The sequence below is a fragment of the Oryctolagus cuniculus genome, chromosome 4 (assembly GCF_964237555.1).
Source record: "Oryctolagus cuniculus chromosome 4, mOryCun1.1, whole genome shotgun sequence".
NCBI lineage: Eukaryota > Metazoa > Chordata > Mammalia > Lagomorpha > Leporidae > Oryctolagus > Oryctolagus cuniculus.
The window spans coordinates 31,528,543-31,600,631 of record NC_091435.1 but is presented as its reverse complement, the minus strand read 5'-3'; the positions used below and the strand labels follow the sequence as shown (position 1 = coordinate 31,600,631).

Here is a 72,089-nt window from a genome sequence, read left to right as displayed (position 1 = left end):
TGGTGTAAAACGACAAATACAGTGCTATACACAAACAGAACCAGGTTATCTAATCCCAACTTGGAGGCGCTACTAGAAATGAGAAAACGTTTTACAATCAAAACTTCTCCTAGGCATACTTAGAGAAATGGAGCAATTTCACAAATCTAGCCCCATGGAGCTATATGTAGTAGTAAATAAGAACAGAAATACAAGCCATGGAGATTCCACTGTAGTGCTGTGAAGTCTGAACTCTACACAATTGCAAACAGAGACACAATTCTTCCAATTTGCGCATCTGCTTTGATGTGAGGAAGTAACTGCACTAGACCAATCAACATAAAAGAGAGTGCGCTGGGAAGTGAAGCCATAATAAACATCCAACTAAGGGACAGAATAAGAGATTCAGGGCTAAAGCTGGGGTATAATGTTTTCCCCTTAATTGTTCAAAGCTGGAAAAGCCAGGTAGGAACCCCAGTGTCTCATTTTAAGTACAGCTGAGCACTGTTTAGAGACAGTTATCATAGGAATGTCAAGATACACTTTATATGCAAAATATAATAGACCAAGTGTAACTCATTCTACATCGTGGGCTCACTCATCCTCATGTTCTTTGTGGATGCAGGGACGTCTCAATTCAGAGCAAAGCTGGTTACTGTTAATTATGTATTTGGACACAAAGCCAAAGATGTATGCAGGTGAGCTCCTGAGAGCCAAGCCTGCAGTCCACCTGTTGGATGATTGTGCTTGAAAAAGAGCTGCTCTTGATGCAAGAAGCAGCACATGTCACTCACAAGTAAATATACACCTCAAATAGCTCGGCTGCTGGTTGACTTCCACTGCCAGGACACTGGGGTCCCCTGGGAGTCTCTTTCTTTCTTTCTTTTTTTTTTGACAAGGAGGCTCAGCAGCACTAGGGAAGAATTTCTGTGCCAAATCACAGAGCCCATTTTTCCCTAACTGTGATCCACCTGAGTTTAGCTGGAGGGAGGTAAATGACTGTGGGGTCCAAGGGGAAAAGCCAAACAGCTGTCACCACCCTGAAAAAAACGGAAGGCAGACAAAGCATTCAGCAATGTCACACTGCTGTGGGTGGGGCAGGAGCTGTCCCCAGAAACCTCACCTTCCTCTTCATCCTCAGCAAAGAAAATTATTATCTCTGGTGAGCACAGAACCTCCCTCATTGCACGGTTAGCATCTCATTTCCAACATTTCTTAGTGTCCTTTCTAAAAGTACTAAAAAATATCTAATTGTATCCAGAAATAGTGGGGTTTTTTCCTTACACACAAAAATTTTCCAGCTCTTTGGAAAACATTTCACTCGGGTTGCTTTTTTTTTTTTTTTTGGTCCCTTTGCTGAATTAATATTTGCAGGGCAATTTGACCTTTTAGGGTACAAATCAGATTATCAAGTTTAGTCTTGGTAAATTATATATTTGTAAGAAATACATGTCTTCGATTAAAAGCATGGTAATGACTAATAACAAATATAATGTGGTATTTAAAATGTGGTATGTTTAAAGGTGAGTACATAAAGAACAGAACTTGGTTTCAGAATAACTGTATCTAATCCATCTATCTAGGCACCTCAAACAAATGGCTTAACTGTTCTGTACAGTAGGAGTCGCACCTGCAGCACCGAAGTCGTAGCCAGAATCCTACATGTCTTCACAGGGTTTATAATAATGTGGGTACAAGTTTGGGACATTTTAAGACACTAGACACATTACATACCATCATCATTGGAAGCTAGGGAAAAAAGGAAGATGATTTTTCTACACCTTTAGACTTTCTATAGCTTCATTACCGTTCCTGGTTTTGAGTATTCAGCGTGTGTCTACAGCGAGCTTTGTTGCCAGTGTGTTGGCCCTCCAGCACATTGACTAAAGTGTTGCTCTTGTGCTATTTGAGGTTAAAGTAAAATTCTAAGTCTGCATCTATTTATGTGTTAGACTGTTGGCTGAGTAATCGTGACTTGTGCAAAGCGGCACAGCGCTCTGTGACCAGTCGTCTGTGTGTTTTCCTGCACGACGTGTTTGCCCACTGTTCTCGGCTTTTGGCGTTTCCAGACATGCCCCAGGCTTCTCGCTACCCGTCACCACGCATCCCAGCCTGGGCTCTGGTCTTTGCGTAGGTGTACCCGCGCCCTCTGCTGGACAGACGACCGCAAGGCGACTCACAGCACTTTCTCCCGGGTGTTTCTTGCATGAAGTTTTTCTGTGTCACTAAGCCTGAGTGGCCAGGTACAGATCTCATCGGACGTTTGGTGCAGTGGAAATTTCAGGAGGTTGGGTATATCGCAAAAGGTGCTTACAGTAACCTGATGGACAAGTATGCAGCTTCTTAACTTGAGTCTTTCAGCAATATCTATTGCAAAGGGACTCATGCTCACAGGTGGCAAGGTTGATGGCTTTGTACAGATAGAGCAGCCTTTGCTGGGTATCCCCAAGTTACATAAATTAGAAGAAAGGGGCCGGCGCCGCGGCTCACTAGGCTAATCCTCCGCCTGCGGCGCCGGCACACCGGGTTCTAGTCCCGGTCGGGGCGCCGGATTCTGTCCCGGTTGCCCCTCTTCCAGGCCAGCCCTCTGCTGTGGCCAGGGAGTGCAGTGGAGGATGGCCCAGGTGCTTGGGCCCTGCACCCCATGGGAGACCAGGAAAAGCACCTGGCTCCTGGCTCCTGCCATCGGATCAGCGCGGTGCGCCGGTGCATCGCGCTGGCCGCGGCGGCCATTGGAGGGTGAACCAACGGCAAAGGAAGACCTTTCTCTCTGTCTCTCTCTCTCTCACTGTCCACTCTGCCTGTCAAAAAAAATAAAAAAATAAAAATAAAAATAAAAAAAAAAGAAGAAAGGGTCCCTAAAAATGTAGGATGATCTTCCAGTGAAATGCAACTGACTCCTTCTAACTTAATTGGACACTGGCTGGTAGGCTATGTTCTCATTCCTTGAAAAAATCTGCCATGCACCCAGAAATCTTTTGACTGCTAGAGATGCAGCAACAAATAAAACACTAGAATAAAGTTTTGTGCAAGTCACCTTGTATCTATTTCTAACCTGCTAAAATAGAAGTTCAAATAGCATACAACTAGGGACATGGGGCATCCTGGTGTGCCCAGAAGCGCTCCACAATATATAGTACCCTCAGTCCAAAACAGGTACCCGGCAAACTGAAGTGAGCCGGCTCCTATGAATGCCACATTTTCTTCCCAAGAAAGATTCTAACTTGCAGTAGTTTTTATTGAAAAATAACCTTTCAACAGCTTTGAGTTCATCCCTAATACAATTATTCCCAACAGTTTCTTATCATTAAAAATGTGGTGCAACTTATGTACATAATACTTATAAATCAATCTATTGGATTGCCATTTGCACAGCATTTTCTTATATACAAAAGAGCTGAGCAAATCTAAAATCATAAATACAAATTTGCACTGTGAAAGCCAAGGAAAATAAATTCTAGAATAGCCAAGTTCAGCTTTGCAAGATGCAGAAAAGAGCTTAGTTACCTATGCAGAAAAGCTTTAGGATAAAAAGGGGAATTAAAACCAGAGAAAGAGGTTTAATAAAATCTATGAGAAAGACAAATAGGTCAAGTGATAGAGAATCATAAAAGCTTGAAACCGAAATTATCTGAAACTTACCTAGTCCTTTCCACCCAAACAATACAGTTTCTCCTGGATTTTGATGTTATTTACTAAAATTTAAATAGCTCTTCTGACACGTTATTCAAAAAAACAGTCTATATTTTCACTGACAGAAGTTCCTCATATATTATTTAAATATGGTCCTTTTACTTCTCATTATTTTGCTTTAAAAATCAAATCTTACATATCCATGTGGCATGAGGATGGAAGTGAACGTTCAACATTATTTGCTGCCTGACATCCAGTAAACTAGAGGGTTTTACCAGTTGGGGTGAGGAAGAAGCAAATAAAATCATCCACACCTGTGATCTCTTAGCCATTGCTACACAATTCTTCTCCAGATTCACTTTGCCAGGTTTCTACCCTTTTCCCAATATCACATTGAAAGAGGTGTGTTTTGAGTGGGTCGACAACAGAGGCTGTCATAATCATAGAAGAATGAACGAACGCAAAGTGTTTAAGAAGCTAGTTGTTCCATAAGAACTGCAGGCAATGACTGGGTGGAGAGGACTTAGAAATTAGTGCACCCAGGAAAGAATACAGTTCAACAGTTAAGAAGCCGTTGGGCTACTTGCATCCCATATCAGAGTGCCTGGTTTGAGTCCCATCTCTTCTGCTTCTGATCCAACTTTCTGCTAATGCATTCTGGGAAACAGTAGATGATATCTCAAGTAGTTAGGCCCATGCCATCCCTAAGGGAGACTCAGGTTGAGTTCCAGGATCTTAGCTTCAGCCTGGCATATCCCTAGCCATTGCAGGCATGTGGGGAGTGAGCCAGAGGATGTAAGACCTCTCTCTCTGTTTATGTGCCTTCCAAATAAAATATAAATTTTAAAAATTAATTTAAAATATTTGTTTTTATTTATTTGATAGGCAAGATTAGAGAGAGAGAGAGAGAAGGAAAGAAAAAGAGATCTTACATACACTGGTTCACTCTCAAAATGGCCAAAATTTCAGATGAAAGCCAGGAGTCAGTAGCTTCTTCTGGGTCTCCCATGTGGGTGCAGGGGCCCAAGCACTTGGGTCATCTTCCATTGCTTTCCTAGGCCATTAGCAGGGAGCTGGATCTGAAGTGCAGCAGCCAGATCTTGAACTGGCACCCACTTAGGGATGCTGTCACCGCAGGTGGTGTCTTAACCCTCTATGCCACATCACCAGCCCCTTAAATAAAATTTTTAAAAATTGAAAAAAGAAAATTAGTGTGGACCACAAAAAAATTGAAAGAAAATCATACATTCGTTTAGCAAAGATTCTGTGAGAAAGAACATTTGTTTTTAAAGTTCCCATGATAAATTAGAAGATGCCAAGTAACTTCATACATGCATACATAATTTCTTCTCTATTTTCATTCATGGCTTAATTCTTTAAAACCAAACATTATATGCCAAAAGTTGTAATAAAAATAACAACAAAAATGACCAACTGAAATTTTGCACCCTTATTTTTTCCAGTTCCCTCTGAAATACAGGCTATAGATGGATATTTAGAATGACTCATGGGCAGGTGCCAGCTCCACTGCTTAAGATGCCACCTGGGTCACTGCATCCCATATCAAAGAGCCTGGCCTCAAGTCTTGGTTTTGCTTTCAATGCCAGCTTTCTTTCTGCTTGTGTACATCCTGGGAGGCAGCTGGTGATAGTTCAAGTTCCTAAGTCCCTTCCATCCATCTGAGAGACCTGGATTGTGTTCTAGGTTCTTGACTTTGGCCTGGTTCAGCCCTGGCTTTTATGGGCTGTGTCTTTCTCTATGTGTCTCTCTTCTTTTCAAATAAATGTTTAAAACACAATCATTCCTAGAATTTCAGTAGTGGGAAATGTTAAAGAACTCACTAATCCAAGCATGTGGCTCTCATTGAATTAATGGATGTGAAAATGAGTTTCAGTAAATTGTGTGTGGTGAATGTCAGGTATCAGTGTCAGGCTTTCTAACTCTGCCCACTTCTCCTTCAGCCACCCCTATACCCACCACCTTCTATAAAATTAATTGAAAATTGACTCAATAGCTTGGCTAGATTCCTAATGGGGTAGCTTAGCATATTCATTGAATGACAGTGTAATCATTAAGAAAGCAGTTTCCTTGTTACCCTGGATCACATAACATTTCTCTGAGATTCTGAAGAACCAATACAAGTTACAACCTTTAACAAGACTACAGAATTCATGACATTCATTTATTACCTGATCGATAATGCTATTTTGTATTTTTCAAATTTAACAAAATTTTGAAATGACCTATGGTTAAATATCAAGGAGGCATAATTACACAAAATATCAAACTTTCATAGGATCAGCCCAGACCAGGATTTGACCCGTGTGTTTTCTTCATGCATTTAACAGTGCAAACTACAAGGGAGAATGAAGTCATAAATCAAAACTGAAGTGAAACTGGAGCCCTAGGCAAGCTCAGAAGTAAGAAACAATTCTATAAGTGATCTTCAGTTGAGAAGGGAATTCTTTACAAGGCTGCCCTAGTCTAGACCAACCACTCAAAGAATGCCATGCCAAATAAAACTTCAAACACACACACACACACACACACACAATCCTCTTGATGCACAATTCATCTCTAAATCACAGGGAGAAGAGGGCCAGCGCTGTGGCTCACTAGGCTAATCCTCCACCTGCGGCGCCAGTGCCCTGGGTTCTAGTACCAGTCGGGGTGCCGGTTCTGTCCCAGTTGCTCCTCTTCCAGTCCAGCTTTCTGCTGTGGCCCGGGAAGGCAGTGGAGGATGGCCCAAGTCCTTGGGCCCTGCACCCACATGGGAGACCAGGAGGGAGCACCTGGCTCCTGGCTTCGGATTGGCCCAGCGCTGGCCATAGCAGCCATTTGGGGAGTGAACCAACGGAAAGAAGACCTTTCGCTCTGTCTCTCTCTCTCTCTCACTGTCTATAACTCTACCTGTAAAAACAAAATTAAAAAATCATAGGGAGAGGAGAGATAGACTTTGTGTATCCTATTGCCAACACCAGAAAATGTGGGCAAGTGAAGTAAATGAAGTTAAGAAGTGCAGTTACAAGGGCCGGTGCTGTAGCAGAGATGGTTGAGCCACTGTCTACAGGGCCAACATCCCATATGGGCGCTGGTTCAAGTCCTGGCCACTCCACTTCCTATCCAGCTCCATGCTAATACACTTGGGACAGCAGCAGAGGATGGCCCAAATGTTTGGGTCCCTGCACACATATAAGAGACCCAGATGAAGATTCTGACTTCAGCCTGGTCCAGTCCCAGCTGTTGTAGCTATTTGGGGAGTGAACTAGCAGATGGGGGATCTGTCTCTCTCTGCCTCTACCTCTTTTTGTAACTCTGCCTTTCAAATAAATAAAACTTTAAGAAAAAAAAGTGCAGTTATTAGTGTTTTCTATTATATGGATAGTTTCCTTTCCAAAATCCATGATAGGCCCTGAAATTCTATTCTTTGAAATTTTTTTCAGAAAACATTATCATAGATTCATGAAAATTGCTCAACTATGAGAAATAAATTAGCTTATAGTTCTGGGGATAAGTACAAATCCATATAATGTAGTGGAAGGGCTAAGAATATTTTGTTGGGATTCTAGTTAAGAGAATAAGGGTAATTTTGGCTACCTTCAACCAAGATGAAATCTCACCTTGAAAAAATGAACAGCAAAGAAAATGATCAAACAGATAGGCTTCTACAAATGGGAGACTTTCCCAGCCAAATTTCAGTGACAGCCAAAGAGACTAGGCCATTTCCAAAAAACTAACTGAAGAATTAATGATGATTTATTACTCAGAGACCTGACATTAATTAAAGCAAATTTAGCAATATCCTTATCACTTCAAGTTGATGTTATTTCAGTTGGCTCAAAAGAGAATACAAATTATTCAGGCAAGGGCTGCCAGTTGAGCAAGTCCTCTTAAAATGCCTTTCCTACCCTACAGAGAGGTTTCTGGAATTCTAGAACCCCTAAATTAAATTATGTTGGCGGGACCCTAGCCTGACTGTTCTCTCAATCTTGGCCATCATTACTTCTCTCAAATGTATGACTTAGCTCTTTTTTAAAACTCCACCAAAAAATGCATGATGAAATGAGAAATGACCAGAAAAAGAATTTAAAGGTAGAAAATTACTTGGATTATGTAGCATGATTTGCAAGAACACTGCAGACTTGATTTGCTGATAGTAATTATAGATACACACTTGTAATAAATAATATTTAATTAATGTGCTAGAGAATGATGATAATCTGATAAATGCAATGTGATATTTTATTTACTTTTGCAGCAAACCTCAGTCCTCATTCACAACCCTTGGATACCTAAATAATCCACAGTGCAAAGCTGACAACAGGAGAGAATATCAAGTCTCTTTCTGTACATTTTCTAATTACCACCAATATTGACCTCCAACTTCAGCATACCATCAAAATGAGATGCCTACACCATCAGATTTCAGTGTATATACCAAGTTTTACAATTAGATTTTAAATATTTTTGCTGAAGTATTTAAATAGTTGGTTTTGTAATTGTACTTAAAATAGTTGGTACTGAATAGGAAACAGCATCAATTGCAGTATACTCTTTTTTAAAAAAAATTCAAATTAATTATGGTATCAGATACAACCAGCAGACCCATTAAATGTCATCATTGAAAAAGTGACTCAACAGTGGGCTTTTGGCATAATGGTTAAGATGTCACTTAGGGCACCTGTACTCCATTTTAAAGAGCCTGGTTATGAGGCTGGCATTGTAGCATATTGAAGTAAGCCACTACCTGTGATGGCAGTATCCCATCTGGACTTTGGCTTGTGTCCTAGCTGCCCCACTTCCAACCCAGCTCTCTGCTAATGCACCTGGGAAAGTAGCAGAAGAGGCCTAAGCCCTTGGGTCCCTGCCACCCACATGGGAGACATGGATGAAGCTCCTGGCTCCTTGGGTTTGTACAGGCCCAGCCCTAGTCCTTGTGGCCATTTGGGAAGTAAACCAGTGGATGGAAGATCTCTCTTTCTCTTTCTCTCTCTCCCCTCCTCTCTTTCTCTCTCTTTTTCTCTCTCTGTAACTCTACCTTTCAAGTAAATAAATAAATCTTTAAAAAATAATAATAAAGTGCCTGAGTTTGAGTCCAGTTTCAGTCCTGATTCTAGCTTCCTGCTAATGCACATATTGAGAACAGCAGATAAAAATTCAAGGACTTGGGTCCCTGCTACCCACATAGAAGATGTGGATGTGTTCTGGGCTCCTGGCTTCAGCATGTCCCTGCTAGCTGTTGCAGGAATTTGGTGAATGAGCCAGCAGATGAGAGATAACACACACTCTCTCTCTGCCTTTCAATAGATAAAATAAATTTTTAAAAATGGAAAGATGACTTAGGGGTGGGTTGTTTGGTCTAGTTGTTAAGACATTGACTTAGATGCCCTGACCCACATGGCAGTAACTGAGTTCCAGCTGGCTCCAGCTCCTGACTCCAGCTTCCTGTTAATGTAGATCCTAGGAAGCAGTGGTGCTGGCTTTAGAGGTTGCATTCCTGCTACTGATGTGGGAGACTTGGAATGGGTTGCTGGCTCCCAGCGCTGGCCCAGCCCAATTCCAGCTGTTGTGGCATTTTGGGGAGTGAACAAGCAGATTAAAAGCTCTCTTTGTCTACCTATCTCTGTCTCTCTGCCTCTCAAATACATTAAAAAAAAAGTGACTCAGTCTAAGTAGGAAGAACCCACCGCCAGCCACCCTGCGAGGAGCAGTCACTGTTCCACATTGTTACTGAACCAGTGTTGGTGGAAATTAACATTCATTAGGCGCCTTCTATGTTTTCCCGCAATGGATTAGTAGATTGTATTCATCCTCCCAATAGCCTTACAAGGTAGCACTACTCTTATCCTAAAGTTTACAAATAACTAAATGAAGGCACATAAAGCTTAAACAGCTTACAAAGAGGCACACTACTGCAAACAAATGAAGCTGCGATTTGGCAGGGGTATTAATTATCTATTGCTACATAACAAATTACCCCAAACACGGTGAGCTGAGACAATAACATTTGTTATCTCACAGTTGCTCCTAGCTTACCTGTGTTCTGTCTCTGGGTTGATTCCTAGGACACAATTGCAGTCACCTGTTCCAATGAGGATTTTTTTAATTACTTCTAAGCTCATATGGCTGTTGGCGGATTCCATTCCTCACCAGGTATTGAGCTGAAGGACCCAGCTCTTTATAGGTGTTGCCTAGGGGCTGCCCTGTGGCCCCACCAGGAGGCAGATTACAACATGGCAGCTGCCTTCTAGAATGGGCTAGCAAGAGAGGCCCAGATTTGAGTAAAATAGAAGTCACAGACTTTTTCAACCTAATCTTGGAAGTGACATCGCTCAGAGGCAAGTCATTATATGCAGCTGAAAGAAATTAAACAAAGGTATGACTACCAGGAAGTAGAGATCATTAGGAGCTATGTTTGCAACTAACACACTAGGCGTGGCTTTCTTTCTTACTTGATATTTTAGAAGTTTAAAATTTTTGTGTTAAGCCTTGTGATGGCATTAATTTGTGCTGGTGGTATATCCCCTCTACCTTAATTGTTATTTTTTAAACAGATTTACTTCTTTATATTTGAAAGTCAAAGTTAGAGAGAGATAGAAAGAGAGAGGGAGAAATTGTTCAGTCGCTAATTCACTCCCCAAATGGCAGCAGCAGCCAGGGCTGGTTCAGGCCAAAGCCAGAAGCCAGGAAATTCATCTGTGTCTCCCACATGGATGGCAGGGAACCAGCACTTCAGTTATCTTCTGCTGTTTTTCCCAGACCATTAGCAGGGAGCTGGATCAGAAGAGGAGCAGCTGGGACACAAACCTGTACCCGTATGAGATGCCAGCATCTCCGGTGGTGGCTTTACCCACTATGCCACAACTCTAGCCCATACCTTAGTCATTCTAATGAGTTTGTAAAAGATCGCCATTTCTAAGCCTGCACACACAGCATTCCTACAACAATTCAAAAATGTATTTTTGAATAGTTATTTAAGGATGAGCCTGGATTACAACTCAGTGTAATTTAGTAAACATTTCTAAATCAAATTTTAACTTGCTATGTCTTGTCACTCTGATTGCAAAAAGCATCTGAACTGGAGGGGTTAACATTGTAACACAGTGGGTTAAGCCAACACTTAGCATGCCAGCATCTGTATTAGAGTACCACTTTGAGTCCTAGCTGCTCCACTTCTGATCAAGCTCTGTGCTAATGCACCTGGGAAAGAGGTGGAACATGTTCCAAGTACTTTGGTCTCTGCCACCCATGTGAGAGACTAGATGGAGTTCCATGCTCCTGACATTGAACTAATCCATCTGAGCAGCCTACTGGGGAGTGAACCAGCAGATGGAAGATCTTTTTTATCTCTGTCCCTACTTCTTTCTATCACTTTGTCTCTGAAAATTTAAAAAAATAGGTAAATAAAAAGCATCTGAACTTACAGATCATACATAAAATGTGAGAAGCCTTAAATATACTTTACCTAATACTTTATATAGACCATATTAAAAGACAATATTTTGAGGCAAGATATTAATATAAGAAACAGCAAAGAAAATAACATGAGCATTGCTATTTTGGCTTCAGCCCCTGATTTCAGACAGATTAACACAAATTTAAATGCAAGGGAGTCTCGCTCTGCTTTATGGGACAGTAAAAGGACTTCTACTGTATTTAAATATATTCATTTAACAAGTTACATAAAACTAAATATGAAACTGATCTTTTCTAGGTTGTGCGGTGACAATCAATACCCTTGTGAAAAGTTGGTCATAACTAATCCATTTGAGCCTACATTCCAAACATATCTTTAGAGGAGGAAACGATGGTAATATTTGCTGAGCCAGAATCACTATGAAAAGTCAAAAACCATGATCATATGCATTTAACTACCAGCAATTTTATGTAAGTCAAAATTGTGAAGAATATGCTATAAGCCATTCACGATCTGAATTCTGGTTTATGGGATCACTTGCAATATGGCACTTGCTGTTTTAAGTCATGGGATTTTTATCTTGTAATAAATAAGGCATAACTGCTTGTGACTCATTGTTTTTCACATTACTGATCAAGTCTGCCCTCTCTCCTTTCTTGCAGACGCTAGCTAAAACGCTCAGGGGTCTCCATAACCATCTGTACTTCTGACACCTACCGCAAGTAGGTGATCCAAGATCACCCCAAAGATTAATAATTTGCTGAAAGGGTTCACAAAACTCAGGGGAACCATTATACTCACAGTTATAATTACTTCAAAAGAATAGAGATTAAAATCTATGGAAAGAAGCATCACGTAAGACCAGGAGACATCAAGGTGTGAAGATTCTAATTGTCTTCTCCCAGTGGAATGTACCAGACGGTGCCAATTTCCTCAAGCAATGATGAGTGACGATATACATAGAGTATTACCAACTAGCTAAGCACACTGGGAGCTCAGTGTTATTGGAGCTCAGTCATGTGGATATTAAGTTAGTCTTCAGCCCCTCCAGAGGTCACAGTGATCACATGTTGTCCAGGGCTCTCCACCATAAGTCACGCGTTAGCCTGGAAGATCAGATGTGGCCTGAGGCCCCTGAGTAAATGAGGGTACTGCACTCACAGGAGGCAGCACAGCCCGAGGACCCAGGGATTACAACCCAGCAGTCTAGGGAGAAGGTCACACCTCTTTAGGGGCAAGGTTAGTGCTTTCTGGCATACCAACCAAGACCATTTTCATTCCAGATATGTTTGTGCTCCTTTGGGTCCTCCAAATACTCTACCAGTATTCCCAGGCAATGCCCTTGCTTTTGTTGGCGTCAGTACAGGAGAAACCTGGGGCCTGACCTGTCTTCCACTTAAACAAACCATATAGGTTTGGCCCAGTCTCTGCCTGCCTCTCTTTTCCACAATGTGGCACTAGGCATACTTCTGATCAAAACCCTCTTGTCCTTCTAAACACAACCATTTTAAATTCACTCTCTCATTGCATGTGCTGTAAGGTTCCTGCTTAGAAGCGGGGCTTCCTGCTCTCTCCCAGACATCAGCCACTACATTGCCACTTTAGCTTGAATCGTCCTAAAATTAGTAATTGAGGTGAGAGTTTATGAGGAGGCATTCATTTAGGGGGTGATTCCAGGAAACGGGAGTAACTTTATAGGAAATGTGGGGTGCAAAATGGAGAAATCAAAATGAGCGTATGTTTGCAGAGATCAGTGTGTTATTCCACTAGCTGCCCCGGAGAAGTACACACACTGCCTTGCAGCTCTGTGCACTCCAAAGAAGGACATAGAGCACTGATCCACTGGCTCATATTCCCCGCTGGTCAAGGTTTGCCCTGGTGAAACTGACTCTGGTCAGTCTTTGGCATCAGTTAGAAGAAGTCAAAGGCATTGCTGTTTGAGATCTAGAAAGATCACTGGACAACTAGCGGTCTCTGCCACAGTTGTGGTTGGAGCTAGAGGAAGGAACTCGGCTGTGTCTGCTGCAACCGTATTACCTAGACTAGGGTTTGGCAAATGTTGAGGAAAGCAGAATGAGCTGGAGAGGCAACAAAGAACACAGAGGCCCACATTCCTAGCAAAGGGAGAGGTCATGGAGCTTTGTATTCTTAGCCAGTTTCTCAGACAATCCTGATCCTTTAACAGAATTTGAGTACTACTAATGGTACTTTATATGGACTGGATAGGGACAATGCAGCCTCACCAGGAACTGATGAGTTTAATTTTGCTGCTGTTGGCCTGCACTCATGACAAGTCCGGAGTGTGTTCTGGGCTCCCGCACGCCCCGTCTGCCTTGGGCTTCACTATCCCTAATTACGTTAACTCAGTCCCTGTAGCTGCTGCGTCTGTCCACTCAGCTGGCAACCTGCTACCCCTCTCCCTCAAAGGGAAGGAAAATGACATGTAATGAAAACTTGCTCTTGAAATAGCCAACTAGAGGCCCATTTTGCAAGCATGACAACTCCGTTTGACTTTCAACAACCATGCAAGGTTGGTTGTGCTATGCATGGGATTAGAAAACAGATCTGCTGGTCTGTAGAGGCCTCTCCAAACGTACTTTCTGGCCTTTGGGGAGAAATAGTAACCGCCTCCTGCACTAGCTCTACCTGAGCATGTCTATGTTCTCTTAAACACTGAAGAGGAAGATAGCAGGTTAGGCAACTATTTAAGCAGTAGACATCAAACTGATCACCCTGTGTGAAAAACTATACCTCACAGCACTTTTGATTATTGAGGTTTATTTCATGAGAAAGAAGTTTCTTGAGCAGCTAGCTACTATGAACCAGGTGTAGTGTTAGGCGCTTTTTGCATGCCACCCCCTTCCTTCACTCTTTGTAGGAACAGGATTTTAAGAGCTCCTTCCAGATCTCTCACAGAAGGACATATGCATCTTAACCTCCTAGGAGCTAAGTGACTCATAAAACAGATCCTGACAAACACCGGTGATGAAATTACAGCAAATTTCATTTAGATGTCATTTTGGTATGGAGATACTTCAGAAATCTGAATATAGACCTACCATATTATCCAGACATCCCACTCCTGGGAATTTACCCATGGGAAATGAAATCAGCATATAAAACAGTTATTTGTACCCATGTTTATTGCAGTTCATTTCACAATAGCTAAGATATGGAATCAACTCAGATGTCCACCAGCTGATGACTGGATAAAGAAATTATGGTATGTGGGCCAGCACTGTGGCTCAGTGGTTTAAAGCCCTGGCCTGCAGTGCTGATATCCCATGTGGGCACCAATTCGAGTCCTGGCTGCTCCACTTCCAAACCAGCTCTCTACTATTGCCTGGGAAAGCAGTAGAAGATGGCTCAAGTCCTTGGGCCCCTGCACCCACATGGGAGACCCGGAAGAATCTCCTGGCTCCTGGCTTTGGATCAGCTCAGCTCTGGCCATTTTGGTCATCTGGGGAGTGAACTGGTGGTTGGAGTACCTTTCTCTCTCTCTCGCTCTCGCTCTACCTTTCTCTGTAACTCTTTCAAATAAATTAAATAAATATTTAAAAAAGAAATTGTGGTATAAACATATTATGGAATACTACTCAGTCATAAAAAGAATGAAATTGTATCTTTTGCAACCAAAGGGAAGAAAGTGGGAATCCTTATACTTAGTGAAATAAGCCAGTCCCAAAAAGATAAAACCATACGTTCTCCCTGATCTGTGATAACTAATAGAGTACCTAAAAGGTAATCTGTAGAAGTGAAATTGACACTTTGAGATGTGATGACTTTGAACAGCCCTTGTTTCAACTGTTGAGGCAAAAGAATTTTTTTATACTATTTGTTGAACTCTTTACTTAGTATAGGGTTGATCTTATGTGTATAAAGTTAATTGAAAATAGATTTTGGTAAAAAAGAATGAGAATAGGGGAGTGAAGAGGAAGAATTATGGGAGTTTGGGTGGGAGGGTAGGTAGGGTTGGAAGAATCACTATGTTCCTAAATTTTTATTTATGAAATGCATAAGGTTTGCATACCTTAAATAAAAGGTTTCTGGATTAAGAAAATACAAATAAAAATTAGTTTTCAATGATTCAAAAAATCTCATTCAGATGTCCTTTCATTAGATCTATTTGAACTTCTTACAGAGATAGATTAAAATAAGACAGCACTTATTTTTGAAGACTAGGCCTAAGGCTTACATATTATTAACAGGTCTTGAAAGAGTTTTTAATTGTAGAATAAAACATTTTAAAATGTTAAGAAGGATTTAAACCACATCCTGGAGTTTTTTAATGGCAGTTTAGATCATAGATTCTAAGGTTTATTTTCATTCTATATATTTTAATCAGTTCTTTCTCATTTCCCATTAGCCTCTATTTCCAAAGAACAGTCTCATACGCACAATACAGCACGTCTGCACTCAGTGTTTCTTGTCTCAAAACCAGCAGTTCCATTTACTGCAGCACTCATGTGCCCGTACTAAGTTGTTCATCTTTTCTAGAGTTTCTCTAGACGGTCTTCAAAGCAAATGTATTTTGTTTATGACGCCGTAGTCTTTGAACAGACAGCAACATCGTTTTTGACAGCTTATTTTCAACAGCAAAGCATGAAGACGTCGTAAAGCAGTCTGAAGACATTTAGTCTGGTGTTAATGATCTGTTTTGACTCTCTTGTCTGCAGCGTCTGATGCTTCTGCTGCTGCTGCTGAAGATGACATTTGATAGTTGAGTTCATCCTATGAAAAGTTTAATTTAATTACAAAAGGGTCTGATTTGCCGCATTAAAAGGTCAAGTGTTATAAAATTCATTGTTGGTGCAGAGATTTGAGAAGGCTTCATAGTGCAAAGTTCAGACAGTCAGGCAAGAGCAGGAGCATCTAGAAATGAGGCAAAGTTAGAAACTTTCTTACTGGAGGTGAGACACACTCAAGAATGTTCAAGGGGTGGAACATACCATTTACAAGCATTTGACATCAGTACTGGTTTTTTATTTCAGAGTTTTGCATTTTGTATTTTAGAGTTTTAGTGATTTGGGTGGGGAGGAGGAGAAGGCAGAATCTAGGGAACTAGGATAGCACTGTCTATGATTTAAAATAGCACAGAGTCTTGGAAGGATTCAAGTGAATGTGCCCCGAGACAGAACCACTGACAGCTTCACAGCTCTACCTCTGTTTGCCATTTTACCACGGGCACCACACATGAATCTGTGGCATTGCCATTGAGATGAAATGAATTCAGACCTTTAAAAAAATCAGGTAATAAATTCCAGACAGTGGCACGTGCTCTCAGCTCGCTGAGCGTGAGAGACACTATGAGCCCACGCTTCAGATCAACATCACTTGGGAACAGCGAGTAGCTGAGTAACGAGACCCATGCCCAGGCACCAGCGTCACCCTTGAGCCCCTAACTCGAAAACCATCTGACCCAGCCTAGTGACCACCTAACTCCAAAGAACACAGTGCTGAGAGCTACCGCGGGCTGGAAAGTTCAAGGGGAGCAAGGGAAACAGCACAAGTGGGAGGAAGATGGACTCGCGAACCTTGGCTGCATCCCGCAGATCAAGTGTTTTTTTTTTTGTTTTTTTTTTTTTTTTTTGACAGGCAGAGTGGAGAGGCAGAGTGACAGGCAGTGAGAGAGAGACAGAGAGAAAGGTCTTCCTTTTGCTGTTGGTTCACCCTTTAATGGCCGCCACGGCTGGCGCGCTGCGGCTGGTGCACCGCGCTGATCCGATGGCAGGAGCCAGGTGCTTCTCCTGGTCTCCCATGGGGTGCAGGGCCCAAGCACCTGGGCCATCCTCCACTGCACTCCCTGGCCACAGCAGAGAGCTGGCCTGGAAGAGGGGCAACCGGGACAGAATCCGGCGCCCCGACCCCGACCGGGACTAGAACCCGGTGTGCCGGCGCCACTAGGTGGAGGATTAGCCTAGTGAGCCGCGGCGCCGGCCAAAGATCAAGTGTTGATCAAAGGATCAGCGAGGATCAGAAATGGCTCAAAGATTCCTGGCTAGCGCTGCTGAACAAAAGGATGCTCCATGAGACAGTAGGATATGAGGACGTGGGGAACAGCTGGCATTTCAGCTGCACTGAGAAATCCTCCCACTTATCACTGGTATTCACTGTGTGCCTGCATCAACACTTCCACACACAAGTTCCACTGGGTGCTGCGGAGGCCCAGGCGGGCCATGCCAGAGGAGACTTCATCCCCTCCCACTCATCCCACCCCGAATCAAAAAGTAATGCGCAAATCACTGGCTGAAGGGAATGTGTCCATGTCATCAGCCAGACATCTGTAATATATTTGATTCAATGCCGTATTAAATAGGACTTGAAAAATTAAGACCAGTTGATTTGGACAGAAATGGCTGTGGCATGGAAAACTGGCTCAAAGACTGTAAACAAAGGATGGTGACAAATGGCAGTGCAAACAGAGAGCAGCAGTCGAGTTTTCCATGAGAAGTCGGTGTCCAAAGGCTTCAATGAGTCAGGACTTGAGTTCATTTTTGGTCAGCCCTTGCATTAGCTACAAAGGACTGACGAGCGTGAGAATGAACTCAAAGCAGACTCTCAATAGGGAGGGAAAAACATCAGGTCAAAAGGAAGCTAGAAATGCAGTCATCCTCCCTTCTGCATGTTTGTTTTTCCCTACAGTTTCAGTTGTCCGTGGTGAACTGCAGCCCAAAACTGTTACATGGAAATTTCTGGAAACAGAGAATTCATCTATTTTAAATTGCACATTGTTCGGAGTAAACTGATGAGCTCTCACACCACCTCACTCTGGGGCAAACCCTCTGTTTGTCCAGGCCCTTGACTTCAACCACGCTCTGTGGTATCACACTCACTGTGGTAGTACACTGTGCTTGTGTTTAAGCAACCCTTCTTTACTTAGTAACGGCCTGGAAGTGAATCCATAGTGATGCTGCCAACTTTGTTATGGAATATTTTTTTAACTTTTATTTAATGAATATAAATTTCCAAAGTACAGAATGTTGATTACAATGGCTTCCCCCCATAACGTCCCTCCAACCCGCAACCCTCCCCTTATCCACTCCCTCTCCCCTTCCATTCACATCAAGATTCATTTTCGATTCTCTTTATATACAGAAGATCAGTTGAGCATACATTAAGTAAAGATTTCAACAGTTTGCTCCCACACAGAAACATAAAGTGAAAAATACTGTTTGAGTACTAGTTATAGCATTATATCTCAATGTACAGCACACTAAGGACAAAGATCCTACATGAGGAGTAAGTGCACAGTGACTCCTGTTGTTAGAGCTGTCCTCTATTTTTCCTGTTACCATTTTACTTTGCTTAATTGAAAAATTAATCTTCATCATAGGTATGCAGGGAAAACCACTTGTATAGGGTTCAGCACTAGACAGTTTCAAGCCTTCATTGGAAATCTTGGAATGTTCTCCCTCAGATAAGGAAGAACCACCATACAGAAGAGAAAAAGCAACTAAAATATTACTGATATAACATGAGAAAATGACAGAGAGCCATTCTTCTCAAACTCATGAAATGCAAGTTTTTAAAAATGCGATTTGCCAGGCAGTTTATCATCTTCCTACTTTTTTACTCATATTCTAATACCTATTTTAATAAAACAACATGACCCAGGACAAAGATTGCTTGAAAGACTTCATTAAAAATGAGAAGTGGATATTTATCCTCCCAGATCAGAGTGCCTGGGTTTGAGTCCCAACTCCAGCTCCCGATTCCAGCTTCCTGCTAATGCAGGCCCTGGAGGCAGAAGTGACAGCTCAAGTAATTTGGTCACCACCACCTGTGTGGAAGACCAGTATTTACTTCCTAGCTCCCGGCTTTAGCCCTGGCTCCAGCCCTTGTGGGCATTTGGGGAGTGAACCAGTGAAGGGACTTCTGCCTATCTCTCTGCTTCACAAATAAATCTAAAAAACTTAGTTTAAAGAAAGACCTCATTCATCCCCAGCTCTCCTGATCATTTGATACAGGTTAACCTGCCTGCTAGTTTGCCGGTCAAAGCCGCAAAAAATAAAAACTTGCAAGCATTTGTAACCAGGTAGCCAAAGGAATGTTTAAGAAGTAAAAATGTATAAAAATGTATAAGGAATGTGTAAGCAAGCTCAGTTTGTATTATTTGCAGACAGAACTTAAAACTGTTAGCTTTTAATGTGGAGAATAAAAGTTTTGTGTCAGGATGAGATGAACTAATTAATTACCTATTGATTGCATTTCTACTATGTGTTGAGCTGTTTGCTAGAATGCTTTTCCCTCCCTCAAGGGAATTGTTCCAACGTCCTGCTAGAAAAATAAGAACAAGAAGAGTGTATTTTTGCCTTAAGAAGTTTCTCACAAGTAGATTCTTAGAATTTCAGAGCTAAAAAGGACCCAATGCTTTGCTGATTCTGCCCATCATCATTCTGGGTAAGAATGAGATCCTGAAAGGGAAATAAAACTTTCCCACTCCTGGAGCTGCAGGCTACCTGAAGCTCTGGGGGAGGCTGCAGATCCCTGCGCGTAACTACATCCCTAAGACCAATGGAGACTCACTCTCCACACACTTCCAGCCTGCCTGGGACCTCACTTCTCCATTGTGCTTCCAGCCAAGCTGGGCCACGCTCAACAGAGGCACAAAGAGCTTTTCTGAGGCATTCAACCTGGAACCCAGACCAAGCCTATTGACTGGGCTGAACTGCAGACGGTAGCACCTGCCAGTAACTCTATTTGTGCCAGCGTTCAAGCCAGAGTCTTTCAGAACTTTGGGGCCACTTAATCCCACAGAGCTTTGCATGCCTGCCAACCTTGGCCTGAACCCAAAATGCACACTCCTCCAGTCGCCTGCCCTCGCACGTCCTCATCCTCACTCTGCTCTCTGTTTCTCTCCTATGACTCACCTTCTCATTGCCACTTGACTTTTGATACCAGCCTCCTAGCCTGAGCTCCCATTTCTCCCTCTGCCTGTCCTGTCTTTGCCTACATGCTGCACCTGGAAAAATCCCAGTCTCCTTTCAAGACTTATGTCAGTCATCATGACTGTTGCAAAACAGAATGACCATCTGCCTCCTTCTAGTTGCCCCAATCCATAAAATTGACAGTCCCCTAGGCTTTACTTTCTTATGGGGAAGTTGTCCGTTCGTGGGACAGGTAGCTATCACAGATGTTGAAATGATTAAAGAATGTCTGTATTTGCATAGCTACCACTACTGGAATGCAATGTTTGTGCACCTTACTACATCCTCCCTGCGTAAGACAGTGTCTTTTAGCACATAGTAGGGCTTTACTAAATATTTATTAACCACATGAATGTCTTTACTGCACTGGCAGCTTCTTGGAGGCAGGATCAATGCCTTGCTTCACCATAGCTTCATAATCCCTAGCATGTAGGTTATTGTATGGGTATTGGGTGGATAATTATCTGGAACACTTATTCTACTCTAACTGAAACACTTCACCCAGTCCTCCCATCACCTACGTTTGTTAAACCTGGGTCTCCCTCAAGATAAAACCTCTCTTTTTTGTCCTCTTAAAAAGAGGGTGCTCATCCTCAAAGCTCCTTTGACTTGGGCCTAGGATTGGCTTATTGTTAGACCCATAATTCAATTTGAGCTCTTTAAATCACAGACAATATTATTGAAAGAATGCTCTACGTTCCTGCCAGCAATAGACTCCTATCCCCTTCTCCACTGCAATGGCTCTTAATAAGGTCAATGCAATGAACAATTTTTAATCCCGTATCTATCAATTTCCAGATCTCAGTTCGCATGGCTCCTGTCTTCTCTGTTAATATCTGATATGGACATAGGAAGAATTTTCCTCCTGTACCTGCTTATCTGCCTCCTTCCTTTTCTGTTTCTACTTTTCTTCAGCCCTTTGGTAGCTTCCAGTCTTCCGACTCTTGAGTATTCTGTCCTCAAGTCTCTGAGCTCTGTTCTGTGGCCCAACTCTCACCTTTAAAATGATGAGTTTTAAGTCTGTTCCTCTCCTAAGGCCTGGTCCTTTTTATCCATCTGTCTCTGGAGAGTTCTACTTGGCTAACCTAAAACACTTTAAAATCAACCTTTACAAAGTGGAATTCATTATGCATCCCCTAACTCCTCTCCAACTGTGTTAGTCTCTCCTGAATCAATAGTACCACAAATTATCCTACTTTACAATCTGGAGACCTGGCAGGTATTTCTAGACAACCTCTACTCTTTCTCCCTCAGTGTCCAATTTACATCATCCCACACTTAATGCCCAATGGCTGTCACTCTACTTTCCATACTGCTTTCACTGCCATCCCCTCCCCAGCCTTACTTCTATGTCAAAATACATTCTAATCACATTTCGCTGGCTTATCAAGTAAAAATGATTTATGTATGAGTATTTGCTATATTTCTTCCCCCTCTTTGTGATATTTATTTAAAAACCATCTGCTATCTTCACAATGATAATGAGTTAAAGGAATTGAGAATCAGAAATAACCCAAAAAAGGATCAAGAAAGAGAAAAAATAGGAGAAAAATAGATCATATCCAGGAATGCAAGGAGATAAGAAAGGAAAAAAGATCTTAGAGACCAGATCAGATTTGAGGATGGAAGAAAGTTTTGAGTGAAAAATAAATGAAAAAAAAAAAAAAAACTTTAACACTGTTTCTGAAATTGTAATAAAGTTTTATATTGCATTTAATTTTTTTATTTTTTTAACTTTTATTTAATAAATATAAATTTCCAAAGTACAGCTTTTGGATTACAGTGGCTCCCCCCCCCCCATAACTTCCCTCCCACCTGCAACCCTCCCATCTCCCACTCCCTCTTCCATTCCATTCACATCAAGATTCATTTTCAATTATCTTTATATACAGAAGATCAATTTAGTATATATTAAGTAAAGATTTCAACAGTTTGCACCCACACAGAAACACAAAGTGTAAAATACTGTTTCAGTACTAGTTATACCATTTATTCACATAGCACAACACATTAAGGACAGAGATCCTACATGGGGAGAAAGAAATAGTGACTCCTGTTGTTGACTTAACAACTGACACTCTTGTTTATGGCGTCAGTAATCACCTGAGGCTCTTGTCATGAGTTGCCAAGGTTATGGAAGCATTTTGAGTTCACCAACTCTGATCTTATTTAGACAAGGTCATAGTTAAAGTGGAAGTTCTCTCCTCCCTTCAGAGAAAGGTATCTACTTCTTTGTTCTACTCCTTTGATGGTCCATTCTTTCCGCTGGGATCTCACTCACAGAGATCTTTCATTTAGGTGTTTGTTTGTATTTTTTTTTTTTTTTAAAGAGTGCCTTGGCTTTCCATGCCTAAAATACTCTCATGGGCTCTTCAGCCAGATCTGAATGCCTTAAGGGCTGATTCTGAGGCCAGAGTGCTGTTTAGGTCATCTGCCATTCTATGAGTCTGCTGTGTATCCCGCTTCCCATGTTGGATCATTCTCTCCTTTTCAGTTCTATCAGTTAGTATTAGCAGACACTAGTCTTGTTTATGTGATCCCTTCGACTCTTAATCCTATCATTATGATCAGTTGTGAACTGAAACTGATCACTTTGACTAGTGAGATGGCATTGGTACATGCCGCCTTGATGGGATTGAATTGGAATCCCCTGGCACGTTTCTAACTCTACCGTTTGGGGCAAGTCTGATTGAGCATATCCCAAATTGTGCATCTCTGTGACATCACAAAGAGACTGTACTCCATGAAAACCAGGGTTTATCTGATCTACAAGTGGATAGTGCAGTAATCTTCTACCGTAGGTTCTAGACAATCCTTTCAAATCTCCAAATGGATATCACACTGATGTTTTTAAGTTGTAAACTCAGTCATGATAATGTCTTATTTAGAATTTTTCATGATTTATCCAAGTGGTCACAAAATGTTCTACCAGTTTAGATATATTTGCAGTTGATAAAGTAACCCTTGCTCAAACACTCAAGCAAACATTATACATCCTAATAATAAATTAAATAGTTAGCAATCTCCTGAAGAAATATCACTTTACATATGACTTTTTCCTCTACTTCACATGTTCTCCATTCCATCCTTACATCCACTAATTCCTATTTGTCTTCAAATGCTGTGTTAATGACTGCTCCTGAAAACACTTCTCTGGGAGCAGGAATTTGGCCTAGTGATTGAAGGACCAGTTAAGAGGACCGTGTTTGGGGCTGGCACCATGGCATATCGGGTAAAACTGCCAGCTGAAGTGCCAGAATCCCATACGGGCACTGTTTCAAGTCCTGGCTGCTCCACTTCCAATCCAACACTTTGCTAATGGCATGAGAAAGCAGTGGAAGATGACCAAGTCTTTGGGCCTCTGCACCCATGTGAAAGACCTGGAAGAAGTTCTTGGCTCCTGGCTTCGAATTGGCCCAGCTCTGGCCATTGCAGCCATTTGGGGAGTGAACCAGCAGATGGAAAAACTTTCTATCTCTCTAGCCTCTGCTTTTGCCTCTCTGTAACTCTGACTTTCATATAAAGAAATAACTTGGAAAAAAAAAAAAAAACAATGCCTGTGTTCCACATTGGACTACTGGTGTTTGATACCTGGCCCCAGCTCCTGACATCAATTTCTTGTCAGTGCAGACCCTGGGAGGCAGTAATGATGGTTCAAGTAGTTGAATTACTACCACCCACATAGGAGACTTGGAGTAAGTTCTGGCTCCCAGCTTCGACCCTGCATGGTTTAGCCTTTGCGGGCTTTTGTAGAGTGAAACAGCAGACGGAAGCATGCTATTCCTCTGTCACTGGCTCTCAAAAACAAACAAACAAACAAACAAACAAACACTCTTCCTTAACATCTGAATCTGATCCCCTTTTGTTTGTAATCAAGTGCCTACCATTCTACAACTCACTGTCCCAACCTCCTCCTTGAGTTAGCTAACATTAGCAATTTGATGCTTGTCTGCAATAATTTTTTCAGGGCATTCATATATATTATATGAAAAGTGTATATATATTATGCATGTATATTTTACTAAATCAGATTATATATTTTATAAAATTGACCAGCAAGAATATATGTAGGACCATAGCAGAATTCTTTCCAAGAAAAAGATTATCAAAGAAGACCTGTTATAACTATTAGTAAAATATGAGAGGTCTTCAAAAAGCTCATGGAAATATGTATGAGAATATTATGCACAGATTTCAAAAATATTTTGCACCAAAATGTATTTATCTTGTAATCCATTTTCCACAAATATTCTGAAGTACTTTTATATGCTATCTGATGCTTACCATATAAACTGAATACACTTTACTAGATCTGGATAGAGTCCATGGATGGTGACTGAACTTAGAGAAACTCAAAAGGCAATATTTAAAATCAGCCACTAAGGATGAAGTATTCAATAAACAGGTTGAAAAAAACCAGCTAAATACTTGAAAAAGAAAATTGACCTTATTAGCTCAAAATGAACACAAGATAAATCTAGAATGTAAAAAAGACCATAAAAGTACTTGAAGAAATTGCAAGTATTTTATTACTTTAGCATAAAGAAATCACAGTGCAATCTAAAAATAGATTCCTTAAAAGACTAGTTTGAGTAGCTAAAATTTAAAAAGTCATATTTTAAGCAATTATATTTTTCATGGTACTTATTTCTTTTAAATGGCATGAAATATGATTTTGTTTCTTTGTTACCAGCCATTTTTTATAAAAAATTACAAAATAGATGCTGCAACAATTATGGCATTCCAAGAAACCTTTATAGGTCATCAATATTGTTCCCTAATTTTAAACTATAGTATCTACCTGAACATTTGAAGAAAGTAAGATCTATTTTGTTTATGGAATTTTTCCATCCAGAAAATTTGTGATTCCTGGCAAATTTTTTCTACTCTTGTATCCTTATGTTTACTAAGCTTTTTCACATCTGTCTCTATGAATGCACAAGACAACTAGCTTCCTTTTTCCATACAGAGCATGGTTGTGGAATCTAAGAAATTAGCAGCCAAAATAGCCTGTTTGCTTTATGACTAAGTACTCCTAGTTATTCTTTTTTCTGTGGATCAGCAGCTGTTTTCATCTGAAAACCAATAGTCATAGTTTTATGGTTGAAAAAGTTATGCATTAAAATATTTTATAATTCATTATATATTTAATAAATTTCCATCTCCTTTTTTATAAATTTATTCATTTATATAAGGAGAACATATGTCCTGTATTTCATATATAGAGTTTCAAGAATATAATGATAATTCCCACCCATCCTCCCTCACTCCCATGTTCTGTTCTCCTTCTTTTTATCTTCCTTTTAAATCTGGGGATAACATACTTTCAATTTACTCTATAATAACAAGCTTAGTTCCCCAGTATAAAAAAGAATTCAACAAGTAGAAAGTAGAAAGACCACTGACAAGAGCTATAAACATTAATCAAATCTCAAAATGTCAATTTAACTCAAAACATTACATTTTTGTACTCTCTATATTAGCTACCACAAAGCAGAGAAAACATATGTTATTTGTCTTTTGGGGATTGGTTTATTTCACTAAGCATAATGGTCTGCAATTGTATCCATTTTATTTCAAAGATGGGATTCATTCTTATGACTGAGTAATATTCTATATTCCATACACACTTTGTATATTCATCACATTTTCTTTATTCAGTCATCAGTTGATGGATATCTGGGTTGATTCCATATCTTAGCTATTATGAATTGAGCTGCTCTAAACATGGAAGTATAGATAACTCTTTCAAAGGCTAGCTTCATTTCCACTGGGTAAGTAAACAGGAATGGTATGCCTGGATTCTATGGGAGATCTATTTTCAGATTTCTAAGGAATCTTCATACTGTCTTCCATAATGGTTATGCTAGCTTACATTACCACCAACAGTGTGTTAGAATACCTTTCACTCCATATCCTTGCCCCATTTGTTATTTTTGGATATTTGGATGATAGCCATTCCAGCTTGGGTGAAGAAAAACCTCATTGTGGTTTTTACTTACATTTCCCTAATGGCTAGTGTTCCAGAGCATCTTTCCATATGTCTATTGGCCTTTTGTATTTTATCCTTCAAAAAAATACTGTTCATATCCTTAGTCCATTTCTTAACTGGATTTTTTTTTTTGTGGCTCAGTCTCTTGAACTTACACATTCTGGATACTAATCCTTTATCAGATGTATAGTTTGCAAATGTCTTCTCTCATTCTGTCAGTTTCTTCATCACTTTGCTGAGTGTTTCCTTTGCTGTGCAGAACTTCTTAGCTTATGTAATCCCATTTGTTTATTTTTGTCTTCATCACATGTGCTTCTGGGGTCTTATCCAAGAAGTCCTTGCCAATGCCACTGTCTTCTGGTGTTTTCCCCTTAGTTTCCCTGTTCGATGGTTTCAGGTCTTTTGTTTAGATATTTGATTCATTGTGAGTTGATTTTTGTATAAGGTGTATGGTAGGGTCCTTATTTCACACTTCTACATGCTGAGATCCAATTTCCCTAACACCATTTTTTGAAGGGAATGTGAAGAGATTGTCCTTTATCCAGGGAGTAATTTTAGTTCATTTGTCAAAGATTAGTTGGTTATAGATTGATATATTAATTTCTAGGTTTCATTTCTGCTCCATTGGTCCACAGGTCTATTTTTCTGCAAGTACCAGGTGGTTTTGATTACAACTGCCTTATACTATGTCTTGAAATCTGGTGTTGTGATGCTTCTGGCTTCATTTTTATTATTTAAGATTGCTCTAGTTATTCAGGCTGTCTTGTGTTTCCATTTGAATTTTAGGATCACTTTTTTGAGACCTAGAAAGAATGTCTTTGGTATGTTGATTGGGATCACATTGAATTTGTAAATTGTTTTTGGGTAGTATGGACATTAATTTGTCCAATCCATGAACATGGAAGATTTTTCCATTTTCTTTATGTATTCTTCTATTTATTTCTTTAATGCTTTTTAATTTTCATTGAAGAGCTCTTTCACATCCTTGGTTAAGTTTATCCCAAGGTATTTAAATTGTTTAGTAGCTTCTGCTGGTTCACTTTGGCAGTGGGGAGCTGGAGCTATGAATATCGAAGACAGCAAAATCATACCCTCCCCACTGCTGATGACAGCAGAGATCTAGCACATTCAACTTGGATGCCACTCTGGACTCTTGCCCACACTGGAGCATTAGCCAGAGCTCCTGATCTCACCCAGCACATGCTTCTTGATATATATATCTGAAGGAGCACACATTCTACTAAGCCACAGAGACACATTTGAAAGAACAGATCTTGCAATGGAGAAAATCAAGTGTTTCCACAATGAAGAAAAATAAAAGTAGAAATACCAGAAACATGAACAAGGAATACAGTATGACTCCCCAAAAGGAACACAATAAAACTTCTATATTAGACTGAAGATGAAGAGATTGATGAAATGCCCAAAAAGGAATTCAAAAGAATAATCATAAGATTACTCAAAAACATAAAGAAGCAAATCCATGAGTTAAAGGAACCCATACATGACATCTACAACAAATTCTGCTGGGAGACAGACATATTAAAGAAAAATCAGACTCCAATTTAATCCCATCAAGGTGGCATGTACCAATGCCATCTCACCAGTCCAAGTGATCAATTTCAGTTCACAATTGATCATAATGAAAGGACTAAGAGTCAAAGGAAGCACATAAACAAGTCTAGTACCTGCTAATACTAACTGATAGAATAAATAAAGGGGAGAGTGATCCAATATGGGAAGCGAGATACTCAGCAGACTCATAGAATGGTGGATGTCCTAAACAGCACTCTGGCCTCAGAATCAGCCCTAAAGGCATTCGGATCTGGCTGAAAAGCCCATGAGAGTATTTCAGGCATGGAAAGCCAAGACACTCTGGAAAAAAAAAACAAAAAACAAAAAACAAACAAACAAAAAAAAACAACCTAAATGAAAGATCTCTGTGAGTGAGATCCCAGTGGAAAGAACAGGTCTTCAAAGAAGGAGGTACCTTTCTCTGAAGGGAGGAGAGAACCTCCACTTTGACTATGACCTTGTCTAAACAAGATAAGAGTCGGTGAACTCAAAAGGCTTCCATAGCCTTGGAAACTCATGACTGGTGCATAGGGAGATTACTGATGCCATAAACAGGAGTGTCAATTTGTAAAGTCAACAACAGGAGTCACTGTGCACTTACTCCTCATGTAGGATCTCTGTCCTTAATGTGCTGTACATTGAGACTTAATACTATAACGAGTACTCAAACAGTATATTTCACTTTGTGTATCTATGGGGGTGCAAACTGTTGAAATCTTTACTTAATGTATACTAAACTGATCTTCTGTAAAAAAAAAAAAAAGAGAAGAAATTATCAGTTCCCAACTTGACTCTCACTGGGATTAAACATGACAATAGGTCTGATATGATTTCATCATCATTTAAAAAATCATCTATTATTTTTCACTTTATGTTTGTGTGAGAGCAAACTGTTGAAATCTTTACTTAATGTATGCTAAACTGATCTTCTGTATATAAAGAGAATCGAAAATGAATCCTCATGTGAATGGAAGGGGAGAGGGAGTGGGAAGGGGGAGGGATGCGGGTGGGAGAGACGATATGGGGGGGAAGCCATTGTAATCCATAAGCTGTACTTTTGAAATTTATATTCATTAAATAAAAGTTAAAAAAAAGAAAAATCAAACTAAATTATTAGAAATTATTAGACATGAAGAACTCAGTATGTCAAATAAAAATAACAATGGAAAGCCTTAACAACACGTTTGGCAATGCAGAAGAAAGAAAATTCGAGTTAGAAGACAAACTTTCAGAATTATCTCAGTCAGACAAGAAGAAAGAAGAAATAATTAGAAAAATCAAAACCAGTGGTCACAATTTACAGGATACCATCACATAACAAGATACATGTTTTAGGAGTTCCTGAAGATAGGAAAAATGGAATGGCTTAGAAGACTTATTCAGTGAAATAATAGCAGAAAATTTCCCTAATTTAGAGAAAGATATGGGTATCCAAATCTAAGAAGCAGAGAGAACCCCTAATAGCCATGATGAGAAAATTTCTTCACCATGACAACACCTTTTAGTCAATCTTTCAAAGGTAAAACGTGGGGCCGGTGCTGTGGCATAGCGGATAAAGCAGCCGTCTGTGGCGCCAGCTGGAGTCCGGTTGCTCCACTTCTGATCCAGCTCTCTGCTATGGCCTGGGCAAGCAGTAGAAGATGGCCCAAGCCCTTTGGTCCTTGCACCCACATGGGAGACCCAGAGGAAGTTCCTGGCTCCTGGCTTCTGATTGGTGCAAACCCAGCCATTGCAGCCAATTGGGGAGTGAACCACCAGATGGGAGGGACACTGGATTCCCATTCTGGAGCACTGGTTCAAGTCCTGGCTGCCCCACTTCTGATCCACCTCCTGGCTAATATACCTGGGAAGGCAGTGGGAGATGGCCCAAGTACTAGGTCACTTGCCACCCACGTGAGAGACCAGGATGGAGTTCCAGGCCCCTGCGTTTGGTCTGGTCCAGCTAGACCATCGTGAATGTTTGGGGAACGAACCAACAGATGAAAGATCTTTCTCTCTTTCTCTCTCTCTCTCTCTCCCTCTCTGACACTCTGCCTTTAAAATAAATAAAATAAATCTTTAAAAAAAGTATTATCTAATGTTAAGTAAAAGGAACTTTGATTTTCATATTTTCTGCCTTTTCTATCTCAAATCTATGTTTTGATATTAACAGAAGGGTGAGTTGAAAAGCATTGTTCCCCCAAGGAAAAAACAGTTGGTGAAATCTATTCTTTAAAAAGTGATATTGGAAAGTGCCTTGTGCTGGTCATCTGTTTCTTTTTGTACTGTGTCCAAAATAAGATTTACCCTCTTTCCTTTTTATGTGGTTTCCAGTAAGAAATAACGAATTCTATCGCCCTGCCCAGGATGCTAAGTAAACCTGTAGAAGACATAATGCCCATGAAGGAGTTCAAGAGGTCAGTAATCCATTATTCGCCAAAGCAGCAGGATATTGCTTAGTTGCCTACAGTCCTTTAAAGAAAACAAGAAAAATTAACAAGGAAGAACAGTGAAGAAATTGGAAAGGCCTCAGAGTGTATCAAGCTTCTACAAAACAATTTAATTTTTTTAGTCACAATGTTGCAAATAGTAATGAATAAATCATGTCCTTTTCATTAATATGCTCCACCAGATTACTTGTTTGGAGGGAAAGCAAGAACCTCACTGCCAGTATGTTGTCACTTATTAGGTGGTGATGTATCTTTCAGCAAGCACTTCCACTGACTTAATCATTAATACTTTGTTACCGCTTCTCGAACTTCAAGCACTAAAATGGCGATTGATTCAATCCAGTTCATGGTTCATTTCAGTGAATATTATTGAATGCCTACTATGTGCCTGGAAAAGGTCTAGGTGATTGAAATACAACAGTGAACAAAAGAAAGACTTTTCTAATGGATCTATGGTCTAGTGGGGGGAAACAGATAACAAATCATAATACAATAAATAAGAATTTAATTTGTATAGTAGCAGATGATAAATGATGGTGAATTCTCAAGGTTAGGGCGGAGAAAGAAGAGCTGTAATATTTGGCAGGGGGCAATGTAGGTCTCCTAAAGAAGATGTAATTATGAGCAGAGGCCTGAAGAAACAGGTAATGGATTGATTGAGCATATTTAATCGAAAAGCATGTCAAGCCATGGAAATACTACAGAAAATCCCCAAAGTGGGATTGTTCCTGGAAAACAGGAGATTAGCAGGGACTACAGTGTGGCTGAAATGAGGAGGCGGCTTGTGGTGTAAGTGAGGAGTTCATGGATTGCAGAATTAATATATTCAGACTGGTGACACTTTGAGGTACTCTAAAGACACATGATCTGTATTGCATTTAGTAGAAACATTCTGGCTGCTGTTTTGAAATAGATGACAGTAAAGTGCTGGGAAAAGGAAAACCAATTCAGAACCTATTGGCATGATCCTGTTAAGCAATGATGGTGATATTGGGTGATGAGAAATGATCAGATTCTGAACACAAGACAAAGAATCACTCTATTGCTGATTGAAGAATTTGAGGAGCTTGATAACAAGTGTAATTAGCTTTGATAACAAGACTTACTCAGGGAGGGAGGTTATGGGGGGAAAAGCTGCTATAATTCAAAGGTTGTACTTGGGAAATTTCTATTTATTAAATAAAAGTTGAAAAAAATAGATAAAATTATAATGTATATGAATGAAAAAAAGACTTACTCAAACAATACCATAGCACATAAGTAGTCAGATATATAATGATTTTCTCCTAATATTCTTAAAGGCTTACAGGAATAGTAGGAAAGGGTGCTTTCTTATTCAGATAGAGAAGAGAAACAAAGAAAGAGGTGATTGAGAATATTGGAAAGATGGTAGATAAAACTAGAGTAACATGTCAATCAAGTCAGTCTGAACATATGTGCTCCACATATTATGCTAAACCACCCTGAGATCATGGGGTTTGGGACAGAGAGGAATAGAAACTGCGGCAGAAGAATTCTATTATGTGATGTTCCCTAAAATTTATAAAAATCATACGCAAATCATTACTTTTAAAAGCTTATATGTGGGGGTGGGCATTGTGGTGCCACAGGTTCATCATGTTTGGGAGGACCACATCCTGTAGTGGAGTGCCTGGGATCGAGTCCTGCTTTTGCTTCCTGCAAATGTGCACCCCAGGAGACAGCAGATGATGGCTCAAGTACTTGGGTTCTTGGGAGACCCAGATGGAGTTCTAGACTCCTGCCTTCAGCCTGATGCCAGCCCTAAGCTGTTGCAGGCATTTGGGGAGTAAGCCAGCTGATGGGTGATCTCTCTCGCTCTCTTTCAAATAGACAAATAAACTCTCAAAATATTATATTTGATATATTTGGGCATGGATTAGTCAACCATCAATGCATTAAAAATTACTCCTCAGGGGCTATCACTGTGGTATAGTGGGCTAAGCCTCCACCTGTGGTACTGACATCCAATGTGATCATTGCTTCATGTCCTGGCTGCTCCTCTTCTGATCCGAGTCTCTGCTTCTGGCTTGGGAAAGCAGTAGAGGATGGCCCAAGTGCATGGGCCCCTGCACCCATGTGGGAGACCCACAAGAAACTCCTGGCTCCTGGTTTCTGATTGGCCTAGGTCTGGCTATTGTGGCCATTTAGGGAGTAAACAAGTGGATAGAAGGCTTTTCTCTCTGTCACTCCCTCTCTGTATCTATAAATCTGCCTCTCAAATAAATAATAAAATCTTAAAAAATACTCCTCACAATTTAACAGATTTGAATAAGAAGGATTTATGATTTTGTGACTTCTGAGAATCACAAATCCAGACACAACTTAGCTGAGTGGCTCTGGATCAAAGTCTCCCATAACATTACAACTATGGCACCTTCTGGAGTTGCATTCATCACTCTTTTTTTAGAAAGCTTTTATTTAATAAATATAAATTTATAAAGTACAACTTTTGGATTATAGCGGTTTTTCCCCCCATAACCACCCTCCCACCCACAAACCATCCCATCTCCTACTCCCTCTCCCATCCCATTCTTCATTAAAATTCATTTTTAATTATCGTTATATACAGAAGATCAACTCTATACTAAGTAAAGATTTCAACAGTTGGCACCCACACAGACACACAAAGTATAAAGTACTGTTTGAAGACTAGTTACACCGTTAATTCGCATAGTACAACACTTTAAGGATAGAGGTCCTCCCTGGGGAGCAAGTGCACAGTGACTCCTGTTGTTGATTTAACAATTGACACTCTTATTTATGACATCATTCTAAGGAAGGAGCCACTTCTGAGTTTACTAGTGTGGTGTCTGGCCAGCCTCAGATCCTCATGGGTGACCGTGAGACATCACCACCTGGAGGTGAGGGCCCCTGCAAAGGGCTGTTCACAACATGACATCTTCTTTTTCCTAGGAAAGGCCACTGCTGTGGTTTGAATATTAGTTTGGGTCTGTCACGGGCCCATAATTAAAGGCTTGGTGCTCAAAGTCTTATGTTATTGATACTAAGAGGGTGGCAACGTAACTTAATTAACCTAATTATTTTGTTTAGAAATGAGAAGTGAATTTGTTGAAATAGATCGCTGGAGTAGAACACACATTGTTAAATAATGACGGCTTTATTAAAGACAGGTGATGCTCCAGGTCATCCCGGCACCTTCCCAGCTACTGTCATCACTTGGCCATCCACGGGGATCTGCCTGGCCTGGGGCTGCGAATCTCCAGAATTGTGAGTAGAAATAAAGCTCTTTACTTCGTAAGTAGCCTGTACCAGGCATTTTCCTATAGGGACAAAACGCTGACTAATATTGGCAGGTAGGGATAGAGAGGGAAAAAGACAGAAGAGTCAGAAAGGAGGGATAATAGATGGAAGACACGATGGTCCTGTGACCCAATCAGAGAAGTGACATCTCAGCACTCTGCTTCACTCATTAGAATTCCACATTCAATGGAGAGGTGTCATATAGGACGCACTCGTCAGGAAATTACCACTAGGGCCTTCTAGGACTTTGCCTACCACAGGACAAGCATTAAGGGGGTGGACATCTAAAGAGTGGCTTCAGTAGATTTATGAGCATCTTGGATCATTAGTGTTCTCTGACAACTAGATGAATCTTAAATGTTCATTCTATTTCTATTGGACTAATCAATACTCATTGTTCTAAGTGCATTTATCTGTCCATTGCTAAAGTCTTATCATAATAAAATTCAACAATTTTGAAATTAAAAAATGGGGTAACATTTTACTGCTAAGCACAATTTTACACAATGTATCCACAATAATATTCTACATTCATTTTTTAATATCCTAATGGAAGAGCAATATGATGGATTGCAACATTTATAATAGGTTTACTTGTGACACAGTGGGAAAGCCAGTGCTTGGGATGCCTGTATCCCGTATCCAAGCACCTGAGTTTGAGTACCACATCTGCTTCTGCACCACCTTCCTGTTAGTGTGCACCCTGGGAGGCAGCAGGTAAAGCTGCAAACACTTGAGTCCTTGCCATTCACGTAGGAGACCTGAAATGACTTCTGGGTGCCTGGCTTTGGCCTGGCCTAGTCCAGGATATTGTGAGCATATGGGGAGTGAATCAGCTAATGGATGATTTGTTTCTCTCCTTCCTTTCTTCTCTCTCTCTCTCTCTCTCTCTTTCTCTCTCCAATTACTCTTTGAAATGAAAATAAATTAAATTAAAAATAAGAATACTGAAGTATCATTTTAATATTTTCTGTTTTAGAAAATGATAAATCAATTAAAGGGAAACCCCAATAAGAAGAAAATGAAATATTTGTTTCTCCAAAAGAACGAATATATTAAATGGTGGACTGGAGAGAAAGGGATTTTTAATTATTGCTTGATATGTATATATAATTCTTTGATATGTTTGCTTGATAGCTACACGAAACACTGACTTTTAATAAAACAAATTTATAACCATTCTTGAAATTCTTCTCCAAATTGTAGTAAACTAAATATATAAATCATACAATTTAACACCTGAACCATTTGTAAGTAAACAGGTCAGTAGCATTAACTACATTCACATTGTTGTGTAATTGATTTCCAGAACTTGCTTCCTCTTACAAAAGTGAAACTACATCCATTAAACAACTCCCTACTGTCCCTTAACCTCCACCATTCAAATTTCTGTCTCTATGAATTTGACTACACTGGGTACCTCCTCTAAGTGGAATTGCAAGTAGTTTTCTTGTTGTGACTGGCTTATTCCACCTACATAATGTTTTCATTTTATCCAGGTTGTAGCATGTGGCAGAGCCAAATGACATGCTATCATGCCACATTGTATTTATCCACTCACTCTCTAATGGGCATTTGCTTGCTTCTACCCTTGGCAATTGTGAAAAATGACACTATGAATATGGATGTAAAAATATCTGTTAAAGTACTAGCTTTCACTTCTTTATGGTGTCTGTGTATATATATATGTGTGTGTGTGTATGTATATATATGCATATAGATATGAATATATGTATATATGTATAAATACATGTGTGTATATGTGTGTGTATATATATATATATAAAATGCAATTTTGGGGTCATAGAGTAATAGTATTTTTAATTTTTTTAGGGAACTTTCATACTTTTTTTTTTTTTCAGGAGCCAGGTGCTTCTCCTGGTCTCCCATGCGGTGCAGGGCCCAAGTACTTGGGCCATCCTCCACTGCACTCCCTGGCCACAGCAGAGAGCTGGCCTGGAAGAGGGGCAACTGGGACAGAATCCGGCGCCCCGACCGGGACTAGAACCCGGTGTGCCGGCGCTGCTAGGCGGAGGATTAGCCTAGTGAGCCGCGGCGCTGGCCTAGGAACTTTCATACTCTTATAAAGTGATTGAATCATTTTATATTTCCACCAATAGTGCAAATGTGATCTTGATTTCTCCACATGCTCACTAACATTTGTTTTCAGTATTCTTTTTAGTTTTATAAAAGCCATCTGGATGGGTATTATGTGATATTTCATTATGGTTTTGGTTGGCCCTTCCCTTAAGACCTTGAGAATATTTTCATATGCTTCATTTTTGAGAAATATCTATTCAAAATACTTTACCTATTTTAAATCATGTTGTTTGGTTTGTTATTGTTATTTAGTTATACAAGTTAGCTGCATAGGCTACATATTAGCCCTTTATCAGACATTGGAGTTGCAGGTATTTCTTCCCAATTCATAAGTTAAAGTGTCTATTGATCTTGCCCTTTGATGAACAGACGTGCTTAAGTTTGATATTCTGGAAACATTTCTCTTAGTTCTGCCAATCAAAAAGCAAGAGTTTTCTAAAACTTAGAATATAGCAGTGTAGTGGATGCATAAGTTCAAGACTAAATCGGAGTTTCAAAATTCCTATGTATGTTTGATGAACTTTTGCCAGGTTCCCCACACATTACTTTACACAAAGGATTTTGATTTGCCTTAGCATGTATATGGCATCATAAATGATGACAGGAGGAAGAAAGTACATTGGAAATAAGTACATACTGGACTAGGAAATTCATGAGTCACATGGCCCTTCTGAGGCAGCCACGAACCACTTTGAAAGGTGCTGGGTTAAATCATACAGCATCTGTGATTCCTTTTCATTTGTCACTGGGCACAATGCAGTTGCCTTGTGTGCAGTTACTAAGTAAATATTAGTTCTTTCATTTTATATTTTGCCAATTTGGTGTCCACGCCTTGTATTGGACAGAATATGAGCTCCCAGAAGGCAAAGGCCATGCCTAAGTACCCAGTCGGATAAAGCAGTGTTTTACAACATACGGCTGATGGTAATGACAGATACAATGTTTCAGAGAACAAGGCATTTGGACAGTGTGGAAAGGTCCCTGGGAGAGCCAATCAGAATTTACAGGGGCCAATTCAAATGGAAAAGACATGGCCAAGTCAGGTAAGTGTTTGATGCCAGGGATTCTGCCTTTTTGTCATGATCCTGTTACCAACTGAATCCCTAAAGAGGAACATCTCTACTTTCTTGATTCTAGTCTCCTAAGTTCCTGACTTCGATTTATTGATCTTGTTTTAATCTCCTTTGTTTTTTGCCTCTATGAGTTTTATTCTGCCTGTATCATCCTATTCTTTTCTTTCTGCATTGATGGCTTGAATAATTATTAGAACTTGGTATGTATCAAGAACATTATAATCAAAACAAAAAAGTGATTCTTGCCCTAATGGAACTTGCGGACTAATGGGAGATAAAAAGACAAAAATAGAAAAGTATAGTAGAATGTGACACATATTATGTAAATGAAATAAAACATTAATTTTTGTGGACACAAAAAGAGAACCAACACCCCCCCCCAACCAGTTTATAACATCAGAAAGGTTTCTTAAAGGAAGTTATGCCTAAGTGACACTTGGATAATATATATCATTTAGACAGGGAAAGTATATACACACGTGTGTGTGTGTGTGTGTTTGTGTGTATGTAATGAAAAACTCAAAAAGAAGAGGCAGTGGGAAGATCTGAAAGAGAGAGGGAGAGAAAGAAGGAGGGGATATAGGACGCACTCGTCAGGAAATTTCCACTAGGGCCTTCTAGGACTTTGCCTACCACAGGACAAGCATTAAGGGGGTGGACATCTAAAGAGTGGCTACAGTAGATTTATGAGCAAAAAGAAGAGGCAGTGGGAAGATCTGGAAGAGAGAGGGAGAGAAAGAAGGAGGGGATACTTGAAAGTCTAACCAAGGTGCAGTGTGGTTGAAACATTAAAAGGCAGACAGAAGACTGGCAAGGAGAGCCCACGAGATAAAGGACCATAAGAAACATGGAAAGGAAATTGGACTTTACCCTCATGGTGACAAAGAGCCATTGAATGCTTTTAGGCATCATTGCAACACACACATCAGATTTTGGTGTTGGAAAAATCATTGCTGTACAGTATAAGTTGAAGGGAGATCTTGGTAAAGAAATGGAGACATTTCATGAAGCTGTTGACAGCAACATGATGGACTGAAATAGATATCAGAGAAGGTGAAGGAAAAAAGTAGTACACTGCCCCATAACAAGAATACTAAAGCAAAAAAGGGAGTGGTCAAAGACGATGCTCAGATTTCCAGTTTGGAACCCATGTAGAAGGTCGAAGAGTACACGCTGATAGAGAAGATGACCTGTGTTATGTGACTGCTGACTTTGATGGACCCATGGAATATTGAAGACACGTATTATAGGAAGAGAGATTTGCAGATGTGAAAATAAAGAGAGAAATTTAAAAAAGAGATGTATTTATTTTATTTGAAAGTCGGAGTTACAGACAGGGTTAGAGGGACACAGAGAGAGAGAAAGAGATCTTCCACCCGCTAGTCACTCCCCAAATAGCTGCATGGCCAGAGCTGGACCAGACCAAAGCCAGGAGCCAGGAGCTTCTTCTGAGTCTTCTACCTGGGTGCAGGGGCCCAAGGACTGCTTTCTCAGGCACATTAGCAGGGTGCTGGATCAGAAGTGGAGCAGCTGGGTCTGGAACTGGTGCTCACATGGGATGCCAGAGCTGCAGGCAGAGGCTTAACTCTCTATGCCACAGTGCCAGCCTTGACAGATGAATGTGGGGGTCTTCAGCACACAAAGAATTATTAAAGCCACAACAGAAAAGGAGGGAGACATTTCCTAGCCAGTGGGCAAATTGAAATAATACAATCTAAGACAGAACGCTGAGAAATACCAGTATCCTTCCAAAGGATTCTGTGACTTCAACGGCGGTGAAATAGCATGGGAAGAGTGTAAGAACATGTCGCAGTACAAAGTGGAGCAGCGAGATCAACCAGGGGAAGGTTATATGGATCTAGCAGGAAGGAAATTGTTGCTGGTTTTGTCAAGACCAGCTGTGGGTGCTGAGAGCAGAAGCCAAATGGAAAAGGGTTGAAGAATAAACGGAGCTGAGAACCAGATACATTGAATCCAGTCTCACAAAAGGTTTAGTTGTAAAGTGGGTTGAGAAAGTAAAGTTTGAAGAAGGTATAGACTGAGCAACCAGTGTTAAGAAGGCGAGAGCACTATGTATATTTATGGACTGTTGAACAAGAGAAAGGAAATAAAGCCTGAAGAAAAAGGTAAGGGTAAACGTGGGAAGACAGGAAACAAGACTACGAGTACAGACACAGCGATTAATATTCACCCTAGAAAATAACTTTTCTTTCTTGGGACTTTTGTATGTCGATTTGCTGAAAAGAAGTTAGTCTTCTACTTTCTCTCTGAAGATATTAGTCAACTTAATCAGCCGATAGCAAAGATAACAGAATGAAAAGTTTGAGGGTACATTGGAGAAAGCTCATCCGGTGCTCCAGTTTCAATGCACCTCCTCCCTCCCAAAAAAAAGTGATGTTGAAATCGAATTGCTACTGTGACGGTGTTGGGATATGGGGTCCTTACAGGGTGATAAGCCCATGAGGACGCTGCTCTCATGAATGGACTGAGGCCATTATTGAGGGAGTAGGTTAATTATCAGGCGAGTGGCTTGGTTACAAAGGGACTGTGGTTCCTTGGCTCTCTCTTGCTCCTGTCTGTTTGCTGTCCTGCGTTCTTTTTCACCATGCAGTGTCCTCTGCCATATGATATTGCAGCAAAAAGGCTCTTACCAGATGCAGGCAGTTTGATGCACTTGCTTTTTAAATAACAGAGAAAACATGGAGAAAGACATTTGAAATATTCAAAGACCCAGATATTTAGAATTATTCAAAAGAAGGTCTGAAAGTATGCTATAAACATTTTTTTTCTATAAAGCAGTTTAGTCCAGTATCTATCAAACTATCCGTGACATTTTTTTTTTCTTTCTAATCCAAAGATAGATAAATTCTAATCTAGTGTTTATGGAAAAAAAGTTACTTGAAAAAGATAAAAAGTCTTTTTTTTTTTTTACTATTAAGCTGAATAAACAACAAAATTACTCTGCCAAATTGCTGTAAAAGTCTATAAATGTTTAGTCCCCATTTCTGCAATTCAGCAAGAGTTCAGAGGATGTCACCAGACCATAAATCACACTTTGGGTATCACTGCTTAGTGTCTCCATCCAAGGTATTTACAGAAGTTCACTGCTAATTCCAGTAGAGACCTTTGTTTTGTAGAAGAGAAAGCAAGTTAACATACAGATGAAAATAAATGCCTCCCTCTTAAAAATGAAAATCATTTTTAAATGCATATTGCCTTTGTGTTGTGTTTTCTTTTACCAAGTACTTTCTCTGCATCTCTGGGAGAAGAAAGCATGAAAATGGCGGAATGAAAAATAAAGTCCTAGGAGATATGCTGTATCATTGATTTACAGTCACGTGGAATATTTACATCCCATTTTCTATCTATTTATTCAAAGCAGCACAATTCTTTCTAGCAATCAGCCTCCTGAGAGTCAAATGGCTGGCAATATTTCCTTGGGAGAAAGAGTATTCTTTTCCTGCTATTTCTGATGACAGACCATTGATTCTTTAAGGAACGTCAAAAAACTACTAGGGATTTTGACTAAACCAGTCACGTGAACAATAAGTGTGAGAGTACTTTGGTGATTCATTCTAAAATTGGAAATAATTTTAGTGCTTTAATAGTCAGATTTTCTATTAAAAGTGATGATACTGGCTTAGAATTATATTTCCTTTTGGAGATCCAGGATGGCCCTAGGATATTTTAATGCTACAGGGTGGGCTTGGCATTTGAGGATGCTGTCACATCCTTCCATTCCTACCTATGGCAATATCATGCAGCTTGCTTGCTCTCTGCCTTGTCCCACAAGCCTTCCTTCCCTCACATGGCAGCTGTCTCTCTGTCTATAGCTGTGATAATTTGGAATTCTTCCCTTTGTTCTCACTCCCTGAATCACTTATTATCTTCCTAATTAAAGTGCCTCTTTCATTAGCTTATGATGAAGTGTATAGAGCAGTGCAGGGTACCTTGTATTGAAAGGTTCATCATTGAAGAGCAGTCTTATTAACATAAAGCAGGACTCTCTCTCCTTTTACAATCTACTTCTCTGTGACTTATAATCTAGTCCTCTCTCTTGCATTTTATTTATTTTTTATAAGTCTACAGCTTTTCTATAATTACAGTCACTTTGCAGTAGAATAAGGAAGTATGGAAAATAAAAAAAACATTAAATTGTCAATACTTTTCTATAGTGGGCTTCATGCAACTGGACTGTGATGAGCTAATCAAGGATCAATATTTTTAAATCATATATTATATGGTTTTAATTTTTTAACAACAAAGAAAAAATTAAAGTTGAAAAATGCACAATGCATGACTAAGAAGTACTATAACATAAATATAGATTATAGATCATATTTGTTTTGTTCATTAAAAATATTTAGTCAGCACTTAGTATGTTCTAAGTCCTAGAGAGGGGCAGTGAACACACCAGAAAAACATATTCCAGAGGATTGGTATAGAGTATTATTAAATAATTCAGAACAGCTTACATACAGAAATAGAATAATTTCAGACCCAACATAGTAAAAACAAGCTGATTTTGTAAAATAATAGTAACACATTTGGGTTCTCAGTGAATGGGGATACTCCAACTTGAAATACGGGAATCATGACATTCCGGAGTAACTAGTTAGCTTTGAATTAAATATTACTCAAGAATATTGTGCTTAATATTTTTAGAAATTTATATCTCTAATTATCTCAACGTGCTTCTAAGCATTGAGGAATGAAAATCATATTAAGAAAAATCTAAGAATCGAACATGACATAATCATCATTTTTAGTCTAAATTTTTATATTTAAAGGTTTTAGTCCCTGAGCAAGTATTTACTAAGAAAAACTCCTTGTAAGTAAAATACAACTACAAATTAAGACATAGTGCTTTTAATCACACATGAGGTTATTTTATGATGCCTGTTAGATGATCGCTGTGCCATATTTCACCAACAGAAATACAGGCACATTATGCAAATGAGAGTTTTACTTCTGGTCAGATACATATCTGAGGCAGCCAAATTTTTATAACAGGGATTGTATTCTTCTGGCCACCTAGGGAAATAAGCAGCCAGAAATGTTTGGCTTGCACTGGAAGGAGACGAATGCACTAATATTTATTTATGAAAGCATCATCTCTCCTGCTCTTCCAGGAATTATTGCGCTAAGAGGTTTACTGCAGTGTAGAGGAGGTGAAAATGGTACCTGCAACATTTCACTCCATGAAAACACCACAACCACCATCGAAGGAAGAGTAAAGGTTTGTCTTTGATTTTTTTTTTTTAATTAAAGCAAGCTTATTTTGGTCTCACTTGTTTTTTAGTTAAGATAATGGCCTTTTAGCAGGGTAATATTTTTTACATAAGCTGATTTTTTTAATAGACTGAAAGAGTGTTCATTGAGGTTGTCTGAAGATTACACAGGACTCTGGATAGACATTAGATTAACAGCATTCAGAGCCACTAGAAAGCGAAAGGCTAAGAGAGTTTAACACCTTTCATTTCCCAAACAAAATTATTCATGTGAATATCCTTGATGAGCTCATTGTTGTCAGCCAAAGAAGGCCTGTATTTTCTTTTAGAGCTATATAACCAAATGACCCATCAAATTAATTAACAGGATTTTAATCTAGTGCAGCTAGCATGCTAATTAATTTGTCAAGTATGTACACAGAGTCTCCAACAAGTTATTTTTAAAAGTCATTAAAAGCATATATGTATGATTGCAAAGGCTTAGACTTCTCTGTAGCAATACACAAGGACCCAAAAGGACCTGAGAAGGAACAGTGGCTGGCTCTGAGTGGGGAGAAAAGCTGGGGTGCTAAGGAGCGAAGGTTGTAGAAAAGCAACATTTTATTATTTTTTTAAGAGGCAGAGAAACAGAGAAAGACACACTGATGGAGAACTTCCATTTGGTGGTTCACTCCCCAAATGACTGCAACAGCTGCAACTGGATGGGGCCAAAACGGAAAACTGGGAGCTCAATCTGGATCTCCCATTTGTGTGGCTGGGACCCAGTTACTTGGAATATCATCTGCTGAGTCCCAGGGTGCCCATTAGCCAGAGGCTGGAATCAGGAGTGGAGCTGGAACTTCAACTCAGTCCTGACCAGCATCTTACGTGCTAGTCCAAATGCCTATAATGAGGCATCTTTATTTTGTCCTTTTTGTATTTCAAGTTCTATGCCATGAGCATACATTAACTATTCTAAAAAGATTTTGAAAATTAAGTCTGTGAAGATATGTCAAAAAAGAGGCAGGGGGGAGGTGAGAGAGAAACAGGAAAAGGAAAGAAAGAAGATTGGAAGAAGAGGAAGAAGAGAAGCAAGGAAAGATAAGCATTCTATCCTGTTCTGTTGCCACGAAATGTTTCTTCCTATGCTTCTCCCCCACAAAGTCAGGATGTGATTCAAGTTCTCATCTCTTCCCTGGTTGCCTACCACACAGTTCTGTCTTCCCTGATTCTGGTGTTACACTCTCAACCTATCCTCCTCCCAGCTACCCCAACAGCTAAATCTCCAGTGGCCCTCCACCAGCCACAGAAATAGCTTTCTGCCCTCCTACCCATCCCTCTTTCCCTTCTCGCTCTTTCCCTCAGTTTCCTGACATAGGAAACGCTGGTGGCACTCAACCACTGATTCTGCCAGTATATACTATTTTCTGCTTGCCATGTTCTTATTTGTGTCATTAATGCCACTTCAAAAGTGTTAAGGCCTCCTCTTCCATTTACAACAGGATTTTATAATTATCTGTTTGTGTAACTCTTTCCTTCCCGGATTGCAATATGTTTTGTTCATATGAGTGTTATCAGGATCCACTGATTGACCTGTCCCATTGAAGATGCTCAACATGTATTGACTAACATTGAAAAAGAGAGCACCCCCATCTAACTCTGTAACCCTACAAGAAAAATTTGACCTGCTAGCTTCTGATATTTTAAATGCAAAGATTACAATACCTAAAGAATTTTTCTCTTATGAGATCAATCACCAGTTACTGTTTCTACTGTACCTAGAACCTAAAGATACTAACATTCATATAATAATCATTGACTTCCTCCCATTGTTCTTAAGGAAATTTCCAAACCTACTAAAATGTAGACTGGCTAATTAATGAATCCCCTGTGCAAACAGCTTGCCTATTAAATGTTTTCTATTGCCCCAATTACATACATTTAAAGCTAATATCAATCACTATACCATTTCACCCACAAATATCTTATTATATAATCTAATCAATAAATTTTGTGACAAAATGATTATAACAATGACAATGACTGATGTTGTATCTACGGTACCAAAATCTATTTGAACATTTTTAATGATCTTATGAAGATATCTTAATTCCAAAATTATTTTTATGCTTAAATAATTAGAGCATTATTCAACTGTGTGGACATTTCTCTTGCCAGTGACTGGCAAGGGGTTGGTGAAGATTAACAATCTGTACTCTTGTAGATGGCCAAGTACTCTATGTTCAGGTCAGGCCTGAAGGGCACTGGAAGAACTCTGAGGAGGTTTTTTCAAACAAGCTGGTTGTGCCACTCAAACTAATGCTGCTAATTCTTACCTCCCTTCTGTTCATATGCATTAAATTCCTATTTCACATTTTTTTTTCCAGGTAATCTTAGTCTCCCAACTTGGTTAATCAAAGAGAATCCCAAAGCAATGAAACTGTTCCACAAACATCACAATGATCCTTATCTCACACTTTACTGTGATTGCCACCATGTGGCTCTTCTCTAAATGGACAAATTGTCTTAAATGGCTCAGGACACTAGAATCAATGTTATTTCAATCAAGGACCTTAAAGAAAGGAAAGCTGAAGTCAATAAATCTAATTATGATCAACCTGCTTCTCAGGATGAGCTGTACGCACAGCAGTTTCTCTCGGAGTTATAGGTAATCCTCTGGGAGAACACTTGTGATTAATTTAGGAAAATTAGAAGAGCTATTATATAGCTGAATTCTCTGTTGAGGTTGCAGTGATAATTTTCTTTACAGAGGGGTAAAACAATAGTCATAGTAAAGGAAATGTACAGTTTGTTTCTTTAAAAAGTAAAGTGGAAGTGCTATGGATTGGATATTAGTTTGGGTGTTCCCCAAAGGCCCGATTGTTAAAGGTTTACCCCCCTTCAAGGTGGTGCAACTGGGAGGTGTTGAAATTATTGGGAGATGGGACCTAGTGGAAGGTCCTTCGACCATTAGAAGCCAATCCTTCAAGAGCACCTCTTAAGAGAGAGTCACTGGAGCCAGTGCTGTGGTGTAGCAGGTAAAGCTGCCGCCTGCAGTGCCGGCATCCCATATGGGCACTGGTTTGAGTCCCGGCTGTTCCACTTCTGATCCAGCTCTCTGCTATGGCCTGGGAAAACAGTGGAAGATGGCTCAAGTCCTTGGGCCCCTGCTCAAGTCCTTGGGTCCCTTCCACCTACGTGGAAGACCTGGAAGAATCTCCTGGCTACTGGCTTCAGATCAGCGCAGCTCTGGCCATTGCGGCCAGTTGGGAAGTGAACCAGCAGATGGAAGACCTCTCTCTCTGCCTCTCCTTTTCTCTCTGTGTAACTCTTACCTTCAAATAAATAAACAAATCTTTCAGAAAAGAAAAAGACAGTCATTATAAAAGCCAGAGGTTGGATTCATCCACTATTTCTGCTTCCTGGCTCAACAGGTGATCCTGTCTCCTCAAGTGCTCTGCTGTTGCATCTGTCACCCTCATCAGAGGCCAGCCCAATGGGGCTTCTCCATCTTGGACTGGATCCTTTGGATCTCTGAGTTAAATAAAGTTTTTTTTACAAGCACTAGTTACCTCTGCTATTTCACTGCCATATTGAAAAGGTAACTAACAGAGTAAATATAGCCATATATCTATATATAGAAATACTGATTATATATGAGAAGAGAATGAGTATCCATAATCTAGCTAAATCCATCAGTCATTGAAAAATATTATACTGTTCTCTGATGTTTCAATTCTGCAGATTTGTTCTAGTTATTCATGTTCTCTTTAGAAGACATTTTTTAAAAATGTGTTAATACTGACAATTAACCTTTGTGGGAAAAAAATCAAAAATTCAAGAAATACTGTTGTAAAAGTAAGGATAGTCGCCCTTTAAAACTAGCAAGACTACATCTTATTAAACAGAAAGCAAAACCATTTCCTAGTTTAGTTGTCAATGTCCATATCTCTCTTAGTATTAGAAAATACACAAGTGATTTTTAAACTATTTAATATACAACCCAATTATGTAAGTAGCTGCTCAATTCGCAAATAGAAGCAAATTAATTATTCCCATTGCTTCTTTGAGATGTGGCCATTCAAGCCCTTCACCAACAGACCATGAAGTTGGACATAAATCAACACTATTATTTTGCCTGGTAAATTTACCATTTAGTTACTGGAATAAACCTAGAGAAATTTGGAGAATGTGCTGGATCATGGAATAATAATAGTGGGATAGAGTAGAGAGAGTTGATGGGCTTTTTTTTTTCTTGGACAGGCAGAGTTAGACAGTGAGAGAGAGAGAGAGAGAGAGGGAGAGAGAGAGAGAAAGGTCTTCCTTCCATTGGTTCAACCCCTAGATGGCCGCTACGGCCTGCACACTGCGCCAATCCGAAGCCAGGAGCAAGGTGCTTCCTCCTGGTCTCCCAAGCGGGTACAGGGCCCAAGCACTTGGGCCATCCTCCACTGCCTTCCCGGGCCACAGCAGAGAGCTGGCCTGGAAGAGGAGCAACTGGGACAGAAGCCGGCGCCCCGACCGGGACTAGAACCCGGGGTGCCAGCGCCACAGGCAGAGGATTAGCCTAGTGAAGCGCCAGTCTTGATAGGCTTTTCAACATTGACTTCTCTAGCCTCCTCAGGCAGAGGTTGTAATAAACTCAAATCAGTTCTCATGAAAACATATAATATCCTTGTTAAAAGAGTTTCTGCAAGTCTATTTTTTAAGCATTTTATTAAGTAACTTGACTAAACAGAAAAATTTTGGAGAGATGACAAAGGTACTAACTATGATTTCCATAATTTGCAATGTTAAAGGATATTCCAGCAACTCTTTACTCATAATTACATTAAGAAAATGTCAGTAATATGTTCAGACACCAAATGGATTGCCCAAGAGAATGAAGGAAGATGGAGCCGCCTTGGGAATCTATGAGGAGCCTTCATTCAGATGACTTCTCGTCCTTGTAAATAGAAGGTAAAAATCCATCTGAAGACAAAACACATCTGGAATTAGCCACTGTTCCATTGGAACTTTCCATAGGCTAACATGTGATATCTAGAAGTTATTGGACTTCCTGATTGCTCTTATTACTAATTCCAGATATCGATAATCAGAGGCTAGAACAAAATTATAACTTTTATAGCTTACACATACTGTCAGTTTATTGTATGTTGGTGTGAATTAAAATAATTTTAATGAAATAAATCAGACTTGCTTGCAGCTATTTTTCTTCTCATAACAACAAAAATAAACAAAAGGAATTTTTATTGGTTATTCCTTTATAGAACTGATGAGATATTAGAATATGCAGAAATGATTTTGTGCAAGAGGGAGGGAGCAGTGCAGGATGAAAATCACTTACAAGATATTCCTGGCATCACTGTCACCTTACTAACTCAATTTAGAGAAGTTAGTTAGTTTTCAAGATGAATTTTCTTTTCTACTATCATTGTTTGCATCTAATTTACTCTGTATGTTTATACAGTATAGTTATGTCTCATGACTGTCAAATATTCTCATTTGACTCTTACTCAATTTTTGCTGAAACATCCATACTTTTCAAGGATGTATCAACTAAAGAGGATGATATAGCAATCTTGAGTTGGAATTACATATGAATTGCGTATAGTACTGGCATCTGCATGAATTCTCTTGGACAATGTTCATATAATGTGGGTATTGTGATTGTAGTATTTTGTTTGCTTTTTAGTTTCATATATGCTTGTGTGAAAATTAGCAAGAACAAGCAACAGTTGCTAACAGAATATCAGATTAATAAAAATTGGAATATACAGTTATAAATATTATCTTTCTCCAAAGCAGAAAAAGTTCTGGCATAAACTCAAAAGCTGTATTTCCTTGGCTTTTGCCTTAAAGCAGAACTGACTGCCATGAGTTACGAAAATAATTACAGGAAAGGATGCCGAGGAAAATAAAGCAATAGAGAAGAAACATCTTAAGCCTACGAATTAAAACTTTATATGGTCAACAGTTTTCATAGGTACAGATGGTCTGACTATGTATTATCTGTGTATAAATAAATATGGTCACAGTACATGTAAAATATTTATAAATTAGTTGTAAGATGCAAGTACTTATTTATATTTGATATTTATTGCTCTTATCACCACACAATCGAGGCATTTTGGGGAAATTAAAAACACAAGTTAGTTCTAGCACTATCTGTAATAAACTCAACTCCATAAAAATAACCCTACATCTGAAATATCATTTTTGTAGACTGACTTTTTTTCCTCTACATAATGAGTAAAAGAAGCCACTGAACTATTACTGGTGACAATCTTCCAGGTCAGGTCAAGATGGCAGACTACAACATTTAATTCCCCTCCCATAGAATTTAATAAAATGAGCAAAGAGAAAAACAAATAAACAGTAAGACAGTAGCAACAGCTGTCAAACAAAACAAGAGAAAAACATATTGCAAGTGAAAAAACCAGCCCAAAGAAAGAAGTCACGGTTCTGGAGAACAAGGAAGAAGCACACACAAAGAGCTCAGCTTCCACCCATGACCCCGCCCTCAGCAAGAGCCTGTCAGTCCTCCCTGACGTTATACGAATGATGTTCACAGTCAACCGTTACCTGATGATTCAACACTAGGGGAAAGGGCTCCAGGGAGATGTGAATGCAGTCGGGGACACTGAGCTGCCAGGCTCCGCTGACAGCGTGAAGGGATCTGTGCATCTTGGGATGCACAGTGAAAGAGCGCTACCTGTCAGCTTCTTCCTCCAGGAGAAGTGAACCCTGAAGGCTGGCAAAGGAGAGAGCGGCGTGCAGAGCTGCAGCACAGACCACATCCCTCAGCATCTGAGCCCCCCCAGGTGCATGCCCACCCACCTCCCCGCCTCCCAGCTGGCCGGGAACTTCCTCCGTCTACAGTACTTTGGCTAGATTCTATGGTTCCTAGACTTCAGTTTGGAGGTGTGAAAGGGTGGACCACAAAAAAAGGCAGTGTAGTGTCGCCCACACTATATTGACGAAAATGAAAAATTTGAATAAAGTCAATATCCTATCAGATCCTGGTCACTACATCATTTCCATGCCGAATTACCAGCCACCTTCAAAATCTTACGTTTTAATAATGTATGTCACATAGCAACAGCCCTCACCATCCAGATATCTTGACCCTGTGCTACCACTGCTCTCAGTCTCCTGTCACCGCACAACCTCTAGTTACTCAGACTCCAAGTCTCTAATCTGCCAGCTCCTCCTGTTTCACCTGCTCTCCTTATCCAGGATAGACCCCAGGAACTCTAACCTTGCTGAAGAACAAGATCTATTCTCCTGGAACTGTCATCTGTCTTAGGTTCTGTGATCCCACTTCCTCCCTGTTTTGCTCTCTGGTGTATTCTGACTAGTTCATTCTGCTGCCATTATTTCTTTAAAAAATTTTTTTTAGTTAAAATCAGAGTTACAAAGAGAGAGAAGGAGAGGCAGAGAGAAAGAGAGATTTTTCCATCCACTGGTTCACTCCCCAAATGGCCACAATGGCCAGAGCCCCACCCATCCAAAGCCAATAACCAGGAGCTTCCTCCGGTTCTCCCTCATGGGTGCAAGGGCCCAAGGACTTGAGCCAACTTCCACTGCTTTCCCAGGCCATAGCAGAGAGCCGGATAGGAAGTGGAGCAGCCAGGACTCAAGCTGGCGCCCATATGGGATGCGGCACTGCAGGTGGTGGCTTTACCTGTTATGCCATAGCACCGGCCCCCTGCCCTTATTTCTAAAGGTGATCTTCCCTAGGGTTTTATCTCTGCCATCTTCAGGGTGCTCTCTCTCTCTCTCTCTCTTAGTTTTCTATTGCCACTGTGATAAATTAGCACAAATTTAGCAAAACATTTTTATTTGTCTTTAAGTTGAAAGTCAGTTTCACTAAGCTCAGTCAGTACGGCTGACTCCTTCCTGAGGCTTAGGGCAGTACCAGTTGTCTTGTCTTTTCGCGCTTCTGGTAGCCATCTGTGTTTCTTAGTTTATGCACTGAAGTGCATTACTGCAATCTCTGATTCCATCATCACACCACTTTCTCCTCTGCTTTTGATTCTTCTTGAATATCACTTCTAAGGAACGTTCTGTTACACTACGCCAACCACAGTAATCTGGGACAAGCCTAATCCCAAATGTTCTCAATCTAATCACAACTGCAAAGTCCCTATTTCATATAAAGGAACATTTATTTGCAGATTCCAGGGTTTGGTATGCACAAGCATGTGGGGTGGGCATGGGGGGGTTATTGCACAACTGATTGTACTATTCTTATTCCTGGGGTTTTAATTCCAAAATCTCAATTAGCCTCATATACCTCTCTCTTTCTCTCTGTCTCTGCCTGTTTCTCTGTAATTTTGATTTTCAAACAAAACAAAAAAAAATTTTGAAAAAAGGGAGAGGTGGGTCGGAGGTGAGCTAGCATTGTGGCATAGTGGGTAAAGCAATAGCGTATGATGCTGGCATCCCATATGGGCTCCAATTCGTGTCCCAGCTGTTCCACCTCAAGTCCAGCTCTTGCAAATGCCTGGGAAAGCAGGGTAAGATGGCCCAAGTCCTTGGACCCCTGCACCCACGTAGGGGACCTGGGTGAAGCTCCTGGCTCCTGGCTTCGGCCTGGCCCATCCCTGGTCATTGCGGCTATCTGAGGAGTGAACTGGCAGATGGAAGATTTCTCTCTCTCTCTGTCTCTCCCCTCTCCCTTCTATAACTCTGCCTTTCAAATAAATAAATAAATCTTACAAAAAGAAAAGACTCATATACTTAAGGGCTTATACTCTGCCAGGAACTGTGTTAGGTTTCCAGGAAAATGATAAAATCCTATAAGCACAAGTAGGTCTTGTACTTTTTAAACTGTTCTTTCAAAAATGTTGCATTAATAATTTTTGATTATCATAAATGTTATTGAGGAGCCAGCACTGTGGTGTAGCAGGTAAAGCCACTGCCTGCAGTGCCAGCATCTCATATGGGAGCTGGTTTGAGTCTCGGCTGCTCTATTCCAATCTGGCTCTCTGCTTTGGCCCAGGAAAGCAATGGAGATGGCCCAATTGCCACATGGGAGACCCGGAGAAAGTTCCTGGCTCCTGGCTTCAGATGGACCTAATTCCAGCTGTTGTGGCCATCTGGGGAGTGAACCAGCAGATTGGAGACCTCTCTCTCTGCCTCTGCCTCTCTGTAACTCTGCCTTTCAAATAAACAAATAAATATTAAAAAAACTTAAAAGTAAATAAATAAACCAATCTTTAAAAAAGAACTGTTATTGAAGTTTATTTTTGTAGTATTTTAATATTTAAGAAGTTAGAGCATAAACAAGATTGGTATTTTTTCCTCTTTCGGTTTTTGATAAGGAATGCCAAGTTAAGTTTCTCTTTGTGGGAGATGCACAAATGGTCTTAGATAGAGGGTGGCAATCATTTCTTCTCAACCAACATGTTCATATTTTCAGGACAAAGGACATTACAAACAGTGCTGCTACAGTAAATATTACAATTTTTGGCAATATACAGAAGCTCTTTTAAATTCTATTTATTTATTTATTTTTAGTTTATTTGAAAGACTGAGAATACCTGGAGACAGACCTTCCATCCACTGGCTCACTCTTCAAATGCTCACAATATGTGGGCCTGGGCCGGGCCAAAGCTAGGGGCCAGAAACTCCTTCTAGATCTCTCACACGAGTGATGGGAACCCAAGAGCCATCATCTGCTGCCCATCAGGCGGCACATCAGCAAGGAAATAGGTCAGGAGTGAAGTGATAGGGACTGAAACCAGGCTCTCTGGGTATGGGATGTGCGTATCCCAAGTGGAGACTTATCCCCTGCGCCACACACACACACACACACACCTGTGCAGAAACTTAATCTCTGTGTTTTAAGGTTTTGCAGAGCTGGAGTTGTGATTAGCAAGATGCCTGCTTAAGATCACCTAACTTTGTGATAGGGTGCTAGGAAGATGGCTTTCATTATCACTCCATCTCATAGCAACTCCACATTATCAATACAAAGTCTTCAAAGTTGATTATGTAAATGACCCAAGCAGACAGGAAAGTCACTGCCCTGTCTCTGTGTTTTCTGGTTGATGTAATGACAGCAGCAACAATAACAAAACCACTGATTTTTTTTTAAAGCTTTATTTATTTACTTGCACCTCAGAGTTTCACAGAGAGAGAAGGAGAGGCAGAGAGAGAGAGGGGTCTTCCATCTGCTGGTTCACTCCCCAACTGGCCGCAATGGCCAGAGCAGTGCTGATCCGAAGCCAGGAGCCAGGCAGGAGCTTATTATTGGTTTCCTACGCTGCAGCTGGAGCCCAAGCACTTGGGCCATCTTCTACTGTTTTCCTAGGCCATAGCAGAGAGCTGGATTGGAAGTGGAGCAGCCAGGTCTCGAACCAGCACCCATATAGGATGCTGGCACTGCAGATGGCAGCTTTAACTGCTACGCCACAGCACTGGCCCCAAAACAAGATATTTGAAACAGAAATTTGCTGAAGGCTGGGAATTCCAAGTTGAAGGTGCTAGCAGAGTGGGGTCTGGTGAGGACCCCACTTCCTTGTTCGTCTATGGCATTTCTTGCTGAGCCGTCACATGGTAACGGGGACAGACAAGCTCTTTGAGCCCAGTTTAATGGGGCCCAATTAATGGGGGCTCTGCTTTCATAATCACCCCCAGAGGCCCCACCTCTTAGCATGACACTGGAGATTAGAACTTCAGCTAGGAAACTGGGGGAAGCACAAACATTCAGGCCAGAGCTTGGCTGCAGCCTACATAATTTTAGCTCAGTTAATGTTCATGATCATCAACCAATAAGACTAAAAAACAGTCTCACAAAAATGTTTACTGAAAATTTTGATTTCCTATCTCCCTTGACCCTTCCGAATATAACTGAAAAAAATATAAGGTGAGAATTACATATGTAATATATTTTCATTGAACATTAGTGAGCAACAGAGAAATTAGAGGAGAGCCTGGCAGTGAAATTGGGAAGGAAAATGCTAATATCAACAATTTATGGAGAAAGAAAGGAGCAAATTTTTGAAATCAGACTTCAGGGTATAATAATGTTCTTTTGTTTAAATAGAATTGTTTCTAAAAATAAACCTAATGATTCCAAACAGAGATACAATTTCCAGGATGGCATTGTGGTGTAGTGGGTTAAGCTGCAACCTGCAAGCCCAGAGCCCCATTCTTGTCCTGGCTCCTCCACTTCCTACCCAGATCCCTGCTAATGCACTTGAGAAAGCAGCAGATGGCCCATGCGCTTATGCCCCTGCTCCCACAGGGAATACTCCAAAGAACTTCTTGGCTCTGGCCTGGCCCAGCCCTGGCTGTTGTGGTCATTTGGGGAGGAAACAAATGGATGGAAGATCTCTCTCTGACTCATCTTCTCTCTCTGTAACCCTGCCTTTCAAATAAATGAGAAGACCTTAAAAATTTTTAGGGCCAGACATTTAGCTATTAAAATCTAGGTTGGGTGCCCTCTATCCCATATCCAAATGCCTGAGCTGAAGTTCCATGTGCAGCAGGTGGTGGCCCACGTGGCTGGGTCCCTGCTATCCACTTGGGAGACTTAGATGGCATTCCAGGCTCCTAGTCTCAGTCTGGCCCAACCCTGGCTCTTATGCGCAACTGAGGAGTAAACTACTAGACAGAAGATCTTTGTGTGTGTCTTTCTCTGTCTCTGCCTTTTAAATAAGAATAAATAATCTTTAGAAATAAATGTTGTTTCCACAATATTTGTATACCTCTCTTTGCCTATTTTACACATATAAGCTTCTTGAATTAAAGTTCACATTCTTAAGTGGAAAACGAGTCCAATTTAATAACATATTTTCTTTTTTTAAGTCAATTCATTCTCAAATTCTAGAATGTCTCGGGTACAGTTCATGATCTTGAACAGCTAGAAACGCACAAGACTCATATTCTAAGGGATCTGTGTGCTCTGAATGGGGTTTGTCAACAGCTGGTAGACAGCCAGCTCTGAGACCTTCCAGTCTAGAATGACTTCCCCTTCTCACTACCATTCAAGTACATCTCAGGATCTCTTTGTCACCTCACTACAGTTTTGTGCCTGAAGAACGCAGTCACGATACATTGCTTTGGAAATGAGGATCCACTTGACATCCACAGAAATCTGAAGCTTACTTCTCTTTCCCTCCCTACTGGACTACTTGAGGATACTACCAGTGGTTATTATGTCATACGTCCACTCAAATACTGTTTTATATAAATACAGTTGGGCTGCAAGATGGACTCCATGATCTGCTGCACCCATCCCATTGATGAAGTCTGTTGTTTGAATCAGAGAAACGCCGAACACAGGGACAGCTTTTGTCTTCAATTTCTAACCCATATAAACCTTTCAAGAGGTTCTGCTACAGATAAAAATGTTATACTTTTCTGGTTTCATAGCTTGGAATTAGTAAATAATGTTTTCACTTGATTAAAATGTAAAGCCAATTAATAGAAGATAGTTACTATGAAATTAGTCAGATTTCATAATTTGAAAGAAATCTGTATGTGTGATAGCATGATTAATTATTTATGAAGAATTTTCTTTGTGACTAAAGAGATACCTGTAAATGGGTTTCTAAAAATGAGATTCAGTAATTATCACTTAAACAACTCATTACCTATTTCAGAATTCTACCAGTCAAGTTCTTTATCATTCCTAAATTGGAATTAGAAAGGGGTGAAGAGAAACTGAAATCATTATCCATTTCATAATAGTGGCAGCCTACCTTCCATCAGTTTTCCAAAGGTATGAGAGAGTAATGATGGAGGCTGTTTTTGCTTTTGAAAAAAAAAAAAAAAAAAAAGGCTTCATTTAAATTACCTAAGTTGGTACCATTTTTTAGAATTCTATTTTTGTCTTTTCCCGCCCTGCTACCACCTCATTGTTTTACAAGTAATGATAAATGTGATAATGAGTAATGACATCTATTCATGGAAAATGTGAAAAGTCTGAAGGTACCTTACTTTTCATTAGGAAAATGTGTCCCTAGCGGAGTCAGGCACCTCAGCTTCATCAGCCCAGCTCCAATTCTGTAAAAGAAATGAATTTTCTTTAAATTTCATACGGTCTCCTTCCCTTCCCCAACTCCACTTCAGTCCTTATAACTACACAAGCTTTTTCATGGTAGTTTTAAGAATAAGGAAATGTTTCAACTCTTATTTTTATCCATTCAAATGCAAATGAGGCAGGGTGTTCTGATTGTTTAATCCCTTAGGAGCTTTAGGATATGCAACACTGAGTCCATGTTTTCAAAGTGAATTCTCACACATCCTCATCTCCCTTCTAATATTCGGTACACAATGAATGATTAGTGTTAAGTCAGGCAAACAAGATGTATACAGAGATTAAAAATGTCCTTGCCTCTTGGGTCTCCCTGTGAGGTTTGCTCTAGGATGCACAGAGGTCATCTTAAAACACTCGAGGTCACACATGTTATTTTTATAGCTCTTCCAAATCAGGATTTTAAAGCTATTTTTCTCTAAACTGTCCTGGTACTTTGTTATTTGAACTCCAACTGAAAAAGTAGTACTTGTATAACTAAAGTCAGAAAAATCTACCATAAAATCTATCAATTTTAGAAATATGCAAATTGGGTTTTTTAACGAGGTTTAAAAGAGTTGTTAAACATTTAAATATCCTATGTTTATTCTAATCAATATAATATATGTATATAATGCCAAAATAATGTCATCTATATACACATATATGTAAAACAAAATATATTGCTACTGCCAAATAAAATTTAAATTGATACAAAAACAATGAATTAAGTTTATTATAGCAGAGAGGAAAGTAAGGATTTCTAATTATTTAATTAATTAATGTATTTGCTTTATGTGAAGTGTGGAGAGTCAGGGAGGGATCCTCCACCTACTGTTTCACTTCAGAAATGTCCACAACAACCAGGGATGGATGAAACTGAAGCCTGGAGCTGGGGCCCAAGTACTTCATCCATGACCTGCTGCCTCCAAGGGTAAACATTAGCGAGAAAGTGGAATCAGAGGTGGACTTGAACCCAGACACTCCCATGAGATACAGACATCCCAAGCAGTGGCTTAACTGCTGTGCCAGACACCAACCCCAAGAATATATTTTTAAAGGTCTATTTTCAACTGTTACTTTGAGAGAGCAACGTGCCTGCTTAAGATGGCTCGCTTTTATCCAAATTTCCCCTTCTTTCTTTTAGATCTATCTATCTATCTATCTATCTACCTACCTACCTACCTACCTATCTATCTGAAATACAGACTTACAGAGAGAGAGAGAGAGAATCTTCCATCCACTGGTTCACTCCCCCAGTGGACCCAAGCCAGGAGCCTGGAACTCCACCTGGATCTCCTACGTGGGAGCCAGGGGCCCAACTCCTCAGGCCATCTTCTGCTGCTTGCCAGGCACATTCGCAGGGAGCTGGATTGGAAGGGGATCAGCTGGGACTCAAATGGGTTATGAATCTGAGATGCCAAGGTTGTAGGTGGTGGCTTAACCACCTGTTAACAAAATGTCCCCCCACCCACAATTGTCCCTTTCTGTACACAAAACACCATGATACCAATCTTCATAAGCTGTCCTTTCTTGACACTCTCCCACTTTCCACCTAGACCACAGTACATTCATCCAGACTTGATCTTTCTAGTTTCATTTCAGGATTCATCAAATTTTATCTATGTTGCATCTCATATCTTCAAGTCCCCATTCAATACAATAAATGAATCTATCTCTCATATTAGTATTTGCATAAACACACTTATTACTCCATGTGATATTTGAGGTGATGTTTAAAAATCACACACTCACCATCATGCTGAGTATGTCAGGCAGGCTAATGTAGATATTGGTATATAGGATCTCTATAAGTCTTCGTTTTGCCTCTGAAGTCCCTGGTTTAATTTGCTTTTTACTTTTCTACTACAAATTCTAGATTCTTAGAAACCATGTTCTCAAACTAATATCACACAGCCAAACCAACAGGCATATTGTCAGTTAGGACTTCTTTGTGAGGACCATTTTAAACATAGGTTCTTGGATCTGTTTTCACTTTAATTATTAACTGTAAAAAAGCTAAATTACTTTTAACCATAATATTCATTTTTGTCCCTGACAAGTGCCATTTGGGCACCACCACCATCCACAAACGCCTGCTTTCCCATATCTGGCCCAGGTTGCAGGCAAGCGATTTCAGCCACTGCCATGTGACCATCTCACAACCACTTTACCTCCGAGGCAGTAAAGGTTAACTTCCACAAATGTTTGCCTGCATCTTCCAGAGCCCCTTACAGAGTTCACTGTGTGACATCCTCCATGATTCTCTACCTGTCGGAAATATCACACTTCAAGCAAGGCTTCTGGTTCCTTCAGTCTATCAGATACAGAACCTTGCATCGTCTAGCTTCCCTGCATCTTGGCGGGAGAAGATGATACAGTGCTTTCTTCCATTTCTTTGAGTTAGAAGATTTATTTGACCTTTTAACAAAGGCAACTGAATGTGTCTTGCTTGCCATCTATCCAAAAACAAGGAGGAAATTTGCAAGACTGTCGAAAAATAAAATTGCTAGGATATGAAGATTTTTATTAAACAAACCAACTGCTTAAATACCAAAACTTTAATTGTTCCTAGAGTTTGAAAAGCATTGCTTTCAAAATATGCTATTTACTTTGAGCCAATTCATATTGCATTTTAGAAGCAACTGACCTTGAATGTAAACTAGAATGAAATAGAAATATATTCTTCAAATGAACCCAAATTAGTCATAAAATTATATAATCTTTACCTTTTATTAATTTTTCAATTTTTATTTAAAAAATTTAGCAAGTAAAAATTACGCATATTTTGGGTCTGCACTGTGACATAGTACTTTAGGCCTCAGTCTGCAGCACCTGCAAACCCCTGTGGGCACTGGTTTGATTCCCAGCTGTTCCACTTCCAATCCAGCTCCCTGCTGATGACCCGGGAGAGTGGTGGAGGATGGCCCAGGTACTTGGACCCCTGTACACAGGTGGGAAGTGTGGGGAGCAAACCGGACTAGACTGAGTTACTGGAATTAAGACTTATTCTATGCATCTGCTCTCCCACAGTATGGCGCTGGGAGAGAAGTAAACAGCTTCCGCACAGCTGCCTCCAGTTCAACCAATAAACTGTAGGACTTGCTACTGATTGGAGGAGAGCAGCGTACTCGGCGTGTGGGCAGCCGAGTTGGGATTGGCGGAGGAGGACTATAAAGGAGGAGAGAGACAGCATGCACGGAGGAACATCTAAGGGGAACATCTAGCTGAAGGAACACCTGTGCAGCCCCCGAGAAGAGCCGGCCGGCGGTGTGCCGCTCCCCTGCGGAAGTGGGGAATGTGGCCAGGGGGAACTGCCCTTCCACGGAGGTGGAAGGGATAGTAGCCAACCCGGGAAGAACCAGCAGCAAACCCGGGGAGGGCCGAGCAGACGAAAAGAACAGCGCAGGGTCCTGTGTCGTTCCTCCACGAAGAGGGGGAGCGACAGGAAGACCCTGAGGAGGCTCCTGGCTCCTGGTTCCTGGCTTCAGATCTGCCCAGTTCTGGTCTTTGTGGCCTTTTGGGGAGTGAACCAGTGGATGGAGGACCTCTCTCTCTGTCTCTTCCTCTGTGTCTGCAACTCTGTGTCTCAAATAAATAAATAAATCTTAAAAATTATGCCTATTTATGGAGTACTATATGATGCTTCATTACAGGTATACATTGTGCAACGTCTAATCACAGTAAATGTATTTAACCTAGTATTTAACATCTGTATAGAGAAAACATCCCAAATCCTATCCTTCTGATTTCTGTAAGTAGAGAAATATACAATACATTAACTTTATCATAGTCACCTTATTTTGAAATAAGAATGCCAAAAGTTCTTACTCCTATCCAGCTATAACCTAGCATCCATCAGTCAGCCTACTTCCCTCTCAACTTACCTCCCCAGACCATGGTAACCACTGTTATATTTTTAACTTCAGTGAGATCACCAGTATTTTAGACTATACCCTTGAGTGAGATCATGTGATATTTTTCTTTTTGTGCTTGCCTTATTTCCCTTAACATAATTGCCCCCAGTTCCATGTATGATGTTGCAAATGACAAATATTCATGCTCTTTTATGACTCAGTAATATTCCATTGAGTATATGTAGCATATTTTCTTTAGTCATCAGTAGATGAACGCTCAGGTTGCTGCCATTTCTAAGCTATTGTGACTGGTACTACAATAAACAAGGGCATGTAGATGTCTCTTTGAAAGATGGATTTCATTTCTCTTGGCTAAATACCCAGGAGTGGGACTGTGGGATCATTGGGTAGTTCATCCACAATGGATATACTCATTTACTTTCTCAGTGACAGTATTCAATCTTTATACAACTTACCAATTCAACTTTTTAGAACTAAAATTTAATTCTATGTCTATGTATTTTTCTACAAAAAGTATCCTACATGTTTTCAGTTCTTCATATACAAACAAAAGCTTGTATTATATATCCTAGAATGCGAGTGAGATCCCAGTGGAAAGAACAAGGCCATCAAAGAAGGAGGTACCTTTCTCTGAAGGGAGGAGAGAACTGCCACTTTGACTATGACCCTGTCGGAATAAGATCGAAGTTGGCGAACTCAAAAGGCTTTCATAGCCTTGGCAACTCATGACAAGAGCCTAGGGAGATTACTGACGCCATAAACAAGAGTGTCAAATTGTTAAGTCAACAACAGCAGTCACTGTGTACTTACTTCTCATGTGGGATCTGTCCTTAATGTGTTGTCCAATGTGAATTTATGCTATAACTAGTACTGAAACAGTATTTTACACTTTGTGTTTCTGTGTGGGTGCAAACTGATGAAATCTTTACTTAATATATACTAAATCAATCTTCTGTATAGAAAGAGAATTGAAAATGAATCTTGATATGAATGGAATGGGAGAGGGAGCGGGAGATGGGAGTGGTGCAAGTGGGAGGGAAGTTTTTGGGGGGGGGAAGCCATTGTAATCCATAAACTGTACTTTGGAAATTTATATTTACTAAATAAAAGTTTAAAAAAACAAATTGCGATAATGAAAATGAAAAAAAAAGTCTTTTCCTATTTGTAGATCCATAGGTGGAAGGATAAAGTAGAAATTCAAGTTTCCTAAAAATTATTCCTTATATTTTACATATTGGGAATGTGATCCAACAGCCCATCAAAAGAGATTTGTAGAGGACTCATAATAGAGAGAGACACTAAAAGCCAAGCACTTAAGGTAAATTTAATTTACCAAAATTTCAATGTGGAAAAACTTCAGAACCCTTTCCGACATTTACCAGTGCCATTGGAATGATGCATTTACTGGCACTGCACACTCATAGTCTGAAGAAATTCAGTAATATTACATGAGACTGCTGATGCATTAAAATTTCCCCTTTACTGGGACTTTAAGGTTAATATGCACTGGGTCTGTTGCCTAAACTGGTAGCCCTATCACTCTTCTGTTCATGTTTAGTTAGCATGCTATCATTTTGAACTAGTAGCTAAGTTGGTTTTGTAGTTGTTCTCAATTTGCTTTGATGTATACCTTTGATATTTCTTGAAAAAGATCTGAGCATATCGAGGGCTGGGATGGTAGCTTTTATTTCTTTGGCACTGTGCAATTGCATTAGAACCATACAATGCTCCTGGTTCAAACATCATGATGATTTTTCAGGACTGAATCAGAAAATCAAGCCATTAACTGACTCATGACCCTGTGACAATTCATTTCACCTTTTAAGACTGTTAGTGCTTCCAATACAAAGTGGAGTGATTATATTCTTTCTAACCTACTTTCCAGGTATGTATTCAATGATGCTTAATTAAGGAATTAAGTAAAGAGAGGGCACTGTATGAATCTGTGTAAAGAAGTGATACTTAAATTCAGGGCAAAGAATGCTGAAGTCCTTGATAAAATTATTGACATGGCAGGAAACCAGAGGGGAGCTTTGAGGGAAAAGGAATCAGAATCCATAGATATCTGCCCCTTAAAGACAGAATGATGTGGACCTAGTTTGGTGAGCTTGGTACTTTTCTTTGCCAAATACATACTCCAGCTATGTGCAAACTGTGGCTAAAAAGCTTGAAGATCCAAGGTTAAAGATAAACCAAACGGGCTGGAGCTGTGGTGTAGTGCACTAAGCCTCCACATGTGGTGCCATCATCCCATATGGGTGCCAGTTCATGTCCTGGCTGCTCCTTTTCTGATCCAGCTCTCTGCTATGGCCTGGGAAAGCAGTAGAAGATGGCCCAAGTGCTTGGGCCATTGTACCCATGTGGGAGACCTGGAAGAAGCTCCTGGCTCCTGGCTTCAGATAGGCTCAGTTCTGGCCTTTGTGGCCATTTGGGGAGTGAACCAGCTGATAGAAGACCTTTCTGTGTCTTCATCTCTCTTTCTCTAATTCTAATCTCAAATAAATAAATAAAATCTTTGGAGAAAAAAAGGGTAAACCAAACAGAACAACTGAAAATTACTGGAATCAAGGAAATCACCAAGAAGATGATTTGAATCTCTATTTCCTTCCGGCTGCCAGATTTTGACAGGCATATGGGAACACAAAGGGGATATGGGCCAAAATGAGAGCAGCAGCAGGAAAACTTAAGAACCAAATAGAGAGATAAGTAGCTGTATACCATGCAGAATGGGTGGTAGGTAACGTTTCCTGTTCAATTTTAGGCAACCAAACACCATAGCAAAACAAAAATCTGCAGAAGAAAATGATGAATCTAAAGTTGCTACAGTGTATCTATAATACACAGATTGAACCCAATATAATCAACAATAAAAGAAAAATAGGAAAGCATTAATGTATATGCTTAGGGCAACAAAAGTATTCTGTAGTGTGTTTCCCATAATTCATGTGAAAAATTCAACACTAGCTCTAAGTAATTGGAATAAATGTCCAAGACATTGTAATCACTAGAACAACTTTAAAAAGTACAAAACAATATGCTCATGATTAGGAACTAAGTGAAGAATTAAAATGCTATTTAAAAATTGCTTAATAGAAAAAGGAAAATAGAAAAAGAGGAAGGCAAAGCAAGCAAACACACAAAAAGTAAATTAGATAAATAAAAAAATAAAGTCAAATGACAAATTGAAATAGAAAACTGTATTTAATCACATTAAATATAAATGGATTAAACCAATCAAAAGGCAAAAATTGGGAGCTGGCATTTTGGTGTAGAAGGTAGACGTTGCCTGTGATATCAGCATCCCACAGGGGTGCCAGTTTGTGTATTGGCTAGTCCACTTCCAATCCAGTTCCCTGCTAATGGCCTGTGTAAAGCAGCAGAAGATGGCCTGGTTTGGACCCCTGAATCCACATGGGAGACCCAGATGAAGCTCCTGCCTCCTGACTTACGTCTGGCCCAACCTCAGCGGCCATCTGGGGAATGGGACCAACAGATGGAAGATCTCTCTGTCTACCTGTGTGTGTGTGCTGCGTGTGTGTGTGTGTCCCTCTCTCTCTCTAACTCTTCGAAATAAATAAATCTGTTTGTTAAAGGCAGAAATTGAAAATGATGTGTTGTATGAGAGATGCATCTTAAATGAAAAGCAGAAAAGTATGTGCTCAAATATTTTACTTCCTTTTTTATAGGATTGCATTTTTATTGTGCTGTCTGAAGTGTTTACATATTCTAAACACAAATATTTTGTGAGATATTTATTTTGAACTTTTTCTTTTTTCATTTTTCTTCACACTGTCTTTTGAAAATCCAAATATTTATTTTGTTGGATTTGTCGACCTTTGCTTTATAGTTTGAATACATACCTCACTAAAGGTACATGAATGCCAATAAGTATAAATATTGGAGAGATGCGAATTAAAGCCATAGTCTAGTGCTATTACCTATCCCCTTAAATAGTTATGGTTCATGGAACTGACAATACCAGGTAATAGGGAGGATTTGGAGTAACTCCATGGCTTATACATTGCTGATAGGAATGCAACATTGTGCCATGGTTTGGAAAGCAGCTGAACTATGATAAAGCTAATCTACAACCTAACATATGACACAGCATGCCTACTCCTATACATTTAGCCAAGAAAAATAAGCAGTTATTTCCTTACAAATGCTTATAAACAAATCACACTTATAGCAACTTTATTCATAACAGCCAAATATGGAACTTACCCAAAGACCCACTAACTGGATAGTGGCTAAAATTATGTTATATCCAAAGGAAAGACATTCAGCAATACAAAGAAGCTATTTCTAAATACAGCACCAATGAGTCTCAAAATCACTGTGCTAAGTGAATGCTAAGTGGCCAAATCTGCATACTGTATAATTTCACTTATATGGAGTTATAGAAAGAAAGAAATATAATGATATACAAACTAATACGTGACATTAGGGATGGAATGAGTTAGGAATGGAGCACAAGGAAATTTTGTTAGGAATATTGAATGTTCTACTTGATGATTATTGCAGGAACTATACTATGTGTATTTTCCAAAACTTAAATTGTACACTTAAAATTGAATAATTTTATTGAGGACAAATTATACCCCAGATAAAGAAAAAAAAATCAATGTTTAGGATTCATTAGCTTGATAGAAGATGACAGAAAAGATAGCCTGAATAGGGATCCAACCATGAAAGTTTTAAGATGTATGCTATCACTCCCCACACTTGGGAAAAATTCTAAGACATAAAAATAAAAATAAAAATAGAACACAGGTGGTTGAGGACCAAAAGAAAAAGACACACAAACATCTAGAAGAGTCCAGGCAAAAGCTTGCAAAGTTCTCCTGCCTAGGTGCCAGTTCGAGAAGACTTCATGGAACGTGTTCCTAGTTCTAGCAGCAAATGCCACGATGTATGTTTTGTGATTTTGCCCAAGGAGACCCACTTAACTGGAGTGTGGGGTTTGTATTAGAGGCGGACCACATTGGTACTTTCCTCCTACACAATCAACCATATTACTCAAGTGCCAGTCATCCAGAAGGATGTAGGAATTCACCACAAATCACAGTTTATACCATCTAGGCAAGCTGCTACAGCAGGGCTCAGTGGCCAAAGGCACACAAAACAGCCTTATTATTTGATGTCATAGGTAAAATCCCAAGGTCAAGTATTCAGGTGCCGGTCAAGGACCACCCTCACAAATAAACCCTCCAAAGAGCAACATCAGACCAGCTGTATTAACTCTTTCCTATTCTGATAATATTTCAGCCTTGGCTGAGGCACTTCCTGTCTTCAAGTGCAGTTAAATCTGGTTGAGATCCACAACCCCCTCCCCAGACTTATAAAATAGCCTCACTCCTCCTTCTCAGAGCAACCAGGCCCCAGCTCCACCTACTCAGACGCAGGCCACACCTCCACACGTTCCTTCTTCAAAGCTTCTAAATGCCAGCCTCTTTGTTATTCACCTAGACCTACCAATAGTCACTTCTGCCTGCAATTGCTCCTTCCATAACTTAGGTTTTCAGTATTTTTTTTTTCCTTTTGAGATATATTATTAAATTTACATTCAGTTTAAGAATCTTTATATTAAACTTATATCTGTCAAAATTAGGACAGGGGCTTTTACTGCACCCAGAGTGATTTGAGAGCAGGAGTCATCTCGCCTTGGCAGAAGTGGTTAACAAGCAAGAAGCAACAGTATTTGTTTATTTGTTATTCATTGCCATCCTGTCTTGGTACCAGATTTGTGGTATGAGGCAACTGCAGCCGTGACAGAAGCCATAGCAGGAGCTGCAAGGCACTGATCCGGCCCCTAATGACACCCGTGGATGGGTGATGCTGAAACTTCACTCCCAGCTCAAGCCCATACAATGATTTGTGCCTATTAAATTTTCCTCTGTGTGTACTATCTAACGTGATTTCTATTTCATGCAGGAAATTCTGATAGATACGAAAGTTATTACTCAAAAGACTACAGCAATCAATACAGTTAAGAGTGAAACCTTAAAAACTTTCTCTGTAAAATCAGAGAACGTGGCAGTGTGCATGAATATTGCACGCACTGAGACTAGCACATGGGCATTGATCACCTTGGAGAGGAGATGAGCATAACATTATGCCAACAGAGCTGATCAAACCCTCTCTTCTAATAAAAAAAGGAAATTTACCATGTCCGACTTTTGTGTCACCTTGGACACTCCGCTCACCCTGGAGCACTGAACAGAGCTCCCTGGCCACACCTAGCACACATCTCTGCGTGTTCACTGAAACAGCAGACACTCCACTAAGCCACAGAGACATAGTCCAAAGATAAAAGCCATTAGAGGAAACAACAACAAAAAAGTATCTCCACAAATGCCTAAAAATAAATACAGAACTTCAAGAAACAAGAATAAGGAAGACAACATGACTACCCAAAAGCAACACAACAGCACTTAAATACTAGAATGTAAAGATGAAGAGATTGATGAAATGCTAGAAATGGAATTCAAAAAATTAATTGTAGGGTTACTCAGAAATAATCAGAAGGAAATGCATGAATTAAAGAAATTCACAGGGGCTGACACTGTGGTGTAATGGGTAAAGCTGCCGCCTGCAGTGTTGGCATCCTGTATGGGTGCTAGATCATATTCCAGCTGCTCCCCTTCCAATCCAATTCTCTGCTATGGCCTGGAAAGCAGTAGAAGATGGCCCAAGTCCTTGGGCCCCAGCACTCACATGGGAAAACCAAGAAGTTCCTGGTTCCTGGCTATGGATCAGCCCAGCTCTGGCCATTGCAGCCATTTGGGGAGTGAACCAGCAGATGGAAGACTTTCTCTCTCTCTCTCTCTCTCTCTCTCTCTCTCCTTCTCCCCCTCTCCCTCTCTCCCCCCTCCCTCTCTCCCTCTCTCCCTCTCTGCCTCTCAAATAAATAAAGAAATCTTTAAAAAGAAAAGTCCACTCATGCAATAGTTGCTTCTTTGCTGTGATAATCCACTCATACTTGCTTCCATCCCATGACCCAAACACCTCTCAATTATGCCCAACATCCCTGCAGTGGGAATCAAACATCCTGTACATGAATTGTGGGGATGCATTCACACTCCAGCAATTACTCGTTCTCCAAGTTATGTCAAGGACGAAAAATACTCAAATTAAGTCCTCTATTAGACAGCAACATCTGAGTATTTTCTAAGTTTTTAAAGGGATCACCAAAACAATCTCCATGTTTTTGTGTGTAGGTATGTTTTTAACTATGTTCTAATGTGTTTTATTTCTTTCTTTTGTATGTTTATATGACTGGACATTTGCTATTTTTAAATCTGCCATTACATGCAACCTAATTGAATGAATTTAAGTTAAATTACATGAAAAGGGGCACAAAGGAAAAACTAAGAACAGTACAAGAGAAGATATAGGAGCAGATATGACACTTATTAAATGAACTTGTTCACTCAACACCTCAGTGTATCAAGACAGGTTTCATTGTGAAATACGTTTTATTTATTTACATCTTTTTCATGGGATGAAAGAGAGATTATGGGTAAGCATTTCAGATGGACATGGTACCAGGTCACATCTCTTTATGCCTATTAAAATAATAGATCATTTATGCCTTAGAGTTGATTTGGGATTGTACCTATAATTCTGTCCACTTTAAGGCTTAATTTGGGATCAAAGTGAGAATGATCATTGCAGTCATTATAATCTTCGATTAAACATAAGTGAACCCTTAAAAGAAACCTCCAAGTGTTCACTCAGTCTGTCCTCAGGTGTTGCATTACAGAGATTACTCAGTTACTAACAAATTCAAGATTGTCTTGCAGTTTTTCTGCTTCAGAGAATGAGGTTTATCTGTTGTGACACAAGATTAAGTCTGAGCATATATGATTACAGTTGTCCACAAGGCAAATACTGAGCTTCAAAATTCAAAGTGCATACAAAGTGGAAAGGGCTCTTTTAAAAAGTAAAATGAAAACAAATAAATAAAAAGGTATTATATCTCATTTGTAGGTTGTGTTCCTTCCTCTGAAAGAAGAGACTGGAGACTTAGATCACACTGTCCTATCAAAGCATTTTCCCTTTTGCACTTCAGCAAGGCTCTGATTTAAGTGTGTGCTCATCACGATAGCACGCCTTTCATGCGGTGAGCTATTGAAATATAAACGCAACACTAATTCTTTGCAACTACTGGACTGTAAATCAAACATAGCAGTTAGTAAATGACCCTTATTCTTCATTTCTGTTCCTTACTAAAGATTACTAGCTATTTAAACAGAATGTTTTAAGGAAAATGTTTTAACCTATCATTTCCCTGTGGCAATTTACATTCTTTGAAGCTCTCTGTAATGAAAAAAAAAAAAAAAAAACTAGTTGGGAAGTGACAAATTTTAGTCAATTTTTATGGAGTTTATTTTTTATACCTCTCATAAGACCCTAAGTAATGGATATTTTTCTCCAGTTTTTGTTTGTTTTACTTGAAAGAGAGACAGATAATAGAGAAGGCTTTCACATCCACATGTTCACTCCCCAAATATCTGCAAGGGGTCAAGCTGGGCCAGACTGAAAGACCCAACTACTTGAGCCATCTCCACCGTATCTCAGGATGTGTTTTAGCTGAAAGCTGGAACTGGAAGCAGAGCTGGAACTTAAACCCAAGAATTCTGACATGGGATGTGAGTGTACCAAGCAGCATCTTAACTACTACAGCAAACACCTGCTGCTCTCCAGTTGTTTTAAGGATAATTTGATACAAAAATTCATTTAAAAAGGAGATGATCTCATAAGTGATAAATTGTAAAGATAATTCCTCTTGAGAAAAAATAAATTTAGCAATATCATTAAAAAATAATTCAGCTTAACCATAACAGTAACTGTACTCATTTACTGAATATTTGCTATGTACTGGCCACTCATCAGAATTTATCACCTCTGGCCAGCTCAGAGCTGAGAGCCAGTTGGGTTTGGCAATAAATTGTTGTTTGCCAAGATCAGCTGCAGATGAGTAGAATTGGGAGCCAGATTTCAATGGATGGAGGAAGCATGGGAAGGGAGGAAGCGGAAATGGCTATTGTGGAAACCAAAGCACCTATGAAGGGGGGAGAGATGGCCAGCTGAATCTGGTGGGGAATGTGAGCTTTTGGAAGGCAGGTTTTCTACAGCGGGAGGGAATAGAGTATATAAACATAAAACCAGGATTTGTATTATGAAGGTACAAAAGAGAGAATAATGTGATGAGAAAAGCAATTGAGAGATCAGAAAGAGGAAGAGGGTGTCAAGAGATCTCCCTTGTGTTCGAGATTCCATGAAGCTCTACTTGAGATCCTCTCTTGGGTATCCCATGTGCAACTCAAATTCTTCATTTCTACATCTACCCCAAGCCTGCCTCCTGTCACTCCTAACAAATTGCCATTACCTGGCTACATTCTCAAACCAAAAATCTAGACCTGAGGCTGAATCATGCCTCTTCTTTATCTCCTCATCCTATGACCAAGTTATATCCATTTTATTGTTTAGAAATAGGTACAGGGACTGGGGTTGTGGCGTAGTGGGTTAATTCCAGGTCCAGATTAGTTGCTTTGTTAACATTTAATACTATTAGAGAAATATTAACTATTCTAGGTATCCCAGTAAGGAGGATTTAATACAAGGAGCTAACTATGCAATTGAAGAAAGGTTTGAAAAGTTGAGGCAACTGAGGGAATAACAACAGCAGAAAACCAAGCACCATCTTTAGAGTTTAAAGAACAACTAAAAGAAGTGAAATTACTAGAACCATTGGTATACAGGTAAATTTTTAACATCCAGCTCTCTGGAGGGGAAAAATACCTATTTGTCCATTTCTCTGGTGTAAGTGCATCATTGTGGCCAATTTCAAGTGACCAAATTATCACCAAATGCGGATTGGGAAGAGATATAAAGATTCAACGCTTCTGACAGCCCACATCAGAGACCAGAAGTGAAGTCTGCCGAACAGGATTGGGAGTCATGGAAGAGACACAGCTATGTCCACAGATGCTACCTGAGGACAAGAGGACAAATATATTGACGTCTCCAATTCTCCCACCTTCCAGTCTCCCTTTACTGCCTCTCTTCAGCCAAACCCTTTCAAAACCCTGCTAAGCCTGGAAAATGTAGCCTGAAAATTCAGGTCTCCTGAGACACAGAGCAGAGGTGGAAAAATACAAGGAACAGATTCAGGAACAAATGAGTAAAGACAGGCATCCATACCTAAAAGCTCCCGGAGCATTTCTGTTTGCATCACAACTCACCCATAATTCCTGGGAGGGCTGGGACCACTACAGAGCCCAGAGTCTGGCATTAATTCCACATCGATAAATATTTTACAGAATCAATGAATGATTTATTAGCAAACATGTCAGCATTTAATAATCAAAAAAATCTATGCTTCTTTGTGTGTATATGACTTCCTATCAACCTCCGGCATTTATTGATATAGTAGAGCTACCACTTGGTAAAATAGAATTTAAAAAGTATTATGCTGCTTGACTTTTTTTTTTTATAATAATCCCCATTTGTGTCTTAGCCCTTTGTATTAAATTCTTACAGATTATTGGAAAATGTAACATTTTTGTGGATCTGGTGACTCTTAATTTAAAAACCTTCAAAATGTTTTCAAATGGACATTTTAGGAATGATCATTAATTGGGTTATCCCACAAGTTTCCCTCTCCATATGGGCATAGGTGGTTCCTCTGGCAACTACAAAGAAAAATATTCATCTCCATTATTAGTTCCTGCAGATAAGCAAACTGTTTGAATTTTGATCCATCTTCTCTGACCTCTATTTTCAACCTATTCAACAGAGTCAAATGTATTCCATTTAAGGAATTCTATGAAGTAGAATTTTCCTACAGATCTTATCCTCATGATGTCTCTGCTTTATAATACTTCCTTGGTACAAATACATATTCAGATTGATTTGTAAATCTTGTCCAAGGTAAAGCCATCAGTTAAAGTGGAAAGAGCAGGGACCGGCACTGTGGCACAGCAGGTTAAGCCTCTACCTGCCACACAGGCATTCCATATGGGCACCAGTTTGAATTCCAGCTGCTCCACTTCTGATCAAGGTCCCTGCTAATGTGTCTGCTGCCACCCAAGTGGGAAACCCAGAAAAATCTCCTGGATCCTGGCTTTATTGCAGCCATTAAAACCTATCACAATCATTTCAAGTCCATTCTGCAAATTGTATAAAAATAAAAGTTAGAATTAACAATTTAATTTTGCGGAATAGTAGAATTTTCTGTTATGGTTAATGTGGTTGAGCCCCTATAATTTGTAGAGATGTGATAGCAAAGAAAACTAGCAAAAGCCGGGAAAACATTCCTTGTCACCTTGACTATGTAAATGGGATTAATTTTGTCATTTGCCTTATGTGGAAACGAACTTCATTAGCTTTTCCTTTTTTGTTTTGGTGGAAGCATGTGCAGAAGGTATATCATCCAAATATATAAGCCATTAAAATGTTTGTGGTTTGAAAAAATTCAATAGAAAGCCTTAACAACAGACTTGGTGAGGCAAAAGAAAGAATATCTGAGTGAAAAGACAAATCTTAGGAAATTTTTGTCAGATAAAAAAGAAATTAGAAAAATTCAAAACGGTGTTGGAAATTTATGGGATAATATCAAATGACCCAATATATGGGTCTTAGGAGTTCCTGAAGCTGTGGAAAGAGATAATGTATTAGAAGGTCTATTCAGTGAAATAATAACAGAAAATTTCCCTAATCTGAGGAAAGAAATGGATGTTCAACTACATGAGGCACATAAAACTGCTAATAGACATGACCAGGAAAGATCTTCACCAAGACACATTGTAGTCAAACTTTCAACAGTAAAACATAAAAAAGATTCAAAACTGCATGAGAGAAATGCCAAATTACCATCAGAATATCTCCAAGTAGACTCAAAGCTGACTTCTTATCAGAAACCCTACAGTTTAGGAGAGAATGAAAAGACATATTCTAACTCTTAAGAGAAAAAAAAATGGCAACCCAGAATACTGTGCCCTGACAAGCTCTCATTTGTGAATGAAGGCGAAATAAAGACCTTCCACAACAAACAGAAATTAAAAAAGTTTTCACCACTTATCCAGCCTTGCAAATTATGCTTAAGGATGTGCTACACACAGAAACACAGTAAGATAGTCATCATTATGAAAGAATGTGAAGGCAGAAAAGCTCCCATTAAAAATACAAGGAAATAACAAGCAATGAATAGGAATATTTACAGAATAATGTCAGGGCCAAGTTGTTACTTATCAATAGTAACCTTGAATGTAAATGGCCTAAATTCTCCAATTAAAAGATACAGGCTAAGGGCTGGCACCATGGTACATTAGGTTAATCCTCTGCCTGTGGTGCTGGCACCCCATATGGGCATCGGTCTAGTCCCAGCTGCTCCTCTTCCAATCCAGCTCTCTGCTGTGGCCTGAGAAAGCAGTATAAGATGGCCCAAGTTCTTGGGCCCCTGCACCCACACGGGAGACTGGGAAGAAGCACCTGGCTCCTGGCTTTGGATTGGCTCAGCTCCGGCCGTTGCAGCCACCTGGGGAGTGAACCAGCAGATGGGAGACCTTTTTCTCTGTCTCTCCCTCTCACTGTCTGTAACTATCTCCCTCTCAAATAAATACATAAATAAAATCTAAAAAAAAAAAAAAAGATACAGGCTGGCTGTATAGATTAAAAAACAAGACCCATCTATTTACTGCCTCCAAGAAAGTGCATGAACTTTCTCTAGGATATGCTAGGCCATAAAGCAAGTCTCTCAAATTTAAATAAAAATTGAAATCATACCATACATCTTCTCTAACCACCATGGAATGAAGCTGGAAATTGATAATAATTTCTCTAGAAAATAAGAAAACCCAGGAAGAATGATCAACATGCTCTTAAATGAACAGTGGATCATAGAAGAAATCAAAAGGGAAATAAAAAAATTTCTGGAAATGAATGATGACAGTACAACCTATTTTATATTTATGGGATACAGGAGAATCAGTGTTAAGAGGGAGGTTTAGAGCAATTGGTATCTACATCAAAAAGTTGGAAAGACATCAAACAAATGAACTATCAATCCATCTCAAATACCTAAGAAAAGCCCAAAATTAATAGGAGTAAAAAATAATTAAAATTATGGAATAATCAAAATTGAAAATAAAAAAATACAAAGATGAGTGAAAAAAAGCTTGTTTTTTGAAAAAATAAGCAAAATTGATACACCATTGGCCCAACTAATCAAAAAAAGGAGGCAGAAGATCCAATTCAATAAAATCAGAGATGCAAAAGGAAATTTAAAGACAGATACCACATAAATAAAAATAATCATCAGGAATTACTGCAAAGAGCTATATACCAACAAATTGGAAAATGTAGGAAAAATGGACACTTCCTGGACACATGAAATCTACCAACATTGAGTCATAAGACATAGAAAACCTAAATAGACAAATAACCAAGATGGAAATTGAATCATTAATAAACATCCTCTCAATAAAAAAATATCCCAGGACCAGATGGCTTCACTTATTATTTCTACCAGACTTTTAAAGAACTAATTCCAATTCTT

At 39.7% G+C, this 72,089-nt stretch overlaps 1 long non-coding RNA gene across 1 annotated transcript; it reads left to right on the top strand.

Moving 5' to 3' along the window:
- The first annotated feature begins 32,755 nt into the window (after positions 1 to 32,755).
- LOC103350591 (uncharacterized) lies at positions 32,756 to 45,204 on the top strand. The gene is made up of 4 exons (XR_001794588.3): positions 32,756 to 32,834; positions 33,101 to 33,201; positions 41,540 to 41,646; positions 45,052 to 45,204. It is a non-coding gene; the product is annotated as an uncharacterized lncRNA (long non-coding RNA).
- Positions 45,205 to 72,089: the final 26,885 nt, after the last annotated feature.